Source organism: Oncorhynchus clarkii, chromosome 1 (genome assembly GCF_045791955.1).
Source record: "Oncorhynchus clarkii lewisi isolate Uvic-CL-2024 chromosome 1, UVic_Ocla_1.0, whole genome shotgun sequence".
NCBI lineage: Eukaryota > Metazoa > Chordata > Actinopteri > Salmoniformes > Salmonidae > Oncorhynchus > Oncorhynchus clarkii.
Window position 1 is genome coordinate 22,081,268 of NC_092147.1, and position 72,089 is coordinate 22,153,356.

Here is a 72,089-nt window from a genome sequence, read left to right on the forward strand (position 1 = left end):
TGTCAATCAAGGTTCAGGCTATCTGTAGGTCATAGCATCCTTCACACATCTGAACTGCAGGTGGAGTCAGTTGGCATCTTTACAACCATCACAGAAATTAGAATTTGCCTGCACACATAATTTTGCCGACACAATATGACTATGCGTTACAGATGTAGGATCTTAATTTGATCCAGATTGCTACAAAGGAAAACAATCATACAGCAACACAAAATGTGAATTTATTATGTGGATTATAATTTATTGACATTTTTATAGTCGTTGATACCTTTTTCGTAAGGGAAAATCTATTCTGAAATTTCTACGTGTAAATTACAAACTTCAGAATCTTTTAAAAACCTCAAATACACTACACGTTTTAAATGTTCTGCAATGCAGGAAAGTTATCCTTCAACAGGGTGATAAAATGAATCTGTACATCTGTAGCCATTCCTATGGGCTCCTGCATGCATTAATGTGGGTATTTCGAAACCGGACAATGCAAACAGTCTGGGTAGCATCTCATGCAAAGGCATGAGGCAAGTTATACACTGAACAAAAAAATAAATGCAACTTGCAACAATTTCTAAGATTTTACTGAGTAACAGTTCATATAAGGAAATCAGTCAATTGAAATACATTAATTAGGCCCTAATCCATGGATTTCATGAGTGGGAATACAGATATGCACCTGTTGGTCACAGATACCTTTAAAAAATGTAGGAGCAGGTAGGGGATCAGAAAACCAGTCAGTATCTGGTGGGACCACCATTTGCCTCATGCAGTGCAACATATCTCCTTCACATAGAGTTGATCAGGCTGTTGATTGTGGCCTGTGGAATGTAATGATGTTTGAGGTGACACTAGCTGCATTTGAAGGATTGTCTGGCATAGCGTGGGCATGTTGAGGCTATATGCTCCACAGAGAGTCAAGAGTAAATGGGTATATGGGTGAAGTAATGTGCTAGTCAGTGTTATATTGTATGAGATTATATCTATATTATTTCTGATGTATCATATACATCAGAAACAGGATGTTGCTGTCACAATGTTAACTTATTATAAACATTTAGCATGATCAAATTACCAAAATAACAGGCACTGTTACTTTTTTAACGTTCCTACCTTGCAATGCATTTGCATAGTGCTAACCTGTAAAATGTAGTTATGTGGAATAATTTAAAAGTATATATATATACATACAGTACCAGTCAAAGTTTGGACACACCTACTCATTTCAGGGTTTTCTTTATTTTTACTATCGTCTACATTGTGGAATTATAGTGAAGACATCAAAACTATTAAATAACACATATGGATTAATTTAGTAACCAAAAAATTGTTAAACAAATATATTTATATTTGAGATTCTTTAAAACTAGCCACCCTTTGCCTTGATGACAGCGTTTCACACTCTTGGAATTCTGAATCAGGCCTTCGGCAAAGAAACCACTACTAAAGGAGACCAATAAGAAGAATAGACTTGCTCAGGCCAAGAAACACAAGCAATGGACATTAGACCCGTGGAAATCTGTCCTTTGGTCTGATGAGTCCAAAATTCCTTCATCTTAAATATGTTGGAACTGAAGAGCACTACAATAAAATATAATTTTATTGAATCAATTGTTCCTTGTGTCTTACTTGATATTGTACTGTTCACAACCAAGTTGGGGGGGTCGTACGGTCCTACCCTCAGAGCCTATAGGAAAATCCAATGTAAAAACAAAACCTCTGAAGAAATGTATGTGTGTTGCAAAGGGAGGGTATATTACTGGAAACTTCCGAAGTTTACTAGTAAATCGCCAGAATTTTGGTATCTTTCAAAGATTTTATGTAGTCTAACACAGGACATCTAGTGGCACTTTTGGGCCCTTTAGATTATCACAGTCTGTAATTATCTCTTGCCCTCTATGTGGCCTCATCACATGTAAAATATATTAAATAAATCAAATAGAATGACAAAGCTGTAAAACATTATCCTAAATATAAACCATAAACTTAGTGAATAGTATGTATAGTGTATGTATGTATAGTATGTATAGTGTATAGTATGAGGTTGTATTTTTTACATACTTATTTATTTTGCTATGTGGAAATGTATTTGTTGGTGGCAGTCAATAGTTTGAAGATTTGCAGAGTTAATAATTCCATTGTTATTTAGATGCTTTTTACATTCACATTTCACTATTATCTCTTGAATCATATGGTCTATCTACTAGAAACTCACGGACAATATGGACACATAAAAAAACGAATACTATATATGAATAAAGTATAAATTACAAAAGTTATGATAAATTGCCATATATTTTCTGTTAATTAGCAAAGTTTCCAGTAAATTTGGTAAATTACCGGTAACTTTGCATCCATAGTTGTGTGTGACAGCCACAAAAAGAAAAGAAGTTGTGATCCATAGTGGGTTCAAGTTTTCCACCTTCCTGCATCAGTGTTTTCAATCCAGATCTGCTCGGCAGTTTCCCACAGATAGGAACCCTGACCTCCACTGTGGCTTGCTGGCCTTGCCACACACTGCCTTATTCCAGGCGACTGAGAAATGTGTCTTATTTTGTATGGCTGACTTGCCTGGCATTGTGAGGTCTCTTTCATTTATTTAATTACCTTTATTTAACTAGAACAAATTCTTATTTACAATGACGGCCTACACTGGCCAAACCCTAACCCGGACGATGCTGGGCCAATTATCCATCGCCCTATGGGACTCCCAATCACAGCCGGTTGTGATACAGCCTGGAATCGAACCAGGGTCTGTTGGGCTCCTGAGTGGCGCTGTGGTCTAAGGCACTGCATCTCAGTGCAAAAAAGTGTCACTAAAGTCCCTGGTGGTTCTGAGGACCAAATGGGTTAGGGTCCTGATCAAAAGTAGTGTGGGAATAGGGTGTCACTTGGAACAAAGCCAGAGGCTGTCAGTTTCTTTTGCTGATCTGGATGGCACCTTAGCACTTTGGCATGATGGATGTTGATGCTTCGCCAGAGTTTCTTGGCTGAACCAGATAGAATCTTCATTACTTCCTGGGTGCTAGTTTTGTTGGATGAACTGAGCCAGCTGACAGTACGTCAGCATAGCTGTGTATTAAACGTTAAATCTGGCCTTTTAGAGACTGGAGAAACTGAAAAAGGTACTGATAAAAATACTTATTCATCGCCTAGCAAGTGGTTTTCTGGTTGTTAGTCTAATAAAAAAATTATCTTCAGTGGATCGGCCACAGAATGCAACACTATTAGCAGCTTTCTGCTTGATCTTATATTTTTTTCATTGTTGTATTAATAAGCTGTGTCTGGTCTCCCGAGTGGTGCATCGCTCTAAGGCACTGCATCACAGCGATAGCTGAGTTACTACAGATCCTGGTTCGATACTGGGCTGTGTCTCAGCCGGCCGTGATGGGGAGAACCATGAGGCGACGCACAATTGGCCCAGTGTCGTCTGGGCCAGGGAGGGTTTGGTCGACCAGGATGTGCTTGTCCCATCGCGCTCTGGCAACTCATGTGGTGGGCTGGACTCATGCACGCTGACACGGTCGCCAGGTGTACAGAGTTTCCTCCGACACATCCTCCGACACGTTTAACTTCCGGGTTAAGTGTGCATTGTGTCTTGAAGTAGTGCGGCTTGGCGAGGTCGTGTTTCGGATGCACGGCTCTCGACCTTCGCCTCTCCTGAGTGGGTACGGGAGTTGCAGTGATGGGACAAGACTGTAAGTACCAATTGATGATTTGATGAAAAGGGGGGTAATTTTTTAAAATAAAAAATGTAATAAAAGCTGTTTCTAAGTTTGATCAATTTATATGGACTAATGACTTAGCTGTGACCTACCCGCCTGTCTTTACGCTGCAACACCCAACACTGCAACCCAGCGCTGTCATGTACTGTAATCTCATTCCCTTTACAGATAGATGGTCTAATTAGATCCCGGCATGGTGAGCTACTTGAGCACAGAGAGGTAAGCAGGCCTTCATTGATATGCTGTGAGCAGAGCCAGGGCTAGTGCTGCCTGCACACATGACTGCATTTCTTAATTAGTGTTTCATTCCAGTACTGCCTGCCTCTTTATAGCTGAATCAGTCCACCATTCCCCCCCCTCCTCCTCCTCACCCATGCACCGCCTGCACTCCATGTAGGGAAGCCCTGTAGAGAGGCCTTCAAAGCTATATGATCATGTCAATGACATTATACTAAACAATTGATTTGCTTTGCAGATGCCCTCTTCCACAGCCTCGATCTTCAGCGGTTATGGTTAACATGTTATGTGTTTGTGTAGATGAATGTTGAGTAATCCAGGTCAATGGTTTTCTGAAGGGTACAACAGCAGTACCTGTGGGATCTAGCATCTGGTTCCCACTTCTAGACTAGAGGATGCCTTCAATACATCTGTTGCTATCTGTTGTACTATCAAGAAATTGCTCATCATAGTTTCATTGTCTGTCTGTCGTTAATGATTTATAGAAAGCATTTGACACCGTGGACCATGCTGTGTTGGTGCAAAGGTTATAATGTTGTGGAATTACTGGTCATGCTCTAGATTGGTTTATAAATTACCTATCAAATCGTACACAATGTGTAATGGCGAATGGTTGTAAATCTGAGTCCATAGAGTTGTGCTCAGGTATTCCGCAAGGTTCTATTTTGGGCCCACTGTTGTTCATTTTGTATATCAGCAACATTGGAACAGCAGATGCTAATTGTTATGCAGATGACACTGTTCTTTATTCATGTCACGACTTCCACCGAAGTTGTTCCCTCTCCTTGTTTGGGCAGTGTTCGGCGGTCTTTGTCACCGGCTTTCTAGCTGCCACCGATCCATGTTTCATATTTCCTTTTGTTTTGTCTGTTTTACACACCTGGTTCCCATCTCATGATTATGTTACTTATTTAACCCTCTGGTTTCCCTTTCTGTTTTGTAGTTCGTATCCTGTTTTGCATTTGTTTTATAACAGGATTTTTGTTCCGTTCTCGGATGGAGTAAATACAGTGGTTTTACTCTTACCTGTGTCCTGTGCCTGACTCCTTCGCTATCCTCTAGATAGACTCTGACAGAATCACGCACCAAAATACATGGAGTCAGCAGGTACAGACAGCCCTCCGCTTCAAATGGAGGAGTGCGTTCAGCAGCACGCGACCATGCTGCAGAGTCTGGGTGCAGCCATGGATCGCGTGCTGCAAACCATGGACCGATGGGAGAGAGGATCATTCCCTGCACCAACTGTGGCCGCAGAGGGCACACTGCTGGTCGGTGCTGGGGGGATTCCCCAGGAGGTAGAGGTAGCAGGCGGAGTGCTGGTGGGTCATCCCAGGTGAGTAGGTACACCACTCACCCAGAGCTCCCTGTTGCACACATGTGGTTTTTGATCGAATTTCCCAAGTTTTCCCCGCGTTCCCAGCATAAAGTGCTAGTAGATTCAGGCGCAGCTGGGAACTTTATCGACCGTTCCTTTGCTATGAGATTAGGAATCCCTATTGTGTCTGTTGATGTTCCCTTCCCTATACATGCCTTAGACAGTCGTCCTTTGGGGTCGGGGCTAATTAGGGAGGTTACAGCTCCGCTCACTATGATAACGCAGGAGAATCATAGGGAGCGAATTAGTCTCTTCCTCATCGACTCGCCTGCGTTCCCTGTTGTGTTGGGGATTCCCTGGTTGGCTTCGCATGATCCCACTATTTCGTGGCAACAGAGGGCTCTCAAGGGATGGTTACGTCAGTGCTCAGGGAGGTGTGTAGGTGTTTCCTTAGGTGCCACTACGGTGGAAAGTCCAAACCAGGTTTCCACCATGCACATTCCCCCCGAATATGCCGATTTGGCACTCGCCTTCTGTAAAAAGAAGGTGACTCAATTACCACCCCATCGACAGGGGGATTGTGCGATAGATCTCTTGGTAGAAGCTGCACTTCCCAGGAGTCACGTGTGTCCTCTGTCACAGGAGGAGACGGCGGCTATGGAGACATATGTCACCGAATCCCTGGGACAGGGATACATTCGGCCTTCCATCTCACCTGTCTCCTCAAGTTTATTTTTTGTGAAGAAGAAGGCTGGAGGTTTGCACCCGTGTATTAATTATCGAAGTTTAAATAAGATCACGGTAAAATACAGTTACCCGCTACCGCTCATAGCCAGTATGACCGAGTCATTACACGGGGCGCGCTTCTTCACAAAATTGGACCTCAGGAGCGCTTACAACCTGGTGCGTATCCGGGCAGGAGATGAGTGGAAGACAGCATTTAGCACCACTTCTGGGCATTATGAGTACCTTGTCATGCCGTACGGGTTAATGAATGCTCCATCAGTCTTCCAATCCTTTGTAGATGACATTTTCAGGGACCTGCACGGGCAGGGTGTAGTGGTGTATATAGATGACATTCTAATATACTCCGCTACACGCGCCGAGCATGTTTCCCTGGTACGCAGGGTGCTTGGTCGACTGTTGGAACATGACCTGTACGTCAAGTCGGAGAAATGTCCTTCCAACAGTCCCGCTTTTCCATGTCATTTTAGGGTTTGCCAACTACTACCGGAGGTTTATCCGGGGTTTTGGTCAGCTCCCATTACCTCACTGCTGAAGGGGGGGCTCATAGATAGACTCTGACAATTCAAGTGGTAGTGGTTTATCTTTAGCATTTGAAAATACCCAAAGAGCATCATGCGGTCCTCAGGTTCCTTACCAATGAAAAACATCTAAAACATCACTGTGATCTCTACAATGCCGTTGGCTGGTCGTCATTGAACTTGCTTAGGCTTAAACACGGGTATACACTGATTTATAAGGCCATACTGGGTAAAATACCATTTTATCTCTGGTCTTTTTTAATCAGATCAGTAAATAAATATAAAATGAGTGTCCCATTCTCATTTGCTTTTCACAGTATCAAGAATTAGAACAGGTCATGGTAGAAATAGTTTTAGTTACTCAGCTCCGTGTGTCACGTATTAACAAGGTGGGTGGAATCAGGCGCAGAGAGCAGGTGCAGTGAGTCGATAGTTTATTCTCCGGAACCAAACACGGTCAACCCTAAATACAGGGTGAAATAATCCAACACAGGATTAAATATATCGGAGCAAATAGCACAATACGTATTCACGAAAATACATGAAACCAAAACAATCCCGCACAAAACAAGGGCGGGACAACCTACTACATATAAGGACGTCAATAAACTAAAATACACACAGGTGAAACTAATAAGACAAAACCAACAGACAAACGAAAAAGGGATCGATGGTGGCTAGTAGGACGGTGACGACGACCGCCGAGCACCGCCCGAACAGGCAGGAGAGCCAACTTCGGCGGAAGTCGTGACAGTACCCCCCCCCCCTGACGCGCGGCCCCCGCAGCGCGCCGCCACCGTCCTCGAGGACGACCCGGAGGACGAGGTGCTGGCCGATCCGGGTGGAGGCGGTGGAAATCTCTCAGGAGAGAAGGGTCCAAAATGGCCCTCACCGGAACCCAGCATCTCTCCTCCGGACCGTACCCCTCCCAGTCCACGAGGTACTGTAGGCCCCCCACCCGGCGTCTCGAATCCAGAATGCCCCGAACTGTGTACGCCGGGGACCCCTCGATGTCCAGGGGGGGCGGAGGGACCTCAGGCACCTCACCTTCTTGCAGGGGACCAGCCACCACCGGCCTGAGGAGAGACACATGAAACGAGGGGTTAATACGGTAATACCTACGAAGTTGTAACCTGTAACACACCTCGTTTATTCTCCTCAGGACTTTGAACGGCCCCACACACTGCGGCCCCAGCTTCCGACAGGGCAGGCGGAGGGGCAGGTTCCGGGTCGAGAGCCAGACCCTGTCCCCCGGTGCAAACACGGGGGCCTCACTGCGGTGCTGGTCAGCGCTCCTCTTCTGCCGTTCGCCCGCTAACCGTAGTGAGTCCTGAACGGCTTTCCATGTGTCCTTGGAGCGCTGTACCCATTCCTCCACCGCAGGAGCCTCGGTCTGGCTCTGATGCCATGGGGCCAGGACCGGCTGGTAACCTAACACACACTCAAAAGGAGACAAATTAGTTGAGGAGTGGCGTAGGGAGTTCTGAGCTAGTTCAGCCCAGGGAACATACCTTGCCCACTCACCAGGCCGGTCCCGGCAATAGGACCGCAGAAACCTGCCCACCTCTTGGTTTACGCGCTCCACCTGCCCATTACTCTCGGGGTGAAAACCTGAGGTTAAGCTGACCGAGACCCCCAGTCTCTCCATAAACGCCCTCCAAAACGCCCTCCAAAAAAAATAAATAAAATACTCTGGACGTGAATTGGGGACCCCGATCAGAAACGATGTCCTCAGGCACCCCATAGTGCCGGAAGACATGGGTAAACAAGGCCTCAGCAGTCTGCAGGGCCGTAGGGAGACCGGGCAACGGGATGAGACGACAGGACTTAGAAAACCGATCCACAACGACCAGGATCGTAGTACTTCCCTGGGACGGGGGAAGGTCGGTAAGAAAGTCCACCGATAAGTGTGTCCACGGCCGTTGTGGAATGGGGAGGGGTTGTAATTTCCCTCTAGGCAGGTGCCAAGGAGCCTTGCTCTGAGCACACACGGAGCAGGAGGAGACATAAAATCTCACGTCTTTAGCTAGCGTGGGCCACCAGTATCTCACTCTCAGACTCCGCACTGTCCTCTCGATGCCAGGATGACCCGAGGAGGGGAGAGTATGAGCCCACCGAATCAGCTTGTCCCGGACCCCCCTCGGTACGTACTGAGTTCCTACTGGACAGTTGGGGGGGGCCGGCTCTGACCGTGAGGCCTCCTCTATCTCCGCGTCCACCTCCCATACCACCGGTGCCACGAGACATGACGGTGAAATGATGGGAGTTGGCTCAACGGGCCGCTCCTCGGTATCATAGAGGCGGGACAGCGCGTCGGCCTTGGTGTTTTGGGAGCCTGGCCGGTATGAGAGGGTAAACCGGAACCTGGTAAAAAACATGGCCCATCAAGCCTGACGTGGATTTAGTCTCTTCGCTGCCCGGATATACTCGAGATTACGATGGTCGGTCCAGATGAGAAAGGGGTGTTTAGCCCCCTCAAGCCAATGTCTCCACACCTTCAGAGCCTTGACTACAGCTAACAACTCCCGGTCCCCCACATCATAGTTTCGCTCCGCTGGGCTGAGCTTGCTCGAAAAGAAAGCACAAGGGCGAAGTTTGGGTGGCACGCCCGAGCGTTGGGACAGCACGGCTCCGACCCCAGCCTCGGACGCATCCACCTCCACTATGAACGCTAAAGAGGGGTCCGGATGCGCCAACACGGGCGCATTGGTGAACAGCTCCTTCAAACGAGTGAATGCTCTGCCCGCCTCTGCTGACCAGCGCAAGCGCACCGGTCCTCCCTTCAGCAGCGAGGTGATGGGAGCAGCCACCTGACCAAAACCCCGGATAAACCTCCGGTAGTAATTGGCAAACCCTAAAAACCGCTGCACCTCTTTCACCGTGGTCGGAGTCGGCCAATTACGCACGGCTGTAACGCGGTCATCCTCCATCACCACCCCAGAGGTGGAAATACGATATCCCAGGAAGGAAACGGACTGTTTGAAAAACTCACATTTCTCCGCCTTGCAATACAGGTCATGCTCCAGCAGTCGCCCAAGTACCTTACGCACCAGAGACACATGCGCCGCGCGTGTGGCAGAATAGATCAAGATGTCATCGATGTACACTACCACTCCCTGCCCGAGCAGGTCTCGGAGAATCTCGTCTACGAAGGATTGGAAGACGGCTGGAGCATTCTTCAACCCGTATGGCATGACGCGGTACTCATAATGACCAGATGTAGTACTAAATGCAGTTTTCCACTCATCTCCTCCCCGGATACGCACCAGATTATACGCGCTCCTCAGGTCCAGTTTTGTGAAGAAGCGCGCCCCGTGAAATGATTCCACCGCCGTAGCGATGAGAGGTAGTGGGTAACTAAACCCCACTGTGATGGAATTTAGACCTCTATAATCAATGCACGGACGCAGACCTCCATCCTTCTTCTTCACAAAAAAAGAAGCTCGAGGAGACGGGTGATGCGGAGGGCCGAATGTACCCCTGTCTCAGCGATTCAGCAACGTATGTTTCCATCGCTACCGTCTCCTCCTGGGACAATGGATACATGTGACTCCTAGGAAGTGCAGCGTTCTCCAGAAGGTTTATCACGCAGTCCTCTCGACGATGAGGTGGTAATTGGGTCGCCTTCTTTTTACTGAAGGCGATAGCCAAATCGGCATATTCAGAGGGAATGCGCACGGTGGAAACTTGGTCTGGACTCTCCACCGTAGTCGCACCAACGGCAACTCCTCTACACCTACCTGAACACTCCTCTGATGACCACCCCTTAAGAGCCCCCTGTCGCCAGGAAATCACCGGGTTGTGTTGAGCTAACCAGGGAACCCCCAACACCACTGGAAACGCAGGTGAATCTATAAGGAACAGACTAATCTGCTCCTTATGATCCCCCTGCGTTACCATGTCCAGTGGCACCGTAGCCTCCCTAATCACTCCTGACCCTAATGGTCGGCTATCTAAGGAGTGCACGGGGAAAGGTTGGTCTACCGACACCAGGGGAATCCCTAGCCTTAACGCAAGCCCACGATCCATGAAATTCCCAGCTGCGCCTGAATCGACTAGCTCCTTATGCTGTAGAAAGGGAAAAAACCCAGGGAAAGAAGTCAAAACATACACATGACCGACAGGAGGCTCTGGGTGAGTCTGGTGCTTACTCACCTGGGGTGATCGAGCAGTGCTCCGCCTGCCCTCCCGACTCCCAGACGAGTTCCTCCAGCACCGGTCTGACGTGTGCCCTCGTCGACCACAACTGGTGCAGGAGGACACTCCTCCTCCGGTCTCCCTCGAAGCTGCCCCTCCTAATTCCATAGGGATAGGGGCAGGAGGGCTGGGAAGTGGAAACGACAGGGCCTGATCCGAACGCCCGCGGGCAGCCAGCAGATTGTCGAGACGGATAGCCAAGTCAATGAGCTCATCCAGTGTGCAGGTGGTGTCCCGACATGCCAGCTCCCTGCGGACGTCCTCCCTGAGACTGCATCTGAAATGGTCGACCAAGGCCCTGTCGTTCCATCCTGCTCCTGCGGCCAAGGTCCTGAACTCCAGAGCAAAGTCCTGTGCGCTCCTCGTCTCCTGCCGCAGGTGGAACAGCCGTTCACCCGCCGCCCGACCCTCTGGTGGATGGTCAAAAACAGCTCGGAATCGGCGGGTAAACTCTGGGTAATTATCCCTCGCAGAGTCCGGACCATTCCACACTGCGTTGGCCCACTCGAGGGCTCGCCCAGTCAAGCAGGAGACGAGGGCGCTCACGCTCTCCTCTCCAGAGGGAGCAGGACGCACGGTAGCCAGGTATAGTTCCAGTTGAAGGAGGAAACCCTGGCACCCAGCCGCCGTTCCGTCATACTCCCGTGGGAGTGTCAACCGAAGAGCCCCGGAGCCAGATGTGGTCGCAGGAACAGGAGGTGCTGGAGAAGGGGGTGCTATCGATGATGTGGGAAGACCACTCCTCTCCCATCGATCCATCCTCTCCATCATTTGGTCCATGGCAGAACCAATCCGATGAAGCACGCTGGTGTGGTGGAGGACTCTCTCCTCCATCGATGGGAGAGGAGACGCGGCTGCTCCTGCTGATTCCATCGTTGGTGCGGGATTCTGTCACGTATTAACAAGGTGGGTGGAATCAGGCGCAGAGAGCAGGTGCAGTGAGTCGATAGTTTATTCTCCGGAACCAAACACGGTCAACCCTAAATACAGGGTGAAATAATCCAACACAGGATTAAATATATCGGAGCAAATAACACAATACGTATTCACGAAAATACATGAAACCAAAACAATCCCGCACAAAACAAGGGCGGGACAACCTACTACATATAAGGACGTCAATAAACTAAAATACACACAGGTGAAACTAATAAGACAAAACCAACAGACAAACGAAAAAGGGATCGATGGTGGCTAGTAGGACGGTGACGACGACCGTCGAGCACCGCCCGAACAGGCAGGAGAGCCAACTTCGGCGGAAGTCGTGACACCGTGGTCCTAGAATCCTCTCCTGGACATTTTAAAATTTGATGATCTAGTCACATTGGTGGAGTTTAAACACCTGGTTGATGTAAATATCATAGAAGTGTAATTGTCTTTAGGTCAGCTGGTTTTTAGTTATGACATTTGTGTTTCTTAACGTAATACAGTATATTGTATGTGTGTCTATAGTTTTGTTCAATGTGGTGGTGTTAGTGTATGTAAGTTGTTTTTTCTGTTCCTGCTGCTGTTGGACAAGGTCTCTGTTGAAAAATTAAGCCATGATGTCGAAGGAATTGCCCGTAGAGCTCTGAGACAGAATTGTGGGGAAGGTTACCAAAAAATGTCTGCAGCATTAAAGGTCCCGAAGGAGACAGTGTCCTCATAATTCTTAAATGGAAGATATTTAGAACCACCAAGACTCTTCCTAGAGCTGTCCGACCGGCCAAACTGAGCAATCTGGGGAGAAAGGCCTTGGTCAGAGAGGTTACCAAGAACCCAATGGTCACTCTGAAAGAGCTCCAGAGTTCCCCTGTGGAGATGGGAGAACTTTCCAGAAGGACAACCATCTCTGCAGCACTCCACCAATCAGGCCTTTATGGTAGAGTGACCAGACGGAAGCCACTCCTCAGTTAAAGGCACATGACAGCCCACTTGGAGTTTGCCTAAAGGCATCTAAAGGACTATCCGACCGAAACAAGAAACAAGATTTTCTGGTTTGATGAAACCAAGTGTGAACTCTTTGCCCTCAATGCCAAGTGTCACTACTGGAGGAAACCTGACACCATCCCTACGGTGAAGCATAATGGTGGCAGCATCATGCTGTGGGGAGGTTTTTCAGTGGCAGGTACAGGGAGACTAGTCAAGATTGAGTGAAAGATGAATGGAGCAAAGTACAAAGATATCCTTGATGAAAACCTGCTCTAGAGCGTTCAGGACTTCAGACTAGGGTGAAGGTTCACCTTCCAACAGCAAAACGACCCTAAGCACACAGCCAAGACAACGCAGGAATAGTTTGGGGATAAGTCTCTAAATGTCCTTGAGTGGCCCAACCAGAGCCCGGAATTGAACCCGATCGATCATATCTGGAATTGAAAATAGCTAAAAATAGAATAGAATTGTAAATAGCTGTGCAGCGACCCTCCCCATCCAACCTGAGAGATCGAGAGGATGTACAGAGAAGAATGGGAGAAACTCTTAAAATACAGGTGTGCCAAGCTTGTAGCGTCATACCCAAGAAAACTCGAGGCTGTAATCGCTGCCTAAGGTGCTTCAACAGAGTACTAAGTAAAGCGTCTGAATATTTATGTAAATGTGATATTTCCATGTTTTCTTTTTAGCAAATAGCTAACATTTCTAAAAACCTGTTTTTGCTTTGTCATTACGGGGTATGTTGTGTAGATTGATGAAGGAAAACATTTATTTAATACATTTTAGAATAAGGCTGTAAGGTAACAAAATGTGGAAAACGTCAAGGGGTCTGAATAGTTTCCAAAGGCACAGTAAATGATGTCTGAGTGAAGCCGTGTGCCCCTGGCTATCCGTAAATTTAAAAAATCTAAATAAAATGGTGACGTCTGGTTGGCTTAATATAAGGAATTTGAAATGATTTAGACTTTTACTTTTGAAACTTAAGTATATTTTGCCAATTACATTTACTTTTGATTCTTAAGTATATTTAAAAACAAATACTTTCAGACTTTTACTAAAGTAGTATTTTACTGGGTGACTTTCACTTTTACATTTTCTATTAAGGTATCTTGACTTTTACTCAAGTATGTCACTTGGGTACTTTTTCCACCACTGGCAGAGAGGGAACTGTGTCTGTCTGCCACTCTTCTCTGCAACTCAATTTGAATATCATGGCTTATTGAGTTGTAGACTTTCCCACTGGCCTGAATACTGGCTGGCCTGCGTACCAAATCACTATGTTTAGGGGTTGAGGAAGAAATACATGGACTTATATATAGATTTTATGCCTGAAAATATATCTGATTTTTAAATTAAAAGACTCGCAGAATTACAAGACAACACAGTACTCAGTTTAACCAAAACATCACTGTTGGTTTATTTAGTGTGTCACCAGGGCAACCTGTTAGCTACGTAAGAGCTGTGTATTACTCGCTATCTCACTCGAGACTAAAAACTTTTCCCAACTTCAAATGAAGGCCTTAAAAGTTACCGATTTTAATTAGGTGGGTCCTCATCTTAGGAGGGCCCTCTTGTGTCCTCATCTTATGAGTATATTTAACTTAATAAACCAGAGAGAATCCAAAACATGTCTTGACAGCTGTAGAAGTGTTTCTCCCGACTACATCAGGTGAAAAATTCTACGAAGAAAAGTAGGTTTTGCAAAAGTGGTACTGCAGTAAGTCTGATTAATGTATGTTTCCCAAATAGGCCTAGAGAGGACAAATACCCCTGGGCTATACGAACTCCTGATTGCCCACCCTAGTCCTCATGGCACAGCACATCCAATTGTTTTATGATTATATTGTTACCTGTATGGTCATAGTGTGCCGTACTGTGTGGACTGGTGGTAATACTGCTAAAACTGCCTACATTGTCAGCCATCCACACAGAAACTGTAAATAGGAAGAATTAATAGGCTATTTGTGAACAAATTCCTCAAAAAGTGCATTTCTCATCAGACAATAAAATGCATCTTATGAAAGGATAATCAATATTTAGCTTGACCTAAACAATAACAGTAAATCAGGTGAGCATTCAATCAACCATATTGGAAATGTTACGATAAGGATGGCGCATGAATAGCGAATTCAGTTTACATTTCCTTCAAGTGACTCAGCCTTGTTTTAATTTTCCTGATTTATTATTGTAATTGTTGCTCTAATCCAATTTCATTCCATGTCTTTAAGAGCTCTCAGAATTCTCAGATGGTGACCATTCCACATTGATTGCCAAGTTCCCTTCCAGCAAACCAGGAGCATTCACATAACAATAGCTACGATTCCAGTTAACTTCTTGCTCCTACTTGAGACGCAGATGTCTCAAGTAGGCACCTGGAAATGCAAATGCGCTACGCTAAATGCTAAATGTACTCGTTAAAACTCAAACGTTCATCAAAATACACATGCAGGGTATTGAATTAAAGCTACACTCGTTGTGAATCTAGCCAACAAGTCAGATTTTTAAAATGCTTTTCGGCGAAAGCATGAGAAGCTATTATCTGATAGCATGCAACACCCCAAAATGCCTGAATGCGACGTAAACAAAGATTTAGCGTAGCCGGCGCTACACAAAACGCAGAAATAAAATATAAAACATTCATTACCTTTGACAAGCTTCTTTCTTGGCACTCCTATATGCCCCATAAACATCACTATTGGGTCTTTTTTTCTATTAAATCGGTCCATATATACCCAAAATAGCTTTCTATGGAAGCTGTGTAATTCAGAAAAAAACATAGTTTTAAAACGCAGCGTCATTTTTTTAAATTAAAAAAGTCGACGATAAACTTTCACAAAACACTTCGAAATACTTTTGTAATCCAACTTTAGGTATTAGTAAACGTTTATAATCTATCAAAATGATTACAGGGCGATGTGTATTCAATAGCTCCTCGTCTTCAAATCAATGGCTGAAAATGTGCACTTCAAAACATCCTGGCGGAGACCGGAAGAAATTGAATCCAGTTAGTTGGATTTACCAACAAAAAACTCCCCGGAAAATGACGACAATGGCGACATCGTGTGGAATCTGTAGGAATTGCATGCAGGTCCATAATTAATTTTGTGCCCTTTTAACAACCCATGAAAGTGACGCATGGAAATTATTTTTAGCTTTCAGAGAGCCGTTTTTCTTGCGCTTTTCGATGAAACACACGATCTGTTATAGTCACAGCCGTGATTTAACCAGTTTTAGAAACTTCAGAGTGTTTTCTATCCACGCATACTAATCATATGCATATAATATATTCCTGGCATGAGTAGCAGGACGCTGAAAAGTTGCGCGATTTTTAACAGAATGTTCGAAAAAGGAGGGGGTAGGATGAAGAGGTTTTAAGTTCTAGTTAGGGTTATGTCTAACATTCAAACGATAACATCCCATAAACATTACCAAAACAATTTGATAACAAAATATCTTTGGAATGTTAACATAATCATAACAAAAACATTGTCCAGTCAGGCTGATGATTATTGAATGTTTGTAAAAAATAAAAATAAATATGCATGATGCTACCACCACCATGCTTCACCATAGTGATTGTTTCAGGTTTCCTCCAGACGTGACTCTTGGAAATCAGGCCAAAGAGTTAAATCTTGGTTTCATCAGACCACAGAATCTTGCTTCTCATGGTCTAAGAGTCATTTAGGTGCCTTTTGACAAAATCCAAGTGGGCTGTCATGTGCCTTTTACTGAGGAGTGGCTTCTGTCTGGAGACTACCATAAAGGCCTGATTGGTGGAGTGCTGCAGATATGGTTGTCCTTCTGGAAGATTCTCCCATCTACACAGAGGAACTCTAGAGCTCTGTTAGAGCGACCATTGGGTTCTTGTTCACCTCCCTGACCGAAGTGCTTTTCCCCCTATTGTTCAGTTTGGCCAGACAGCCAGCTCTAGGAAGAGTCTTGGTGGTTCCAAACTTCTTCAATTTAAGAACGATGGAGGCCACTGTGTTCTTGGGGACCTTCAATGCTGCAGACATTTTTTGGTACCCTTCCCCAGACCTGTGCCTCAACACAATCCTGACTCAGAGCTCTACGGACAATTCCTTAAAAGTTAAATTGTGCAATTGATTTCCTTCTTATTGCATTTGGTAGGGGTGATATGTATAGACAATATGGACAATATATGGATACTGTGGATAATATGGATAATGTAGAGTATCTGAATAATAGTATGTACAGCAATAGTTAAATAGGATAGACCTGGACTAGAATACAGTATATACATATGTAATGGTTAAAACAGTATGCAAACATTATTTAAACATTATTAATGTGACCAGTGTTCCATGACTATGTACATAGGGCAGCAGCCTCTGAGATGCATGGTAGACTAACCGGGTGGTAGACGGCTAGTGACAGTGACTAATAAGGGGAGGGTACTGAGCGGAGGCAGGCTAGTGGTGTCTATTTAATAGTCTGATGGCCTTGGATAGAAGCTGTTCTTCAGTCTCTTGGTCCCAGCTTTGATGCACCTATACTGACCTCGCCTTCTGGATGGTAGCGGAGGGAACAGGCTGAGGTCTTTGATCTTCTTGGCCTTCCTGTGACACTGGGTGCTGTAGATGTCCTGGATGGCAGGCCGACCGCCCCACCTTGGAGAGCACTGTGGTTGCGGATGGTGCAAATGCCGTACCATGCAGTGATACAACACAACAGGATGCACTCAATGGTGCATCAAAGGTGGGTGGGAAAAGTATGGGTACCTTACAAGAGGTACAGTTGCACAGGACATTCCCTTAATGTTGTAAGTATGTTGACAGAACACCTGGTCTAAGTTCTTTAAAGGTTCCCAGAACATGTAATTATCTGGGACGTTACAATAATATTATAATGATATTCAAAAAGGGAACTCTCCTCGGTTATTTTCACAGCTGTGTATATCCCCCCTCAAGCGGATACCAAGACGGCCATCAAGTAACTTCACTGGACTATGCAAACTGGAAACCATATATCCTGAGGCTGCATTTATTAAAGCTGGGGCTTTTAACACAGCTAATTTGAGAATCAGGCTACCTAAGTTCTATCAGCATGTTGATTGCCTTACATGAACGAGTAACACGCTCGACCACTGCTACAAGGCGCTTCCCCGCCCTTCTTTTGGCCAATCTGACTATGACTCCATGTTGTTGCTCCCCTCCTATAGGCAGAAACTCAAACAGGAAGCGCCTGTGCTTAGGTATATCTGACGCTGATCTGGCCAATCTGATTCCACGCTTCAAGATTGATTTGTTAATGTGGACTGGGATATGTTCCAGGTAGCCTCAGAGAACAACATTGACATATATGCTGACTCGGTGAGCGAGTTTATAAGGAAGTGTATAGGAGATGTTGTACTCACTGTGACTACTAAAATCTTTCCTAACCAGAAAATGTGGATTCATGGCAGCATTCGTACAAACTGAAAGCACGTACCACCACATTTAATCATGGCAAGGCAAATGTGAATATTGCCGAATACAAACAGTGTAGTTATTCCCTCCGTAAGGCAATCAAACAAGTAACGTGTCAGTGTGGAGAAGAAGTGTAGTCGCAATTCAACTTCTCAAACACGAGACGTACTGTATGTAGCAGGGTCTACAGACAATCACGGATTACAAAAAGAAAACCAGCCCCGTCGTGGACATCGACGTCTAGACAAATTAAACAACTTCTTTGCGTGCTTTGAGGACAATACAGTGCCACCAACGCAGCCCTCAACCAAAGTCTGTGGGTTCTCCTTCTCCGTGGCCGACGTAAGTAAAACATTTAAACGTGTTAACTCTCGCAAGAATAACGGCCCAGGGGGCATCCCTAGCCACGTCCTCAGAGCATGCGCAATCGGACATATTCAATCAATCCCTATCCCAGTCTGCTGTCCCCACATGCTTCAAGATGGCCACCATTGTTTCTGTTCCCAAGAAAGCCAAGGTAATTGAACTAAACGACTATCACCCCGTAGCAGTCACTTCTGTCACCATGAAGTGCTTTGAGAGACTAGTCAAGGGTCATATCACCTCCATATCACCACCACCTGTCACACTAGAACCACTCCAATTTGCTTACCGCCCCAACAGGTCCACAGACAATGCAATCACCATCACACTGCACACTGCCCTATCCCATCTGGACAAGAGGAATACCTATGTAAGAATGTTGTTCATTGACTACAGCTCAGCATTCAACACCATAGTAGCCTCCAAACTCATGATTCAGCGTGAGTCCCTGTGTCGTTTGCAGACGACACAACATTGGTAGGCTTGATTACCAACAACGATAAGACAGCCTACAGGGAGGAGGTGAGGGCCCTCGAATTGTGGTGTCAAGAAAATAACCTCTCACTCAATGTCAGCAAAACAAAAAAGATGATTGTGGACTTCAGCTAACAGAAAACAGCCAAAATCCACATCGACGGGAAAGCAGTGGAGGTGGAAAGTTTGAAGTTCCTTAGTGTACATTACACCGACAAACTGAAATGGCTCACGCACACAGACAGTGTGGTGAAGAAGGCCCAACAACCCCTCTTCAACCTCAGAAGGCTAAAAAAATGTGGCTTGTCACAGAAAACTGTCACTAACTTTTACAGGTGCACAAATGAGAGTATCCTGTCGGGCTGTATCACCGCCTGATACGGCAACTGCACCGCCCACAACAGCAGAGCTCTCCTGGAGGGTGGTGCGGCACAACGCATCACCGGAGGCAAACTACCAGCTTCTATCTCAAGACCATCAGACTGTTAAACAGCCATCACTAGCACAGAGAGGTGGCTACCTACCTACAGACTTGATATCATTGGCCACTTTAATAAATGGAACACTAGTCACTTTAATAATGGTTACATATCTCTCATTACTTATCTCATATGTATATACTGTACACTGTATCCTACACTATCTACTCTATACTGTCTATTGTATCTTAACCGCTCTGTCACTGCACATCCATATATTTTATATTCATATGTTCTTATCCCATTCCTTTACTAGATTTTGTGTATTAGGTCTTGTTGTGGAATTTGTCAGATATTAGCTTTTTTTTTTTTTATATTATCTTTTAGATATTCCTGCACTGTCGGATCTAGAAGCATAAGCATTTCTGCACACTTGCAGTAACATCTGTTAATGTGTGACCAATAACATTTTTGCGCAGAACATTCCCACATGTTGCACAATGTTCCACAATTTACAAATAAGTCAGCTTGTATGATGTTCAGAGCATATTTGTTTTAGGTTTAACATAATATTCCATTGATATTCACACAATATACATTTTACCTGGCGTTGGAGGTTGTCAGAACATTTAGAAAATGTTATATTTTAGTTTAACCATAATTCTCAGCATACAGTTGTAGCTCCTTAAAGCAGATTGGAATATATCCTCATTATGTTTCACTCCAGATATAATGGCAATTTGCATTTGTATTGTAAGTGATTTAATTCATAGGGCATTTGTACATAGGCCATTAATCACACAAACACAACCATATATGTTACACTTTATACGTTGACAATCTGCAGATGTGGGATTTGAACCTGCATTGATTGTTTTCAAAGTCAGGTTAGTTTGTCCTCTGCATCAGCAGAGCAGATTTGTCTTTCTTTTTTCAGCATATACAGTGCCTTCAGAAAGTATTCATACCCCATGACCTATTCCACATTTTGTTGCGTTAAAGCCTGAATTCAAAATGTACTTATTTTCTCACCCATTACAAAGTGAAATCATGTTTTTAGAATTATTTCCAATATGTTTCAAATTAAATACAGAAATATCTCATTTACACCCGAGCCATTACTTTTTTTATCTTCTTGTGTATGTTTGTGTCAGTTTTGCACATCTGGATTAGGGAATTCTCTCTCATTATTCCTTGCAGATCTTCTCAAGCTCTGTGAAATTAGATGAGAAGCGGCGGTGAACAGCAATCTTCAAGTCTTTCCATAAATGTTCAATTGGATTCAAGTCTGGGTTTTGGCTGGGTAGCTCAAGGACTTTCACATTCTTGTTCTGAAGCAATTCCAGCATTGCTTCTTCTGCATGTTTGGGGTCATTGTTCTGTTGGAATGTAAATATTTGCCCCAGTCTAAGGTTGTTTGCATTCTGAAGCAGGTTCTCAAGAATTTGCCTTTATTTAACTCCGTTTATTGTCCCCTCTATCCTTACCAGTCTCCCAGTCCATGCCACTGAAAAGCATCCCCATAGCATGATGCTGCCACCACCATGGTTCATGGTAAGGATGGTGTTAGACGGATGATGAGCTGTGCCTGGTTTTCTCCAGTCATAGCACTTTGCATTCAGGTCAAAGAGCACCCGATATAATTCCTACTTTGAGATGCTTGATATGGTCCCCCGTGTCTTATTTTTTATTATTTGAAAAGGCAAAAGTGATCCTATATCAGCACTCATAGTCTTGAATACCTTGTAAATATGGGCCAAGAAGTACACAGTATAAAAGAGGATGGGTGAAGTGATGGTGAATAACCCAGTTGCCATATGTCTAAGATGAGCTAAAAGAAAAGCAGAGAATTCCTGATTGACCATACTGCCATGGCCATTTACTGAAATAATAAGATGTATGAGAGATTCCCTGGTGGCACACGGGGTAACAGACCTAGCATGTGAACCAAACATTTCATGTTCAGACCACACAGATTGTCAACATATGAAGTTTAAAAATATGCTTGTGTTTGCCTGATTAAATGCTGTTCAAAGGTAATATGAAGATACGGGTCGGATGACAACATTTGAAGTTTAAAAATATGGTTGTATTTCTGTGATTAAATGCTGTTCAAATGTCCTATGAATAAAATTCCATGTGTCTCTATATCATCTACAATACAGTCCTCAAATGCCATTAAATCTGGAAAGGAACATAATGGGGATATATTCCAATCTGCTTTAATGAGTTACAAATTTACTGAGAACATTAGGTAAAATGTACATGTAACATTTTCTAAATGTTATAGAAATGTTTTGAGGACCTCCAATACAAGGTAACATGTATATTGTGTGAACATCAATGGAATATTATGTTAAACCTAAAACAAATATATGAACGTAATAAAAACGGACTTATTTGGAAATTGCGGAACATTGTGCAACATTGTGGGAATGTTTTGTCCAATCTCTGTGACTATCACAAGAATTTCACAACATCCCATACAACTTAATTAAATGTTCTGGGAACCTTTAAAGAACTTAGACCAGGTTTTCTGTTAACATTCTTAAACATTAAGGGAATGACCTGCGCAATCTAACTTAAACATTGTATGAATTACAACTAAGGATATTTTGTGTTCTGGGGAAGCTATCTCTTGTCATGTACAAACTCTGTTCCCACAACCTAAAGAAACATTCTGGGAACCTTTAAATAACTCAGAAAGGCTGTTTTGTCAACATTCTTGCAACATCAAAGGAATTTGTTGTGCAACCTAGTATAAACATTATCTGAATGTCAGGACAGTTTGTGTTTTGGGAACCAATCTCTTGTCATACCCCACAATGTTCCCATAACCTAAAGAAACATTCTGGGAACATTTAAAGAACATACAAAATGTGTTTTAGGAACATTCTTGTAACATTAGGTGAATGTGTTTTGCACCCTAATAGAAACATTGTAGAATCATCCGCACAACTGGACAGTTTTTGTGTTTTGGAAACACAAATATAGTTTGTTCTGTCCCCACAATGTTCCCACCAGACTGTTCCCACAACCAAATAAAACATTCTGGAAACATTCAAAGAACAGGCAAATGTTTTATTAAAACATTCTATAATCATCAGCACAACAGGACAGTTTTTGTGTTATGAGAACCTTTTGCCACGACCTAACGAATGTTCGGGGAACTTTCACAGAACCAATTTTGGTTTGATGGGCTGCATCTGAAATTCCATTATCAGCCACCACAAGGATGTAATTGAGTCTGGACTGTCCATTGGCTGATACTGTACGACCGCTTGAAGCATCTGTTTTGTTATAATCTCCACCCGGCACAGCCAGAAGAGGACTGGCCACCCCACATAGCCTGGTTCCTCTCTAGGTTTCTTCCTAGGTTTTGGCCTTTCTAGGGAGTTTTTCCTAGCCGCCGTGCTTCTACACCTGCATTGCTTGCTGTTTGGGGTTTTAGGCTGGGTTTATGTACAGCACTTTGAGATATCAGCCGATGTACGAAGGGCTATATAAAATAAATTTGATTGATTGATCTGTCCATTAATGACGGTTGAATGACAACAGATATTACAAACACGTTGGTCTCAGAGATGTTTTGCCAGTTACATTCGTTTTCAAAATGTGTCACAGTAGGTGGGGGGATTTGTCAATTATTTTATCAGCTGAGTTTAGATGTAATTGGTGCAATCCAATCTAAACAAATTAAAAGTATTTTAATGACAATACAATGCTGGGCTCATCAGCAAAATAGAATGCCTCTTAGCAAAGTAAGTCATTTTTGGGGGATGTTGATGCATGATGCATGTTGACTTATTCAACCCTCTCAAACCCTGTTTTTCTGTTCACAGAAATGTCCTACTGTTCCCTCTATCCAGCCCTTTATGTTGCCAATGATGGTGGTCTTCGGATTCAACGTTTCTGTTAGTTTTATATGTTGCAGGTACTTTTTGACCATTTCACAACCTGCAATCGCTGCTTGAGAATCAGTTCCTCCAATTTCTTTCCTCAGCACATACTGACTCTTGCATCTGGCCAGCTAGTTTAAACGTGTTAGCATAAACACACTTCCATACAAGCATGTCTGCAACAGAACATAATGAATTTACAAGTCAAGGTTTAGTTTTATTATTCATGTTTTGCTCATGTTTCTTTCAGTATTTTTCAGCATCCCCGCTTTCTTCTCTGATGAGCACATGCTTTATTCATTACAGAACAAATGCATGTTATTTTCAACGGGAAGATATCACTCAAATTATCATCTTACCCTTTTAGAAGTAAAATATGGATTTGCTAGGGCAATAGCGTACATCTGCTAAGTAAATAGTAGGTAGGTAGGTGGCAGTTTTACTTAATAATGCGTTGGTCAGACAGACCACCCCACTTTATTGACTATTCTCTCCTTTGAGCTTCATTAGTCTGTCCTAGCTGTTGTGTGTTGCTATTGCTGTCAAAGCAGATCCAGTGTCACGGATCCCTCCGGACATTTCATCACGCACATCTGTACCCTATTTCCACTGATTAGTATTTGTATATATGTGCCCTTTGGTTTCCATGGTCTTGTCAATTATTGTTACCATGTCCGTTGTTGCGTGTGAGTACCTGTGCTGTGGGTTTTCGCGCCCTTGTGGATTGCACAGATGATTACGGGTCTCGTACCATGTGATAATCATTGTGCTCTAGTGTTATTTATTCGATGTACTCCTCGCTCTTTTGTTTGGGTTTCAACCCTGTGTTTTTGTTACTTGTATGTTCTTCGTCCCCGTGCCCTTACACGGCACACAAAAACATAGTTACACATGGAATAAACGAACATACAGTCAATAACACAATAGAAAAATCTATGTACAGTGTGTGCAAACGTAGTAAGATTAGGGAGGTAAGGCAATAAATAGGTCATAGAGGCGACATTACAATTTAGTATTAACACTGGAGTGAAATGTGCAGATGATGATGTGCAAGTAGAAATACTGGGGTGCAAAAGAGAGCAAAAATAAATAAATAACAATATGGGGACGAGGTAGTTGGGTGTGCTATTTACAGATGGGGTGTATACTGACATTGATATATATAGAGAAAAGAGCCGGCCCGAGATTTGAACCCTGTGGCACCCCAATAGAGACTGCCAGAGGTCCGGACAACAGGCCCTCCGATTTCACACACTGAACTCTATCAGAGAAGTAGTTGGTGAACCAGGCAAGGCAGTCATTTGAGAAACCGAGGCTATTGAGTCTGCCGATAAGAATGCGGTGATTGACAGAGTCGAAAGCCTTGGCCATATCGATGAAGATGGCTGCACAGTACTGTCTCTTATCAATGGCGGTGGTACGAATCCCTTTTGGCCCGACAATCTAAGGGGGATGGTAACGAGACCCGTAACATGACTCATGCAAATTATTATAGTGGAAAAAGTAAGAGAGAACGAAATAACCACAGACAGCTAAATTACTGTCAAACACTCATGGTTTATTTGAAAACACACGGTAATTGGGGGGAGCAGGAAAGGGGCTGAGCTGGACCCAAGGAAAGAAATAATAAGTATTCAAAAACACCCCTAAGCTAGACTAGCCTACTTCACCAACAGCTAACTAACTAACCAAAAATACAGTGGGTGGTCCGCCCAGTTCTAACTAGTGTTTTTATACAAAGTATTCCTACGGGTAATGTATGCCCATGGGCGACTTATCTTGGTACCCCCTATTCTCAAAATCAAATAAACATCATAACAAAACCAATACTCACAGGTGGGGACAAAGTGACATGTAGTTGCAAAAGCCAAACAAGAGATCTACAGACAGATGGCATTGACAGAGAGATTGAGCTCTCGAGCAAACAACAGACAGGGTTTTTAAAGCAAGGGACAGGGAATGTGATAGGGTAATTTGGCATAAAAAAGGTTCTGAAAATGTATCTCCGAATTATAATTTTGTACAATAAGGGCCCAACGCATTAGGTGCTGGTTCTGGTTGTACAGCCGGTGGAGAAACACTAAGGGGTTATGATCAGTATATACAATCACTGGTAGGGCACTGGAACCAATATATACTTCAAAGTATTGCAGGGCTAACAATAAAGCAAGAGCTTCTTGTTCTATTGTCGCATAGTTTGTTTGACATTTGTTAAATTTACACGTAAAAAAAACAAACAGGATGATCCACTCCACTCTTGTCATGCTGCAGTAGAACAGCACCAGCACCTCTGGCACTAGCATCTACCTCCAGTTTAAACGGTTGTTCAAAGTCCGGAACAGCAAGTACAGGGGTATTAAGAGTGTTTTAGCAGATTCAAAAGCTATCTTACAATCATGTGACCACTCATACGCTCTGAGCAAATCGGTTAATGGAGCAACTACCGCAGAGAAATTGACAGAAACTACATTAGTAGCCAACCATCCCTAAAAGGTGGTGTAGCTCTCGTCCGGTGGTAGGTGCGGGAAATGCAGTTATAGCCAAGACCTTGGCATCAACAGGGCGCACCTGTCCATGGCCGACCTCCTTGCCGAGATAGGTAACAGTAGCCTTCCCAAACTCGCACTTTGCCAACTTCAGGGTTAGAGAAGCAGCTGCCAACCTTTCACATACAACCCCGTAGAGAGTCTACATGATTTGACCACTCAGACGAATAAATCACTAGATCATCAAGATATGCACTACAATTGGGAACTCCAGCTAATACAGAGTTAACCAGTCATTGGAAAGTGGCAGGTGCATTTTGCATCCCAAAAGCCATGACTGAGTACTGTAGGAAGTTGTCTGGGGTCACAAAGGCAGAAATCTCAGAAGCACATGAAGTTAACGGAACCTGCCAGTAACCTTTTAAGAGGTCCAACTTAGTAACATAATTAGCAGCACCAATAGTGTCGATACAGTCGTCCAGTCTGGGTAACGGGTACGAATATGGCATTGTGACAGAATTTACCTTTACGTAGTCAGGTCATTCTCCAACAAATATCTCACCTCATCCCTCATTATCTTCCTCTTGGAAGTGTTGATACGATATGGGTGTTGCTTGATAGGTGTAGCATTTCCAACATTAATGTCATGTTCCAACACGTTTGTGCGAAGAGGAACGTCAATAAAAAGACATGGAAAACTGTAGTAGCATCCCAATATCGTTGGCCTGTCCGTCCGTTAAATGAACTAGATCGGACTGGAGAGACAGGAGCATTTCTGAGTTGGGCAATCTAACGCACTGCTGCTGAGTATTGCGCAACTCCAATTCTTCTCCATCACCATCATCAATATGACAGTCCACTATCATAGCAGTAGAATCAGCGGAGACAGCAATACCTTCCTGTTTTTGAACTATCTAACTGTGATGGGTCGGGTGTGGTATGCTTTCAACATGTTAATGTGGCACACACGAGATTGGCGTTTTCTATCAGGAGTTTGAAGCACATAGTCAGTGTCACAGAGAAACGAACTGACAGTGAAGATCCTGGAACAGGCAATAACACCAGTACTTGGTCACCTAGCTGTAGTGGATGAGAAACAGCCTGGTTATCATAATGTATTTTCATACTCCTCTGTGAGGAAGACAGAGCTTCCTTTGCAAGAACATAGGCTAGGTGTAGGCGCTCACGAAAGCGACTAACGTAGTCCAACACATTCTCATCTCCTGTACACAACTCTTGGGACAAAAACTGTTCTTTAAGGACTTTCATTGGTCCTCTCACTGTGTGACCAAACACTAGTTCAGCCAGGCTGAAACCTAGGGACTCCTGCACAGTTTCACGAGCAGCAAACAAAACTAGAGGAACTCCCTCATCCCAATCTTTCTCAGATTCCAAACAATATTTACATAGCATAGACTTCAATGTCTGATGCCAACGTTCAAGCGCACCCTGAGACTCTGGGTGATAGGCGCTTGACACACGGTGCGTAATTAATAAGGATTTTAACACCTGCTTGAAGAGCTTGGATAGGAAATTGGTACCTTGATCACTTTGTACCACCTTAAGTAACCCAAATGTCATGAAGAATTTAATTCAGGCCTTACTCACTACCGGAGCAGTAATCCTTCGCAGAGGAATGGCCTCGGGGTATCTTGTTGCCATACACATAATTGTTAACAGAAACTGGTTACCCGATTTTGTCTTCGGTAATGGTCCAACACAATCAACCACCACATGTTCGAATGGTTCACCTATGACAGGTATTGGACAAAGAGGAGCGGGAGGAATAACCTGATTTGGTTTTCCTGTTATCTGACATGTGTGGCATGTCTGACAGAACTGAGCCACATCTTGTTTTAAACCCGGCCAAAAGAAATGTCGAAGGATCCGATCATACGTTTTTGTGATTCCTAAATGACTAGATCACTGGTGATCATGAGCAAGGGATAACACATTTTGTCAAAAGGCTGAAGGAATCACTATTTGGTAAACAGCATTCCAATCTCCGCCCGTGTCATGGGATGTCCATTTATGCAGGGAGGAGATTACCATCAATGAAGTAAGCCACATTCTTCTTCTTTACCTCTTCCAATGAGACAACACTAAAAAACCATTTAGCAAGCTTGTTGTCAACCTTTTGGTTAGCAATCAGCTGCTCACGAGTGACTGGTAACTGTATTGCATCAGCAATAAGTTCAACATTCTTCGATTCTTTCCTGGGTTGCTTGTCAGAGGTGATCGGCTTCCCGGAGGTAGCACACAACCCATCCTCTTGATCAACTTCTTTGAACAGAACAGTGTTTGACAAATCTATCACGTCAATCTCTTGTCGTGCCTGAGCACGAGTGACAGCACAAGCAGGGAACACATGTGGATAACTCTGTGCCACCTCATTAGAGAGAGAGTGGTCACTTTTATCCAATACTTCCAATACGGGTACTACCTTTCCTCCGGCAATATCGTTGCCCATTATAAAGGTCACACCTTTTACTGGCAACATAGGACGTAACCCCACTCTGAATATTCCACTGATTAACTCAGAGTGTAATTTCACAAAGTGCAACTGCACTGGGACAAAACCCATTTCAATATCCTGAACTAACACACTGAAACCACAGTATGTATCGTCGGATAAGGGCAACACATCAGACAATATAAACGACTGCGTCGCACAAGTATCTCTAAGGATTTTAACCGGACACTGAGACGCGTTGTCATTCACTAAGGACACAAACCCCTCGAAAATGAATGGTTCATAACTGCGGTCGAGGACTGGGACTTCCAAACTACACTTACCCTGAGACACCTGTTTCGTTTCAGACCTCACAACCGTACGAATTAGCCCGACACCTGTTGGCGGTTTGGCACGAAGAGGCATCCCTTGTTTGCATTTTAGCAGGAAGCAATCATTAATCATATGTCCCACTTTATGACAATAGAAACAGGGACGCTCATTCTTCTGGCATGCTTGATATGCTGGCCGACTAAGGCATTGACAGAGAGATTGATCTCTCGAGCAAATAACAGACATGGTTTTTAAACCAAGGGAAATGGAATGTGATAGGGTAATGGAAACAGGAGGAGGTGTGTCTTCTGATTAGCGACTGATTGATGACTTATTGGGGAATGATGAATGCCACTTGTGAGGAGGAGAGAAAATAAATACACACACAGGATACACACACACAGGATACCTGTATCAGTAATAGACGGTTATGATATTGTTTAGGACCTTGAGCGTGGCTGAGGTGAACCCATGACCAGCTCGGAAATCAGATTGCATAGCGGAGAAGGTACAGTGGGATTCAAAATTATTGGTGATCTGTTTGTTAACTTGGCTTTCGAAGATTTTAGAATGGCAGGGCAGGATGGATATAGGTCTATAACAGTTTGAGTCTATAGTGTCTCCCCCTTTGAAGAGGGGGATGACCATGGCAGCTTTCCAATCTTTGAGGATCTCAGACAATACGAAAAGAGGTTGAACAGGCTAGTAATAGGTGTTGCAACAATTTTGGCAGATCATTTTAGAAAGAGAGGGTCCAGATTGTCTAGCCCAGCTGATTTGTAGGGATCCAGCTTTTGCAGCTCTTTCAGAACATCAGCTGTGATTTGGGTGAAGGAGAAGCGGGGGGCACTTGGGCAAGTTTCTGCGGGGGGTGCAGAGCTGTTGGTAGGGGTAGCCAGGTGGAAGGCATGGCCAGCCGTAGAAAAATGCTTATTGAAATGATCTATTATCGTAGATTTATAGGTGGTGACAGTGTTTCCTAGCCTCAGTGCAGTGGGCAGCTGGGAGGAGGTGCTCTTATTCTCCAGTGTCCCAAAACTGTTTGGAATTAATGCTACAGGATGCAAACTTCTATTTGAAAAATATGGGGCATGCTTTTTTAAGATGGTGAGGAATTCACTTTTAAAGAGCAAACAGGCGTCCTCTACTGACGGGATGAGGTCAATATCTGTTACGAGAATTATGTTCTCAATGTTCATAAACCCAATTCAATTAACTACTCTACGCCTGAAACCCACATTGGTTTAACTACTCAACACATTAACTACTCAACATTGAGAACATAATTCTCGTGACAATATCCTTCCAGGATACCCGGGCCATGTTGATTAGAAAAGCCTGCTCGCTGAAATGTTTTAGGGACCCATTACGGACGCAGGCAATGAGGCAGTGATCGCTGAGATCCTGAAAACAGCAGAGGTGTATTTAGAGGGCAAGTTGGTCAGGACGATATCTATGAGTGCCCATGGTTACGGATTTAGGGTTGTACCTGATAGGTTCCTTGATAATTTGTGAGATTGTGGTCATCTAGCTTAGATTGTAGGATGGCCGGTGTGTTAAGCATATCCAAGTTTAGATGACCTAACAATACCAACTCTGAAGAAAGATGGGAGCAATCAATTCACGTATGGTGTCCAGGGCACAGCTGGGAGCTGAGGGGGGTCTATAACAAGTGGCAACAGTGAGAGATTTATTTCTGTAAAGGTGGATTTTTAGAAGTAGAAGCTTGAATTGTTTGGTCACGGACCTGGATAGTATGACAGAACTCTGCAGGCTATCTCTGCAGTAGATTGAAACTCCACCCCCTTTGGCAGTTCTATCTTGTTGTGTTTGGGGATGGAATATTCAGAATTTTTGGTGGCCTTCATAAGCCAGGATTCAGACTTGGCTAGGACATCAGGGTTGGCGGAGTGTGGTAAAGCAGTGAATAAAACAGGGCTTTACGGTTACAGAAGTCAACAAATGAGAGCACCTGGGTTGACCTCTACATCACCAGAGGAACGGAGGAGGAGTAGGATAAGGGTACGGCTAAAGGCTATAAGAACTGGTCATCTAGTGTGTTGGGAACAGAGAATTAAAGGAGCAGATTTCTGAGCGTGGTAGAATGGATTCAGGGCATAATGTACAGACAAGGGTATGGTAGAATGTGATTACAGTGGATGTAATACTAGGCATTTGTGATGTTGAGAACGGTTGTGTCTCTGGAGGCACCAGTTCAGCCAGGTAAGGTCTCATGTGAGGTCTCAGGTGGGACAAAAGAGCTCTCTAAGGCATGTTGGGCAGGGCTGGAGGAACTACAGTGAAATAAAACAATAATAACTAACCTAAAAAGCAGTAGACAAGGCATATTGACATTAGGAAGAGGCATGTGTAGCCGAGTGATCATAGGGTCCAATGGGCAGCAATAGGTGAGTCAGGGAGCTGTTCAGTAGTCGCTACTATGCTAGACGAGCTGGAGACAAGGCAATTCAGAAAGCTAGCGACCCGGGACTAGCAGATGCGTCTTTGGCAACATCGCAACGGAAAAGCCTGTTGAAACCTCCTCGGACAATTACGTCAGCAGACAAGTCATGATGGATCGGCGGGGCTTCGTGTCGGCAATAGGGTCCAGGACAATTGGCAACAGAGGTATTGTAGCCCAAGAATTAGCTAGTAGACTTTGTTAGCTTGCTGGGAGATGGCCCTAGCTCGAGGCTAGCTCAAGGATAACTGGTGCTTGCTTCAGGCGTTAGCCAGCAGTAGCCACTCAGGTTGCAGCTAGCTAGCTGCGATGAACCGATGTTCTGACCTGTTAAACGGACGTGCTACCTGTCCCAGACCTGCTGTTTTCAACTCTCTAGAGACAGCAGGAGTGGTAGAGATACTTTGATCGGCTATGAAAAGCCAACTGACAATTACTCCTGAGGTGTTGACTTTCTGCACCCTCGACAACTACTGTGATTATTATTATTTGACCATGCTGGTCATTTATGAACATTTGAACATCTTGGCCATGTTCTGTTATAATCTCCACCCGGCCAGAAGAGGACTGGCCACCCCTCATAGCCTGGTTCCTCTCTAGGTTTCTTCCTAGGTTTTGGCCTTTCTAGGGAGTTTTTCCTAGCCAACGTGCTTCAACACCTGCATTGCTTGCTATTTGGGGTTTTAGGCTGGGTTTCTGTACAGCACCTTGAGATATCAGCTGATGTACGAAGGGCTATATAAATACATTTGATTTGATTATGTGAGAATGCTGTTCATTGACTACAGATCAGCATTCAATACCATAGTGCCCACAAAGCTCATCACTACGTGTCGGCAATAGGGTCCAGGACAATTGGCAACAGAGGTATTGTAGCCCAAGAATTAGCTAGTAGACTTTGTTAGCTAGCTGGGAGATGGCCCTAGCTCGAGGCTAGCTCAAGGATAACTGGTGCTTGCTTCAGGCGTTAGCCAGCAGTAGCCACTCAGGTTGCAGCTAGCTAGCTGCGATGAACCGATGTAATTGTCCAGAGTTTGCGGTAGGAATCAGGTGACGTGGTAGAGAAAAAGCAGTACGATATGCTCTGGGTTGATATCACGCTGTGCAGACTGGTGGGTATTGACCGAGCTGAAGCTAGCTGGTGTCCGAGTTAACGGTGAAGACTGCAAGAAGTGGCTAACTGACAACTAGCTAGTAGCAAGTTAGCTGGCTAGCTTCTGATGAGGGTTCCGGTTCTAAAGTATAAAAATAGCAGATCCACACCACATTGGGTGAGGCGGGTTGCAGGAAAGTATATTCAATCCATAGATGGAAAGTGAAATTCAAATATATCTGAAATATATACAAAGAAAAATGAGGAAAACGACTATTTTACACGAGACGAGACAGGGCAAGACAAACACGCGTCCTACTGCTATGCCATCATGGAAAGTCATTGCGCACATCAACACCATCATCCCGGAAACCCCAGACCAACTCCAATTCGCATACCGCCCCAACAGATCCATAGATGATGCAATCTCTATTGCACTCCACACTGACCTTTCCCACCTGAACAAAAGGAACACCTATATATACGAAATGCTTCAGTCTGGTTTTAGACCCCATCATAGCACTGAGACTGCACTTGTGAGGGTAGTAAATTACCTTTTAATGGCATCAGACCGAGGCTCTGCATCTGTCCTCGTGCTCCTAGACCTTAGTGCTGCTTTTGATACCATCGATCACCACATTCTTTTGGAGAGATTGGAAACCCAAATTGGTCTACACGGAAAGTTCTGGCCTGGTTTAGATCATATCTGTCGAAAAGATATCAATTTGTCTCTGTGAATGGTATGCCCTCTGACAAATCAACTGTAAATGTCGGTGTTCCTCAAGGTTCCGTTTTAGGACCACTATTGTTTTCACTATATATTTTACCTCTTGGGGATATCATTCGAAAACATAATGTTAACTTTCACTGCTATGCGGATGACACACAGCTGTACATTTCAATGAAACATGGTGAAGCCCCAAAATTGCCCTCGCTAGAAGCCTGTGTTTCAGACATAAGGAAGTGGATGGCTGCCAACTTTCTACTTTTAAACTCGGACAAAACAGAGATGCTTGTTCTAGGTCCCAAGAAACAAAGAGATCTTCTGTTGAATCTGACAATTAATCTTAATGGTTGTACAGTCGTCTCAAATAAAACTGTGAAGGACCTCGGCGTTACTCTGGACCCTGATCTCTCTTTTGAAGAACATATCAAGACGACTTCAAGGACAGCTTTTTTCCATCTACGTAACATTGCACAGATCAGAAACTTTCTGTCCAAAAATGATGTAGAAAAATTAATCCATGCTTTTGTCACTTCTAGGTTAGACTACTGCAATGCTCTACTTTCGGGCTACCCGGATAAAGCACTAAATAAACTTCAGTTAGTGCTAAATACGGCTGCTAGAATCCTGACTAGAACCAAAAAATTTGATCATATTACTCCAGTGCTAGCCTCCCTACACTGGCTTCCTGTCAAGGCAAGAGCTGATTTCAAGGTTTTACTGCTAACCTACAAAGCATTACATGGGCTTGCTCCTACCTATCTCTCTGATTTGGTCCTGCCGTACATACCTACACGTACGCTACGGTCACAAGACGCAGGCCTCCTAATTGTCCCTAGAATTTCTAAGCAAACAGCTGGAGGCAGGGCTTTCTCCTATAGAGCTCCATTTTTATGGAATGGTCTGCCTACCCATGTGAGAGACGCAAACTTGGTCTCAACCTTTAAGTCTTTACTGAAGACTCATCTCTTCAGTGGGTCATATGATTGAGTGTAGTCTGGCCCAGGAGTGTGAAGGTGAACGGAAAGGCTCTGGAGCATAGAACCGCCCTTGCTGTCTCTGCCTGGCCGGTTACCCTCTTTCGACTGGGATTCTCTGCCTCTAACCCTATTACAGGGGCTGAGTCACTGGCTTACTGGTGCTCTTTCATGCCTTCCCTAGGAGGGGTGTGTCACTTGAGTGGGTTGAGTCACTGATGTGATCTTCCTGTCTGGGTTGGCGCCCCCTCCCTTGGGTTGTGCAGTGTCGGAGATCTTTGTGAGCTATACTCTGCCTTGTCTCAGGATGGTAAGTTGGTGAAGATATCCCTCTAGTGTTGTGGGGGCTGTGCTTTGGCAAAGTGGGTTTGGTTATATCCTTCCTGTTTGTCCCGCTCCGGGGGTATCATCGGATGGGGCCACAGTGTCTCCTGACCCCTCCTGTCTCAGCCGCCAGTATTTATGCTGCAGTATTTTATGTTTTCGGGGGGCTAGGGTCAGTTTGTTATATCTAGAGTACTTCTCCCGTCTTATCCGCTGTCCTGTTTGAATTTAAGTATGCTCTCTCTAATTCTCTCTCTCGGAGGACCTGAGCCCTAGGACCATACCTCAGGACTACCTGGCATGATGACTCCTTGCTGTCCCCATTCCACCTGGCTGTGCTGCTGCTCCAGTTTCAACTAAATCCTGACCTGTTCACCGGACGTGCTACCTGTCCCAGACCTGCTGTTTTCAACTCTCTAGAGACAGCAGGAGTGGTAGAGATACTTTGATCGGCTATGAAAAGCCAACTGACAATTACTCCTGAGGTGTTGACTTTCTGCACCCTCGACAACTACTGTGATTATTATTATTTGACCATGCTGGTCATTTATGAACATTTGAACATCTTGGCCATGTTCTGTTATAATCTCCACCCGGCCAGAAGAGGACTGGCCACCCCTCATAGCCTGGTTCCTCTCTAGGTTTCTTCCTAGGTTTTGGCCTTTCTAGGGAGTTTTTCCTAGCCAACGTGCTTCAACACCTGCATTGCTTGCTATTTGGGGTTTTAGGCTGGGTTTCTGTACAGCACCTTGAGATATCAGCTGATGTACGAAGGGCTATATAAATACATTTGATTTGATTATGTGAGAATGCTGTTCATTGACTACAGATCAGCATTCAATACCATAGTGCCCACAAAGCTCATCACTACGCTTAAGGACCCTGTGACTAAACACTTCACTCTGCAACTGGATCCTGGACTTCCTGACGGGCTGCCCCCAGGTGGTAAGGGTAGGCAACAACACATTTTCCACGCTAATCCTCAACACAGGAGCCCCTCAGGGTTGCATGATTAGTCCCTTCCTATACTCCCTGTTCACCCACGACTGCATGGCCAAGCACGACTCCAACACCATAATTAAGTTTGCTGACGACACAACACTAGTAGGCCTGATCACCAAAAACGATAAGTCAGCCTATAGGGAGGAGGTCAGAGACCTGGCAATGTGGTGCCAGCAGGACAAGAACCTCTCCCTCAATGTGAGCAAGACGAAGGAGCTGACTACAGGAAAAGGAGGGCTGAACACGCCCCCATTGACACCAACGGGGGGGACATCGTAGTGGATAGGGTCGAGAGGGTTGAAAGACTCCAGCCACCGTAGTCATAAACTGTTCTCTCTGCTACCGCATGGCAAGTGGTACTAGAGCGCCAAGTCTAGATCCAAAATTCTTCTTAACAGCTTCTATTCCCAAGTCGTCAGACTCCTGAACAGCTAACCAAATGTCTACCCAGACTATTTGCATTTCCCCGCCCACCCCCCGCCCCATATTTACGCTGCTGCTAGTCTGTGTTTATTATCTATGCATAGTCACTTTACATATTACCTCGACTAACTCTGTACCACCTCTATTTTCTTCTATTTTATTTATTGTTTACTTCAGTTTAATTAGTAAATACTTTCTGAGCACATTTTTGTTGTTGTTAAAACTGCATTGCTGTTTAAGGGCTTGTAAGTAAGCATTTCACTAAGGTCTAAACCAGTTGTATTCGGCGCATGTGACAAATACATTTTGATTTGAATTGATTTGATGATCTCTATATATCTATATGTATATATGATGGGATGTGTAGACATTATGGGCAGAATATGGATAGAATATTTTTTATATCTTCAGAATATACAGAAACATTTGAATAGGATGGCATTGACTAGAATACAGTATATACGTACATATGAAATTAGTAAAACAGTATGTAAACCTTATTAAAGTGTCCAGTGCAGGGTTGAGTAACTGGGTGGACGCCGGCTAGTGGTGGATATTTAACAGTCTGATGGCCTTGAGACTGAAAAACAGCAGGGGGGGGGGGGATTGATGTCCTACACAATATCTTTCTCCTTCCTGTGACTTCTGGTGCTGTAGCTGTCTTGGAGGGCAGGCAGTGTGCCGCTCTCCAGGCAGTGTGCCCTCTGGAGAGCGCTGCGGTTGCGGGCGGTTGCGGGTACTCTTGTGGGGCCCCTGTGTTGAGGATCAGCGTAGTGGAAGTGTTTTTTCCTACCTTCACCACCTGAGGGTGGCCTGCCAGGAAGTCTAGGACCCAGTTGCACAGGGCGGGGTTCAGACCTGAGCTGAGCTGTAGTCAATGAACAGCATTCTTACATACAGTAGTTATTCCTCTTGTCCAGATGGGATTGGGCAGTGTGAAGTGTGATGGCGGTATACAAATTGAAGTGGGTCTAGAGTGTCAGGTAAGGTGGAGGTGTTATGATCCTTAACTAGCCCCTCAAAGCACTTCATGATGACAGAAGTGAGTGCTTTGGGGTGATAGTCATTTAGTTCAGTTACGTTTGTTTTCTTGGGAAAAGGAACAATGGTGGGCATCTTGAAGCAAGTGGGGACAGCAGACTGGGATAGAGAGAGATTGAATATGTCCGTAAACACTCCAGCCAGCTGGTTTGCGCGTGCTCTGAGGACGCAGTCATGTCTTGCTCACCTCGGCCATGGAGAACAAGAACCCACAGTCCTCGGGAGCAGCCCGTGTCAGTGGCACTGTGTTATCCTCAAAGTGGGGCGAAGAAGGTGTTTAGGTTGTCACATAAGCAAGACGTAGATGTCAGCGATGTGGCTAGTTTCCCTTTGTAATCTGTGATTGTCTGGAGTCCCTGCCACATATGTCTCTTGTCTGAGCCGTTGAATTGCGACTCCACTTTGTCTCTGAACTGGCATTTTGCCTTACTGCACTGTTTGTATTCAACCATATTCCCAGTGGTTCCCTAGATGGTGCCGACAGACATGACAGCTCTGCTTCTAGCTCCTAACTACTCTAACTTGATTCAGAGCCTGAAATGGCTTCTTGGTAGATAGTTATGAGGTTGGGAGATTGGGAACCTATCTGGTCAAGCTAAAGCCAACTTCATAAAATTACTAGGTGGCTAGTAGTATTACAGAGAAACAACAACAACTTTAACAAAAATAGAAACAAATCTGAGATGGGACATGACCCCGTGCCCCCTATGGGAATGTCGCCTCTGGATCTCACCATGGCTTGTAAAGTATCCCATCTACTAGTTTACCTTTCTTATCCTTGTCTCCTCAACTCAGGCTCCAGTTACTAAGTCACTATGGGCAGAACCATAGTGAGAGAGAGAGAGCGAGAGAGAGAGAGTGAGAGAGAGACCCGAGCCCAAAAGTTGGATGCCAGTGTACATTCTCCGGTTGGAAGCTCGAAGAGCCAATGAAACATGAAATTGAATTAGAATCCCAGTAAGTTGAAGAGGCAACAGGGCCAAACAAGAATGATAGACTTTCTCTTGCTTATTTCTCTCCCTGAAATCCTAAGGAAACGGAATGTATGTGTCGAATGAAGTCTTCTACACATTTTTTCATTCTTTGTCCCTTCAATATTTAATGGTGAGTGACTGTTGCTCTTTACAAGCATACCTTAAAATCACTATGTTATTGCCATGCAACTATTTGGCTAGAAGATACAGACGTTACTATAGTTTAGATGAAACACTGTGCGTAAATAAATCCTGCAAGATGATGCTTATTTTTCATGGCATAAGTGGGGTTTTAGATACAGAATATTCTGTGTGAAATGGGTCTCAGGTGGTAATTCTGCCTTCAGCTAAATTTTGTCACCAAGACCTGGATATGTAAAAAACAAAAAGCAAAGTCCGGAACCTGGATCTCTGCTAAACCACGTAAATACATTGGTCACCTGACCCCCCTATTTCCTGTTACAGTCTCAAGGGAGGGGTTGGGAGGGGGATAAAGCTTTATGGTGTTGAAAGAAAGTATTTCGTGGGGGTTGAGATGATACTGAGCAGGTAAATCTAAATTAGGATTCAGTGGAGTATGTCCAATGCTTTTAAACACTGTCACTGGTTAAATGAACCAGAAAGACACTCTTAGTAACGTGACATGTGGCACCCTAAGAGGTTATTAACAGGCACAGAAGAGCCATTTTATTTATTTAGATATTTATTTATTCATTCCATAAAGACCGTCAGAAGAGGCTCTACAATAGCAGACGTAAATAAATCATAATAGCATGCTGGAAAGAGGCAGTATCAATTTTTAACAGGTAATGTCCAGCAGGGGATGCAGTCTGGAAGGGAATAGAGCTTGCCGGTTTCTAGTCCTAAAACCCTGGAATGAGTTACCTCCGGTTCGTACAGCCATCCCTATGGGTTTTGGGGGATGTCCTTTATGTCCTTTATGTGCTTATTTTAATGACAAATGCTTTCAAATTTACAAAAAGTGATGTTAGCTGATTAAAATGATCTCATTGAACAAAACGTATAAGATCTCCTAAGCCAGTGTTTACCCAAAACCACCATTCATTTCTCCATAGGCTTTGTTCAACGAACCATGGCGGAGTTAGTACCTACAAAATGACACCATTGCTATTTCTCTCAATGGCGTGGAGGAGGAGGAGGAGGAGGAAGAGAAGAGGAACAGAAGGGGAGGAGAATCAGAGAGGAGGTTTAGGGGAGCAGACTTGAATTGTTGTAGTGATTTGCCTCCTTTATTGAAGACAGAAAGGAATATACTTCACTGTTTAATATAGCAGAAATATAACACAATCCTTTCATTAATTGTCTAGTTTTTGTTGTTGTTGAGTAAATTGGAAATGTAGAGAAGTGACCAGCACAATGTCTTCCCAGAAATAATTAAACAGTTGCTGTACCCACAATAGGAATGATTTTACTAGTATTATTATAAAGAAATTGTTGTCTATACAGAGGCGTATGCACTTTATATTCAAAATCAATTATCTCTTTGGACTGAAAGAACTTAAATGCTTGCATGACTAATTAAACTCTATATCCACCAGTTTCACATTTTGTATTTTCTTTAGAAATGATTGTGTGTGTGTAAAATGTTACTGTTCTCTGATTTTTAATTAATAGATTTCAGTGTAACAATGTGTATGAATTGTTTCTTTTTTTGCAAAATGCTAAATAGTATGTCCATTGTTTAGCTGGAATGGAATGTTCGTATCCTGTATAGGGTTATATAAGGAGGGTATATTACTGGAAACGTTCAAAGTTCAGAATTTTTGTATCTTTCAAGGATTTTATGTAATCTATCACACGACATCTAATGGCCCTTTTGGGTACTACAGATTATGTCAAATATCTGAAATAATAAAATATTATTTAAAAATATAATGATAAAGCTGTAAAACATGATCTTAAATAAATGAATACCATTGTTTTTTAATATGATGGTTTCAGCAAGAAATATCCTTGATTTGACTTTTTATACACACTTATTTAGAAGTGTTTGGGGTTTTAGGCTGTGTTTCTGTATAGCACTTTGACATTGGCTGATGTAAAAAGGGATTTGGAAATACATTTGATTGATTGATTGATTGAAAGGCTGGTCAACATCATAATCCCAGACATCCTGGACCCACTCCACTTCAGATACCTCCCTAACAGATCAACAGATGACGCAATCTCTATTGCACTCCACACTGCCATTTCCGACTTGGACAAAAGGAACACCTATGTGAGAATGGTGTTTCATTGACGACTGCTTAGCGTTTAACACCGTAGTGTGTTACCAATGCTCATCACTAAGCTACGGATCCTGGGGTTGAACACTTCCCTCTGTAACTGGATCCTGGACTTCCTGATGGGTGCAGCCCCCAAGTGGTGATGGTAGTCAGCAACACATCCGTTACGCTGACCCTCAACATGGGGGCCCCTCAGGGGTGCATGCTTAGTCCCCTCCTGTACTCCATGTTCACCCAGGACTGGGTGGCCCCTTAGGATAATGAAAAGATTTGTCATGGGCCTTCAGATCCTCAAAATGTTCTACAGCTGCACCATTGAGAGCATCTTTACTGGCTGCATCACCGCTTGGTATGACAACTGCTTGGCATCTGACCGCAGGGCGCTACAGAGGGGTAGTGCGTACGGCCCAGTATATCACTGGGGCTGAGCTCCCTGCCATCCAGGACCTCTATACCAGGTGGTGTCAGAAGAAAACCCTAAAAATTATCCAAAAACTCCAGCCACCCAAGTCATAGACTGTTCACTCTGCTACCGCACGGCAAGCGATATGATGCACCAAGTCTGGAACTAACAGTACCCTAAACAGCATCTACCCCCAAGCCATAATACTTCTAAATAGTTAAATAACACAAACTATACGGATCGACCCTTTTTGCACTAACTCGACTCACCACATATGCTGCTGCTACTGATTAATAAATGTCACTTTATTCCTAGTTATGTCTACCTCAATTACCTCCTACCTCTCCACATCGACTCGGTATTGGTACCCCTTGTATATAGCCAAGTTATTATTACTCATTGTGTATCCATTATTACTTATATTATTATGTGTTTTACTCTTCTATAATTTCTCTATTTTATTTCTCTCCGCAATGTTGGAAGGGGCCCATAAGTAAGCATTTCACTGTTAGTCTACACCTGTTGTTTACAAAGCATGTTACTAACAACATTTGATTTGATTTTATTTGAAACAATAACAAAGCGCCTCCCCTCCCCGGTTTCGGTAAAAGGCTAAGGGATGGTGTTGGACAAATGTAACCACTCTCAAATTCATAAATAGAGCTATGCAATAAAATGCTAATTAATTACTTAAAAATCATATAATGTTATTTTCTGGATTTTTGTTCTCACAGATGAAGTGTACCTATGATAAAAAATTACAGACCTCTACATGCTTTGAAAGTAGGAAAACCTGCAAAATCGGCAGTGTATCAAATACTTGTTCTCCCCACTGTAAGTATTCACACCCCTGAGTCAATACTTTATAGACGCACCTGGCGGTGATTACAGCTTTGAGTGATTTTGGATGGTTTTGGCTATATTTGTATCAGTTTTGCACATCTGGATTTGGGGATTATTTCCCATTCTTCCTTGCAAGCTCTGTTAAATTAGATGGGGAGTGGCGGTGAACAGCAATCTTCAAGTCTTTTCAGAGCTTTTCAGTAGGATTCAAGTCTGGGCTTTGGTTGGGTGACTCAAGGACTTTCACATTCTTGTTCTGAAGCCATTCCAGCTTTGCTTTGGCTGCATGCTTGGGGTCATTGTCCTATTGGAAGGTAAATCTTCTCCCCAGTCTTAGGTCGTTTGCACTCTGAAGCAGGTTCTCATTTGACTGTATTTGGCTCCATTCATTGTTCCCTCTATCGTTAACAGTCTGAGTCCCTGCCGCTGAAAAGCATCCCCATTGCATGATACTGCCACCACCATGTTTCATGGTGGGGATTTTGTTAGACGGGTGATGAGTTGTAACTGGTTTTCTCCAGACATTGCGCTTTGTATTCAGGCCAAAGAGTTACGTTTTTGTCTCATCAGACCACAGAATATTTTGCCTTTTGCTCTGAGTCTTTCACGTGCCTTTTTGCAAACTCAAGGTGTGCTTTCATGTGCCTTTCTCTCAGGAGTAGCTTCAGTTAGGCCACTCTCCCATAAAGCCGAGATTGGTGAAGTGCTGTAGAGACTGTTGTACTTCTGGCAGGTTCTCCCGTCTCAGCCAAGGAACTCTGTAGTTCTGTCAGAGCGACCATTGTGTTCTTGGTCACCTCCCTTACTAAGGTCCTTCTTGGCTGGTTATTCAGTTTGGTCGGACGGACAGCTCTAGGCAGAGTCTGGGTAGTTCCATATTTTTTCCATTCCCCAATGATGGAGACCACTGTGCTCTTGGAAACTTTCAACACTAGAAATAGTTTTATACCCTTCCCCAGATATATGCCTCATCACTGTTCTATCTGGGGGACCTACAGACAGATCCTTGGACTTCATGGTATAGTTTCTGCTCTGACATGCACTGTCAACTGTGTGACCTTATATAGACAGGTGTTTCTTTTTAAATCTTGTCCAAACAATTGAAATGGCCACAGGTGGACTCCAATCATATTGTAGTGACATCTCAAGGCCTTAACCAACAATGCAGTTCAAGAAATAGAGTTAAGAAAATATTTACTAAATAAACTAAAGTAAAAAATAAAATTAAAAAGTAACATAATTAAATAACAATACCGAGGCTATATACAGGGGGGGTACCAGTACCGAGTCAATGTGCGGGGGTACAGGTTAGTCAACGATGATCAAAGGAAATTGAATGCACCTGAGCTCAATTTGGAGTGTCATAGCAAAGAAGTGTGAATACACATGTATAACTGAACAAAAATATAAAGCAACATGCAACAATTTAAATGATTTGACTGAGTTACAGTCTATATAAGGAAATCAGTCAATTGAAATGGATTAGGACTCAATCTATGGAATTCACATGACTGGCCTGGCCCAGCCAATAAGAATGATTTTTTTCCCCCACTAAAGAGCTTTATTACAGACAGAAATCCTCCTCAGTTTCATCAGTTGTCTGGGTGGGTGGTCTCAGATGATCCTGCTGGTGAAGAAGCTGGATGTGGAGGTCCTGGGCTGGGGTGGTAACATCCGGTCTGTGGCTGTGAGGCCGGTTGGACGTACTGCCAAATTCTCTAAAACAACGTTGGAGGCGGCTTATGGTAGAGAAATTAACATTAAATTATCTGGCAACAGCCCTGGTGGACATTCCTTCAGCATGCCAATTGCATGCTCTCTCAAAACTTGAGACATCTGTGGCATTGTGTTGTGTGACAACTTTTTAGAGTGGCCTTTAATTGTCCACAGCAGAAGGTTTACTTTTGTAATGATCATGCTGTTTAATCCGCTTCTTGATAAGCCATACCTGTCAAGTGGATGGATTATCTTGGCAAATGAAAAATACTAAAAAGGGATGTAAACAAATTTGAGCACAATAAGCTTTTGGTGCATATGGAACATTTCTGGGATATTTTATTTATTTAATTAGGCAAGTAAGTTAAGAACAAATTCTTATTTACAATGACGGCCTACCCCTACCCCAGCCAAACACAGATGATGCTGGGCCAACTGTGCACCACCCTATGGGACTCCCCATCACAGCCAAATGTGATGCAGCCTGGATTTGAACCAGGGACTGCAGTGATGCTTCTTGCACTGAGATGCAGTGCCTTGCGCCACTCAGGCATGAAACCTCAGACCAGCACTTTACATGTTGCCTTTTTATTTTTGTTCAGTTTAAACGAGATGTTTCTGTATTTCATTTTCACAAATTTGCCCAAATTTGTGATTGTGGGGTATTGTATGTAGATGGTGAGAAAGACGTATTTTTTATTTTTTATTATTATAATTGTTTTATTTTGGAAGTGTAAATAAGAACACATTTTTGTTGTAATACAGCAAATGTAGAATAAGTGAATTTATGAATACTTTCTGAAGGCACTATATGTATCATAAAAACACGCTTGACATATGCCCTCTTTCCTATCAGAGCCGGCAGCTGCAGTGCCAATATTGTTCAGTCGGCCAACAGTTTCAGAAGTAGCATTCTTTTTTTGTGGGTGTGCTTTAGTTGTGACAACCTCCTTCCTCTCTGTATGACTGTGTGACAGCAGAGAAGCATAACATTTTTTACAGCCTCAGCCTCATTGTCAAATAACAGACACTGACTGCCGAGCTCTATTCATTTTGTCATTAATTTAACATAAAATTCATGAGCAGTCCATTCAAATTGTATAATTATAAACAAAGAGCAGGATGTTCTGTTCATTATGTATAAATGTGAGGGCATTTTTAATGTGATGATAACCTTTTGGATTCAGTCAGTGTAGTGGACAACTGTCTAGACAACTACCACTATACAGTCAAAGTCCAATCCTTTTAGTGACTGGAACATAATCATTTGCCTTCAATGCTACCCTGGGCTAGCCCAGAGCCATCAGAGAGGGAACACATGCATGCCAAGCCAACCTGTCCAGTTGCAGGCTGCTGTTGGCCCATCTGCTCCTGCCTGGGGGGAGACAGACTGAGAAACAGGCTGTGCTTAAAGAGTTGCATTTAAGTGCACACCAGTCTGTGGACAGGAAACTGTCTGAACACAACAGTGGAACAAACTGATTCATAAATCGATAGCACTGTGACACCATTTATGATGACATTCAGGAAGACACTAACTCAGGATACTAACTCCTAACAGTGTATCTTTTTTTGTAATATTCATTCCAGAATAGTCTTGTGTGCAAATGAAATGTTGGCCTCGAGTTTTGAATTATGAAGGTCTGAAACTTTAAGTATTGATGTGCTGTAAGCTTGAAAACATGCAAGGAAAAAGATGCTCGTCTTCAAAAAATGTCCCTTGTTGAAATATTGAGGAAGATAATGAGATTCTCTCTCGAAATCCCAGAGCGCCAAACAGTTATCACCCTCACTTGGCACCTCATGTTACATGGTAAGTACAGCACCTTTTTTTATAAGCACTGGCTCACGCTAGGCTGTGGCTCACACACAAAGGTTCTATGAAAAGTAAAAAGGCATGAAGAGTAATTAATTACAGTATGATGATGTCCTGGAACCTGTCTCCCTCTTGATAAAACTAAACCCTGTTCTAGATGACTGGAATCTTAAAATGGATTGCAGCAAATCCTTATCCAACTCCTGCAGTTTTTTTTCTCTTTTGAAAAAATATACGTTATCCATTTCAATGATCTTTTCCCCCCTAAAGAAAACCACCATACTTGAAGAACTTCTTCAAAGGTCCCCTTGTGATTTGACACAGAAAAAATTAAGGGAAAATACTAGGCCTAATATATTATTATTATCTGGATCAGATGTTGGAAGGAAGACAACAGACCCGCCTTTCCCCAGCAGAGATGAGAAGTGATGGGTGGCATGGCTGTCACAACATAATGTCAATCCATTATCCAGCCCAAGTCCACAAATCAATTGTTATTTTATTTCTACTCATCCCCCATGGCTCTACCTCCCACACGCGTTTCAACATTTGACAGCCCACTCTGAGTTCACCTGCTGGGGTGAACCACGGTCTGCATGCATATTGCCCTACTATATCTCTCTCTGTGCTTATTTCAAAGACAGCGTGAAAATAAATATAAATGGCTGTTGCCTCTGTTTCAGCACCATGACCCACCCTATCACACTGTCTGACTGCCTTGCAGAGCAGTGCTCATGAAGGCACGCCTATGTCCCTGAGACGATTGTGGCCAGGTGATAAACGGTGGAGGTGCACACTCGGCTGCCTGTCGCCATCAGTGAAGCCTTGGTGGCAGGCTTACTGACCCCTATCTTCCTCAACAAGAACTTCTCTGAAGTTGTGTGCCAGAGGCGGAAAGAACTTATCCCAGCAATGAAAGCTGCCATTGAGTGTGTGTTGAGTGCTTACACCCGCTATGACAAGCTCATTGACCACCCTCTCTCCCAAAAGCCCGGGTAGAGTGGTTGAGCCAAGCTTCCGGGTCAGTAGCTTGAGCCCAATAAAAAGGAAAGCCAAGTGCCAGAGGTTGGGCTTAAAGTAATTTATAGGAGATGATACAAAATGTTCTCTCAGGACTCTTTTGTTGAAGATGTAAATAATGTATGTTGTTCTGATGTGTATGAGGAAATGAAAACAGATGCAGCACTGGAAGTACTTGTAAAATGATTCATGCCAATTGTTGACAAGCAGCATGCACCTGTTAAGAAATTAACTGTGAGAACTGTTAGAGCTCTGAATTGATGATGAATAAGGTTTTATTTGACTCAAATTTCCTTACAGTATTTACTTACAGTAAGGCATTGTTGGTGGAATAGATGGATGCAGTACAATGTATGAGTAATATAATTCACTAATACATTTATTGGTAGTCCAAAATATATTGCTATCAGGTTGTAAATCACAGCTGGCCTGGTATGTACATTGTTTGCTGCCTCCACGCATTCGGGATGCACTGTTTCAGTTTCAATGATTGAATATTTTGGACAAAAACGGACAAATGTAACTAAGGCTGGGAATGTCAATACAACCAAACTAGCAAGGGCAATGATCACAAGTCATTCATAACATGGCTAATAGGCTAGTGTATCTATTTATGTAACAATTGATTTAGCAAGTTAAAAACACAGAGCCTAATGTTAGCTAGCTAGCTGCTAGGAGGATGTCATGCCATTGGAGGAGTGGCTGAGGGACTTTTTCCTCTCATATCATTTTTTGGTGGCTTCAGCTAGATGCAGGTGTCATTTGGTTAGCTAGCCAAAAAAAATGAATAACTTTGCTAGCTAGCTATGCTGAACTTGAACGACTGTTATCCAGTTAGCATATCTCTTGCTTCGTAAATACACAGGCTATCTAGTCCGATTTCAGAGCACTCTGATATGAGTGTATCAGAGAGCAGAATAACTGATGAATGCAAAACACCCGCTGAATATGACTGGTGTCAGTAAACATACAGTAGGTTAAAAAAAGTTACTATTAGTCACGAACGCTCTAGATAACATGGAAACAGCCTAACAACCAGCTCTGCTAGGGCAAGTAAAATGGTCAGAGTAAGGCGTTCTCTCATTTGTGTCTGGAAGTAGCTAGCAAGCTAGTCAACTTCAGCCTGTTAGCTTGGGTGCTTGACTGCCCTTTTGAGGAACGCTGGGATCAACCCTACTCCAGAGCATACAGTGTCAATCGTGCAGTGTGCACTCTGAACGCTCTGAGAGCAAAACACTATGAATTTACCAACAGACAATCTGACAGGGCTCTCTGAATTTACGAATGACCCTGAGCGCACTGACACATTGGAGGGAATTTATGAACACACCCTTATATGGAGCGAGACAGCTGCCAAAAGGTTGAACGTACGTATTGTTAGGATCATAGGAAAATCCATATGGAAATTGTTAGAATCGCAAGAAAAGCCAAACGTGAAACATGAAACGTAAAAGTTAAATCAGATCTGTTACACGTCCAAGTCTTACTTTACGTCTCCCTTTACTCAGTAATGTGGCATCTGAAAAGGACGAACCGAACATAGCTAGTCAAAGTTTGCTAGTCAATCAAGCAACTCTTGTCCAGGCGTTAGAGTTGCTTTGCAGCTTCTTGGCTATACCCTGTCCTGAGCAAAATAGCGAAGGGGTCCCAAATGGTCAAGACTATCTACTGCCTATTCTTATTGCCAGATCTGTTTTCCCTATCACCCACTGCACGTGCTTCTTCAACTATTTTGTTTCACAAGACCCTGTGAGCTAGGGTCTCGTTTTAAAGGGAGCCCTATAATAAAACCAGTTATAAAACACAAATAGAGTTCTACAATTATTCCACAAGACACCAGTACCAAAAATGATAGCCTACATTTTTTGGGAGATAGGCCTAAATTAAACATTGAATTATTAAAGTGATAAGCTTAAGAATTTGGTACATTTTATAATTTTGAATGCACACATGGATTTCAATAAAAAAATAGATTACTTTTCTTTTCTATTCTCTTTGATTTAGTTCCTATCGCCACTCAAACAAATGACAATGGATGACATACTGACTGACTGAATGAATGAAGAATTATATGTTCAAATAAAGTGCATTTGAAAAGTATTCAGATCCCTTTCTTTACCTTTTCCACATTTTGTTAAGTTACAGCCTTATTCCAAAATTGATTCAATCTTTTTTTTCTTCATCAATCTACACACAATACCCCATAATGACGAAGCAAAAACAGGTTTAGACATTTTATGCAAATGTATTAAAAATAAAAACTGAAATATCATATTTACATAAGTATTCAGACCCTTTACTCAGTACTTTGTTGAAGCACCTTTGGCAGGGATTATAGCCTTGAGTCTTCTTGGGTATGACACTACAAGATTTGCAAACCTGTATTTGGGGAGTTTCTCCCATGTATCTCTGCAGATGCTCTCAGGCTCTGTCAGGTTGGATGGGGAGCATCGCTGCACAGCTATTTTCAGGTCTCTCCAGAGATGTTTGATCGGGTTCAAGTCCGGGCTCTAGCTGGGCCACTCAAGGATATTCAGAGACTTGTCTCAAAGCACTCCTGCATTGTCTTGGCTGTGTCTTGAGTGTTGTCCTATTGGAAGATGAACCTTCACCCTAATCTGAGGTCCTGAACACTCTGGAGCAGGGTTTCATCAAGGATCTCTCTGTAATTTGCTCCACTCATCTTTCCCACGAACCTGACTAGTCTCCCAGTCCCTGCAGCTGAAAAACATCACAGGAGCATGGTGCTGCCACCAAAATGCTTCACCGTAGGGATGGTCCCAGGTTTCCTCCAGACGTGATGCTTGGCTTTCTGCCCAAAGTATTCAATCTTGGTTTCATCAGACCAGAGAATCTTGTTTCTCATGGTCAGAGAGACCTTTTAACAAACTCCAAGCAGGCTGTCATGTGCCTTTTACTGAGGAATGGCTTCCGTCTGACCACTCTATCATAAAGGCCTGATTGGTGTAGTGCTGCAGAGATGGTTGTCCTTCTGGAAGGTTCTCCCATCTCCACAGAGGAACTCTGGAGTTCTGTCAGAGTGAGCATCGGGTTCTTGGTCAACTCCCTGACCAAGGTCCTTCTCCATCCGATTGCTCAGTTTGGCCGGATGACCAGGTCTAGGAAGAGTCTTGGTGGTGCCAAACTTCTTCTATTTAAGAATGATGGCGGCCACTGTGTTCTTGGGGAACTTCAATGCTGCAGACATTTGTTGGTACCCTTCCCCAGTTCTGTGCCTTGACACAATCCTTGCTCAGAGCTCTATGGACAATTCCTTCAACCTCATGGCTTGGTTTTTGCTTTGACAGTTATGTGCCTTTCCAAATCATGTCCAATCAATTGAATTTACCACAGGTGGACTCCAAGTTGTAGAAACATCTCAAGGATCATCAATGGAAGCAGGATGCACCTGAGCTAAATGTATAGTCTCATAGCAAAGGGCCTGAATACTTATGTAAATAAGATATTTCAGATTTTATTTTTTATACATTTGCAAAAATGTATGAAAACCTGTTTCACTTTGTCATTATGGGTTATTGTGTGTAGATTGAGGGGGGAATTTTTTTTTAATAGATTTTAGAATAAGGCTGTAACGTAACAAAATGTGGAAAACGGGAAGGGATCTGAATCCTTTCCAAATGCACTGTATATGTTAGAATAATGACTTGCATGCATCATGCATGCTATGCACTTTACCTTGTTAGTAAGTAAACAGGCCTACATTAGGGTATAATGCCAATGGCTGCATGCCTCCAGAAGGGCATCTTCTCAGGCTGAGGGGTGCTTTTCCGAAGGCACAAATGTTTTTGTGGCGCTGCATGGAGATCACAAGCTCTTCGACTGGGCAGCAGTGTCGTGATGGAGGGAATAGCCTATATGTTGACTACCTACAGTAAGACCACTGCAACAGAGTCAGTATAAAGTGTGTGAATAAGCTTATGCCAGATGTAGCCTACGTTTAACCTCTCCCTTGTTCATTTCAAAGTCCATATGTTCATGACCCGATTAATTTACATCTTGTCAAATTATTTTAAATTCATATTAACCCATCCTACAGAATAAGCTTTGGCAAGATTTTGAGTGATGAAATAAATATCTAAATATTATATACAAAAATATTTGGAGTGGCAAAGACTCCAGTGGTCATACATAATTCATAGATTCACCAAATATTTATTATAATTCTGTGTTTCATATTTTCTGCTAGATACTACTGGTTATGATTGCAGACATAGCTCAGAGAATGGGATGGTGCAATTTTGAATTAGTCATATTTAAAAAAGAAGCATGCATGGGGATGTCCACTTCACCCAGAGATATGCCCATCCTGTAGAGGTACACATAGCGGACTGAAACGTAACTGTTTTAGGCATAATACAGCTAGTGCTATCTAGACTTGCGCTGGCAATTAAATCCATTACATTAGCTACCTAATGTGAAGTAAACTCAACAAATGAGTAGGGGAAAGGGGGATACCTAGTCAGTTGTACAACTGAATGCCTTAAACTGAAATGTGTCTTCCGCATTCAACCCAACCCCTCTGAATAAGAGAGGTGGGGGTGCTGTCTTAATGTCATCCACCTCTTCGGTGCCCGGGGAACAGTGGGATAACTGCCCTGCTCAGGGGCAGAACAACATACTTTTACCTTGTCAGCTCAGGGATTCGATCCAACAACCTTTCGGTTACTGGCCCAACGCTCTAACCACTAGGATAAATAGTAATAGAGAATGGAGACTTTTACTTGAAAACGGGCAGGATATCCCTTTCCAGTTTCCTTGACTTACTTACTTTTTTTATACTGTGTTATGCATGTTCTCGTAGCACTCCTCACAGGCCGTTTGGTGTACGTTTTTTTGTTGTTGAGATGAAACTGCCAAAACTCTTTAAGGTATTATTGTATGTCAGAATTGCAACACAAGATTTGTTCAAGCCTAAAATGTTAGTCCGTAATCATAACATGGTGTTTGTATGTTCATAGATGAAATGTCACGTTTACCTACATGTTTTACGCATGGCATTTCATTATGATCCTAACTATACGTACCTTCAACATTTATGCAGTCTACTATTCCCCATCATTTATCAGCGCAATTTTGATTGTCAACTAACTTTTTTAAATTCAAGTTTTACAAAAATTGTACATCAATGTAAGTGCAAAGATTTTACAATATCCCAACCACCCTCCCTCTCTCCCTTCACACAACACATCCAGTCCTCCCTACCTCTCCGTCCTACCTCAGTCCACCCACCTCGATTCCCTCCCTCAATTCCCTCGCTCTCTCCCAACCACTCACCCCATATACCCAACCCACACCCTCCCTCAGTTGGGTCCTAGAAAACAACAATTCTACAGATTTATCACAACAAATAAAACAGGAAAAAATGTAATTGTCACACAAACAACTCAATACAGATTAAAGATTAGAAAAAGTGGAGCCACAACAACAGAAATAAATAGGTAAATAAATTATCAGTAAACCTTAGACAAACTTGCTTGGACTGGATAGTATTATATTGATGACTGTACCTATTATGCAATGACTACTGGGAATACCTAATGGGAAACCTTAAAGCATCTCAGAGGGAAGCCTCTGCAAGCCATTGAAGTATGATACAGTATACAGTGGGGCAAAAAAGTATTTAGTCAGCCACCAATTGTGCAAGTTGCTTCAACAAAGTAGTAAAGGGTCTGAATACTTAGGTAAATGCGATATTTTAGTGTTTTATTTTGAATACATTTGCAAAACTGGCAAACCTGATTTTGCTTTGTCATTATGGGATATTGTGTTTAGATTGATGAGAGGGGAAAAAAACTATTCAATCAATTTTAGAATAAGGCTGTAACGTAATAAAATGTGGAAAAGTCAAGGTGTCTGAATACTTTCCGAATGCACCCCCAGGTACCATATACAACTTTTTAAAAATGTATTTTCTGACTAGGGAGCACTTAGATATGGTCATTTTCACATTTTTATAAATTCTTATAATGTTTGGGAATGACGTATAGTAAGGCATTTGTGTAAATTCTACAGCAATATAGAGTGCGAAAACTGTTGTGCGTTTGGACATTTAATATAAAAACATCTGTCTTGTCCAGAACCGGAGTCTACTCCGACTGGTGCGTCATAGCCAATCAGATCTACAGTTGGCCTTTAAGAAAATAAGACAGTTGTCACAAGGGCCAGCCATCATTCATTTTGACCTGGACTGTGTGTTTACAGACAGTAGAAACTTTAGATCATTAGAACGCATTCGCCAAAAGCCACAAAATACACCTGAATGGATTTCTGCAAATATGTAAATATCATGGGAGTCCTCTTACATTTGGGAACTTTACAGTCCTATTGATCAAACAACCATTAAAGGGTAGGCTCTCTCTCCCTCAGTTATGCATATCAACAACTAATGCTAGCCAGTGGGAGATGAACTAAAATCTAACAAGGGAACTCTAAATAAACCCTCAAATGTTCAGCTAGGCTTCCGGTTTAGCATGTGAATGGAGAAGAAGCTTGTGGACATGAGTTACTTTTGCCTCATTTCTACTTTGCATTCCACTTTCAGTCTTGGTTTCATTAGACCAGAGAATCTGGTTTCTCATGGTCTGAGTCCTTTAGGTGCCTTTTGGCAAACTCATGTGCTTTTTACTGAGGAGTGGCATCTCTCTGTCTACCATAAAGGCCTGATTGGTGGAGTGTTGCAGAGATGGTTGTCCTTCTGGAAGGTTCTCCCATCGCCACAGAGGAGCTCTGTCAGAGTGAGCATTGGGTTCTTGGTTACCTCCCTGACCAAGGCCCCTTTCCCCCGATTGCTCAGTTTGCCCAGGCTGCCAGCTCTAGGAAGAGTCTTGGTGGTTCCAAACTTCCATTTAAGAATGATGGCGGCCACTGTGTTCTTGGGGACCTTCAATGCTGCAGACATTTTTTGGTACCCTTCCCCAGTTCTGTGCCTCCACACAATCCTGCCACGGAGCGCTACGGACATTTCCTTCAATGTCATGGCTTGGTTTTTGCTCTGTCTACTGTGGGGACTTATATTGACAGGTGTGTGCCTTTCCAAATCATGTCCAATCAATTGAATTTACGACAGGTGGACTCTAATGAAGTTGTAAAAACATCTCAAGGATGATCAATGGAAACAGGATGCACCTGAGCTCAATTTCAAGTCTTATCGCAAGGGCCTGAATATTTTACATTTTTTTTAAAGCTGTTTTCGCTTTGTCACTATGAGGTATTGTGGGTAGATTGATGAGGAAAAAATAAATGTAATACATTTTAGAATAAGGCTGTAACGTAGCAAAATGTGGAATAAGGTAAGGGACCTGAATACTTTGGAATGTACACTACCGGTCAAATGTTTTAGAACACCTACTCATTCAAGGGTTTTTCTTTATTTTTAATATTTTCTACATTGTAGAATAATAGTGAAGACATCAAAACTATGAAATAACACATATGGAATCATGTAGTAACCAAAAAGTTGTTGAGCAAATCACCCTTTGCCTTGATGACAGCTTTGCACACTCTTGGCATTATCTCAACATTATATTACCAAACCAAGGTATATTACATAAAATACAATGGAAAAAGACTTTGGACTATCTTCATTTATATCATGGGTGTCACGACTTCTGCCGAAGTTGGCTCCCCTTCCTGTTCGGGCGGTGCTCGGCGGTCGTCGTCACCGTCCTACTAGCCGCTACCGATCCCTTTTTCGTTTGTCTGTTGGTTTTGTCTTATTCGTTTCACCTGTGTGTATTTTGGTTTAATTAGCTTCCCTATATGTAGTAGTTTGACCCGCCCTTGTTTTGTGCGGGATTGTCTTTATGTTACGTGTGTGCATGTTAGGTCGTGGTGTATTTTCTTTACTTGACACCCTGGGTTTTTGGGTTGTCCTGTATAGTGGCCTGCACCCTGTATTGTCTTGGGCTTATTATTTTGGTGTGCAAGAGTAAAGCACTTTACTCCGTTTCTCTCTCTCTGCGTCTGATTCCTGCACCCATCTAGTCCCGCGTGACAGAATCCCGCACCGGAATATGGAATCAGCAGGAGCAGCCGAATCTCCTCTCCCATCGATGGAGGAAAGAGTCCTCCATCATACCAGCTTTCTCAATAGGATTGGTTCGGCCATGGACCAAATGATGGAGAGGATGGATCGATGGGAGAGGAGTGGCCTTCCCATCTCATCTCCAGCACCCCCTCCTCCAGCACCTCCTGTTCCTGCTACCGCATCTGGCTCCGGGGCTCTTCAGCTGACGCTCCCACGGGAGTATGATGGAACGGCGGCGGGGTGCCAGGGTTTCCTTCTACAACTGGAACTGTACCTGGCTAGTACCTACACGATCCTGGTCGTTGTGGATCGGTTTTCTAAGTCCTGTCGTCTCATCCCGTTGCCTTGTTTACCCATGTCTTCCGGCACTATGGGGTGCCTGAGGACATTGTTTCTGATCGGGGCCCCCAATTCACGTCCAGAGTATGGATGGCGTTTATGGAGAGATTGGGGGTCTCGGTCAGCTTAAACTCGGGTTTTCACCCCGAGAGTAATGGGCAGGTGGAGCGCGTAAACCAGGATGTGGGCAGGTTTCTGCGGTCATATTGCCGGGACCGGCCTGGTGAGTGGGCGAGGTATGTTCCTTGGGCTGAGCTCGCTCAGAACTCCTTACGCCACTCCTCAACGAAAATGTCCCCTTTTGAGTGTGTGTTAGGTTACCAGCCGGTCCTGGCCCCATGGCATCAGAGCCAGACCGAGGCTCCTGCGGTTGAGGAATGGGTACAGCGCTCCAAGGACACCTGGAAAGCCGTCCAGGAATCGCTAAGGTTAGCGGGAGAATGGCAGAAGAGGAGCGCTGACCAGCACCGCAGTGAGGCCCCAATGTTTGCACCGGGGGACAGGGTCTGGCTCTCGACCCGAAACCTGCCCCTCCTCCTGCCCTGTCAGAAGCTGGGGCCGCAGTGTGTGGGGCCGTTCAAAGTCCTGAGGAGAATAAACAAGGTGTGTTACAGGTTACAACTTCCTAGGTATTACCGTATTAACCCCTCGTTTCATGTGTCTCTCCTCAGGCCGGTGGTGGCTGGGCCCCTGCAAGAAGGTGAGGTGCCTGAGGTCCCTCCGCCCCCTCTGGACATTGAGGGGTCCCCGGCGTACACAGTACGTGGCATTCTGGACTCGATACGCCGGGTGAGGGGCCTACAGTACCTCGTGGACTGGGAGGGGTACGGTCCGGAGGAGAGATGCTGGGTTCCGGTGGGGGATATTTTGGACCCTTCTCTCCTGAGAGATTTCCACCGCCTCCACCCAGATCGCCCGGCGCCTCGTCCTCCGTGTCGTCCTCGAGGCCGTTGGCGGCGCACTAGCAGGAGCCGCGCGTCAGGGGGGAGGTACTGTCACGACTTCCGCCGAAGTTGGGTCCCCTGCCTGTTCGGGCGGTGCTCGGCGTTCGTCTTCACCGTCCTACTAGCCGCTACCGATCCCTTTTTCGTTTGTCTGTTGGTTTTGTCTTATTAGTTTCACCTGTGTGTATTTTGGTTTAATTAGCTTCCCTATATGTAGTAGTTTGACCCGCCCTTGTTTTGTGCGGGATTGTCTTTATGTTACGTGTGTTCATGTTAGGTAGTGGTGTATTTTCTTTTCTTTACTTGACACCCTGTGGTTTTGGGTTGTCCTGTATAGTGGCCTGCGCCCTGTATTGTGTTGGGCTTATTATTTTGGTGTGCAAGAGTAAAGCACTTTACTCCGTTACTCTCTCTCTCTGCGTCTGATTCCTGCACCCACCTAGTCCTGCTTGACAATGGGCAGAAAACCCAATTCATCTCCATCGTTCATTGAAGTTGATGGGTCATTTATAACAAAACCTTTCGATTTGGTCAATCTTTTCAATGACTATTTCACTAGTAAAGTGGAACAACTCAGAAGTGAAATGACAACATTGAACAGTGAACCATCATATTTGTATTTAAAATATATAATAATGAGAGAGAACGATTGCTGTTTTGAATTTGGTCAAGTTAACGTGGGAGAGTTGGAAAAGCTATTGTTATCCATCAATAATGATAAGCCACCAGGAATAGACACCCTTTTGGTAAACGATTGAGAATGGTAGTACACTGTATTGCCACCCATATTTGCTATATCTTTAACTGAAGACTAAAGGAGTGTGTGTGTCCACAGGCGTGGAAGGAAGCTAATTTAATTCCACTGCCTAAAAACAGTAAAGCACCCTTTGCTGGCTCTAACATCTACCTAATCAGTTTTCTGCCTGCTCGTAGTAAACTGTAGTTAACTACTGACTTTCAGCATGCATATAGAGAAGGACACTCAACGTGTACTGCATTGACTCAGATGACATATGATTGGTTAAAAGAAATGTATGATAAGATGATAGTCAGAGTTTTATTGTTAGATTGTTAGATTTCAATGCATCCTTTGATGTTATTGATCATACACTGAACAAAAATATAAACATAAGATGTAAAGTCTTGGTCCCATGTTTCATGAGCTGAAATAAAAGATCCCAAAAATGTTCCATACGCACAAAACACATGTTTTCTCTAAAATGTTGATATGGACAGGTATAAGCTACGGACAATGAACACAATTGCATTTTATCTATGGTAATTTGAATGCACACAAAAACTGTGACATGATCCTCAGGCCCATTGTTAGGCCCATTGTTTTAAGGTATCTGCGACCAACAGATACTTTCTGTATTCCCATTCACCTGAAATCCATAGATTAGGGCCAAATGTATTTATCTAAATTGAAGGAATTTCCTCATATGAACTGTAACTCTGTCAAATCAATGAAATATTTGCATGTTGCATTTATTTTTGTTCAGTATGAATTGCTATTGAAGAAACTCAGTTACTTTGGCTTTACATCACCTGCCATTACAGGGTTGGAGAGTTATTTTTTCCAATAGAACCCAGAGAGGGTTCTTGAATGAAAGCTTCATTAACATCAATGAGGTGTCCCTGGGGGGCTTTGCCTTCGGCCGTTACTGTTCTCTATTTTTACAAATTATTTGCAACTGGTCTTACATAAAGCTAGAATGACTATGTACAGTGCCTTGCAAAAGTATTCGGCCCCCTTGAACTTTGCGACCTTTTGCCACATTTCAGGCTTCAAACATAAAGATATAAAACGGTATTTTTTTGTGAAGAATCAACAACAAGTGGGACACAATCATGAAGTGGAACAACATTTATTGGATATTTCAAACTTTTTTAACAAATCAAAAACTGCAAAATTATTCAGCCCCCTTAAGTTAATACTTTGTAGCGCCACCTTTTGCTGCGATTACAGCTGTAAGTCGCTTGGGGTATGTCTCTATCAGTTTTGCACATCGAGAGACTGACATTTTTTCCCATTCCTCCTTGCAAAACAGCTCGAGCTCAGTGAGGTTGGATGGAGAGCATTTGTGAACAGCAGTTTTCAGTTCTTTCCACAGATTCTCGATTGGATTCAGGTCTGGACTTTGACTTGGCCATTCTAACACCTGGATATGTTTATTTTTGAACCATTCCATTGTAGATTTTGCTTTATGTTTTGGATCATTGTCTTGTTGGAAGACAAATCTCCGTCCCAGTCTCAGGTCTTTTGCAGACTCCATCAGGTTTTCTTCCAGAATGGTCCTCTATTTGGCTCCATCCATCTTCCCATCAATTTTAACCATCTTCCCTGTCCCTGCTGAAGAAAAGCAGGCCCAAACCATGATGCTGCCACCACCATGTTTGACAGTGGGGATGGTGTGTTCAGGGTGATGAGCTGTGTTGCTTTTACGCCAAACATAACGTTTTGCATTGTTGCCAAAAAGTTACATTTTGGTTTCATCTGACCAGAGCACCTTCTTCCACATGTTTGGTGTGTCTCCCAGGTGGCTTGTGGCAAACTTTAAACGACACTTTTTATGGATATCTTTAAGAAATTGCTTTCTTCTTGCCACTCTTCCATAAAGGCCAGATTTGTGCAATATACGACTGATTGTTGTCCTATGGACAGAGTCTCCCACCTCAGCTGTAGATCTCTGCAGTTCATCCAGAGTGATCATGGGCCTCTTGGCTGCATCTCTGATCAGTCTTCTCCTTGTATGAGCTGAAAGTTTAGAGGGACGGCCAGGTCTTGGTAGATTTGCAGTGGTCTGATACTCCTTCCATTTCAATATTATCGCTTGCACAGTGCTCCTTGGGATTTTTAAAGCTTGGGAAATCTTTTTGTATCCAAATCCGGCTTTAAACTTCTTCACAACAGTATCTCGGACCTGCCTGGTGTGTTCCTTGTTCTTCATGATGCTCTGCGCTTTTGACGGACCTCTGAGACTATCACAGTGCAGGTGCATTTATACGGAGACTTGATTACACACAGGTGGATTGTATTTATCATCATTAGTCATTTAGGTCAACATTGGATCATTCAGAGATCCTCACTGAACTTCTGGAGAGAGTTTGCTGCACTGAAAGTAAAGGGGCTGAATAATTTTGCACGCCCAATTTTTCAGTTTTTGATTTGTTAAAAAAGTTTGAAATATCCAATAAATGTCGTTCTTTATGTTTGAAGCCTGAAATGTGGCAAAAGGTTGCAAAGTTCAAGGGGGCCGAATACTTTCGCAAGGCACTGTATGTGGATGATTCCACACTCTACATGTCAACACCCAAAGCCAGTGAGCTCACTGAAATTCTAAATATGAAATTCTAAAAAAATAATAAAAAAAAATAAAAAAATTCACCTTTATTTAACCAGGTAGGCTTGTTGAGAACAAGTTCTCATTTGCAACTGCAACCTGGCCAAGATAAAGCATAGCAGTGTGAACAGACAACACAGAGTTACACATGGAGTAAACAATTAACAAGTCAATAACACAGTAGAAAAAAAAGAGAGTCTATATACATTGTGTGCAAAATGCATGAGGAAGTAGGCGAATAATTACAATTTTGCAGATTAACACTGGAGTGATAAATGATCAGATGGTCATGTACAGGTAGAGATATTGGTGTGCAAAAGAGCAGAAAAGTAAATAAATATAAACAGTATGGGGATGAGGTAGGTAAAATTGGGTGGGCTATTTAGACTATGTACAGCTGCAGCGATCGGTTAGCTGCTCAGATAGCAGATGTTTGAAGTTGGTGAGGGAGATAAAAGTCTAAAATAAGGAGTTACAGTCAGTATCAGAATGAGTGATTCATAATAACCTGGCCTTAAATACATCTAAAACTAAAAGCATTGTCTTTGGTTCAAAACATTCTCTAAGACCTAAACCTCAACTTGAGTGTATAATGGATGTAACCACTGAGCAAGTTGAGGAAGCTAAACTCCTGGGTATAACATTGGATGGTCAGTTATCACAGTCAAGTCACATTGACAAAGTTATTGTGAAGATGGGGAGGGGTATGTCTGTTATAAAAAGATCTGCATTTTTTACCAAAAAATCTGTTACTTGTTGTTCAGGCTCTGGTATCATCCCATCTTGATTACTGTCTAGTAATATGGTCAAGTGCAGGAAAGAAAGACCTAGCAAAGCTGCAGCTAGCTCAAAACAGAGCAGCACACCTTGGCCTTAACTTCACACACAGAACCAATATCAACAGCATGCATGCCAGTCTTTCCTGGTTGATGGTTGACGGTTGACGAGAGAGTAACTGATTCTCCTAGTTTTTATGAGAAATATTACTGTAATGAAAATTCCAGATTGTTTTTGTAAGCAAATAATATTAAGCTCAGACACCAATACGTACCCCACAAGACATTCCACGAGGGGTCTCTTCACAGTCCTCATGTCCAAAACAAATTTATGGCAAAGCACAGTGTTATACAGACCCATGATCGCATGGAACTCCCTTCCATCTTCAATTACTCAAGAAAACCGCAAAATTACCTTTAAAAAAAGATGAAACCTCATCTCATGGAACGATGGGGACTGTGAGGACACAAACAGACACACTCTAACACACATACCTTTTATTGTTGTTTGTATTATTATAATATTTTGGGGGGTATTGTTTGTATATCATTTATGTCTCCCCAGTGGTGCAGTGGTCTAAGGCACTGCATCTCAGTGCTAGAGGCATCACTACAGACCCTGGTTCGATCCCGGGCTGTATCACAGCTGGCCGTGATTGGGAGTCCCATAGGGCAGTGCACAATTGGCCCAGCGTCGTCTGGGTTAGGGGAGGGTTTGGCTGGGGTAGGCAGTCATTGTAAAATAAGAATCTGTTCTTCACTGACTTGCCTAGTTATATTAAATGTATTTTACATTTTTGTGACTGTTCTTGTCTGTCAGTGCACCTGCCTCTGCAAAATATAATTAAGATCAAAATATACAAACAAACTGGATAATTACATGTGGCTGGGGTGGGTGTGCTCTCATATTCAAGCCCTGAATAACATGGAGAGATGACAGATACACAGGGAAAGTAATTATGGTTATGTTACCTGGAGGGGTGTGGAGGAGGATCTATTTTACCTTGCACTTATTGGAGATTGAATTATGTTCCAAGCAGTTTGATTTAGTTTTGTAGATAGGAGGGACTGATTTGAGACACTTTTCACTTTTCAGTCTTTAGTAATAATGTTATGTCAACATGACATTTACTTTCATTGTGTATTTGAATTGGCAAGACAGCATGTTAATAGGGGTTACAAACTGTCCCAGCTTTTGTTCATATGTATAATACAAATATGTGAAAAGGATATCCTGTGAAACTCCAATAGTTGCTCAGAATTCAATGGGTGTTCAGAAATAGAATGTGTTCCCTCTCACTGAACCCCTGAATCCCTCTCACTGAGAGGATAGGCAGCCAGCAGACAGAGCTCCTTGTGAGGACAGCGAGTGTGCTCTTCTCTGCCCAGGCTTCTCTCCTGTCTAAGAATGGCTTCAAGCTGCTGCAGACAAACTTTAGAGGACTTTTTTGTAGATTCTGTATTATTGACTGAGCCTTTCCTCAATGCAATGATAAAATGGCAAGCTAAACCTTGGCTCGAGCACCAAGAGGATGGCATCGAAAAGAAGTGTGATCTTTTAATCCGCACTTCATTTCCATAAAGACTGAGAATCGTGTGTTGGGATTGGGAATAAATGAATACAATAGGTGCTGCCCACTCATCGGGCTTTGTGATGCAATTATTTAGGATGAAAGGTATTTTTATTGATTTGAGCAGCTGCATAAAACCAAGCACTCGAGTTGTTTACACCTGGGGTTTTTACTAAAAAATGATGGTAGACAAAGATATTGTTGTTAAGATCTAAGAGAGGATTCAAGATGTGTAACATACAAATAGTGCTAACAACACATCTGGAATATGTTATTATTACCATAACAATACATTATTACTACCCAAACATATCACAAGGATCAGTAACCAGAGGTTGAGAGGTAAGTTAGCTGATGGTTAAGGTAACACTGAGGTAACACCGGGAAGGTCCTGGGAGGAAGGACGTGGAGAGGAAACACGATCTTCACTCACTCTTCTAATTAAGGCAGCAGAATCCCAATTGAATTTCCTCATTATCAGCAGGTCCAAGAAAACTCTGGGGTACTGATGATGATGACATTTTGAGTCATTGATATTCCTTAAAAAGATTTCAGTTAGCTTACGGGTATTCTTCAACATAAATGCGTAAAACTACGTCACAATGCTGTAGACACCTTGGGGAATACGGAGAAAAAGTAATCTGGTTGATAGCCCATTCACTGCTCAATAGGGACGCATTGGAACGCAGAGCTTTCAAAAGATGAGTCACTTCCAGATTGGATTTTTCTCAGGCTTTCGCCTGCAATATCAGTTCTGTTATACTCACAGACAATATCTTTACAGTTTTGGAAACTTTAGAGTGTTTTCTATCATAAGCTGTCAATTATATGCATATTCTAGCATCTTGTCCTGACAAAATATCCCGTTTACTACGGGAACGTTATTTTTCCTTGCTAGCTATAGTAGGTATGTTTGAAGAAGCACATAACTCGTTTCTGTTGTTGATACTGCTCTTTCAACTTCCATTGGATCTGGTTTAGTTTCTTAATCAAAGACAATCACTGTCATTTTACTAAGGCTTTGAACTTGCTGCTCCTCAATTGACAATCTATAGCCTACATTGTAGTTTGGCAGCCTTTAGGTCATTTTGGATACCAATGTTACTAGCTAGTTAGCTAGTTAGACACCGATCCTGTCCATCAATATTTGTGTATATACATTTTTAATTTGGGGTCTGTTTGATGTACACAATTTTTTTATTGGATTTTTAACTCTTTATTTTTATGGACACTCTGAACTACCTGTATCTGTATTGTTCAAATGATAAGGGAATAGTTATGCTAAGTAAACATTTAAATAAACCTTAATGCTTGTATAGCTCTTTGAACGTTTGTGATACAGTACCACCTCTGTGAGTTAATTTCCATCACAAAAACTTAATAACACGGCAAAACACCTTAAAGAAGAAAGGGTCTACGTTGGCCATGATTGGTGATGCTGGTCACTGACGATTTTCAGTTACATTCACTTTATCTTGGACTCCACTATGACATTGGAGTCTAATACTATCAATCCTCTCTTCCAATTGTACTCTTGTTTAATTTTTGCATTAGCTGAAGAGTTTAGACCCACAGTTAATTTGTTGATTGTACATATCCAAAGTGCTAGTTGTCCATTTATTAACTTTTATTGAATTGTTTCCTCCCAACAACATTTAACAATTTACCAATACAGGGGCTGACCCTTTTCATACCCTACTGGTTAATTTCAAACGTTTGTCATTACTCAGCCCTGTGGCCACACCTAGTGGACTATATTCATTTATTGCCAATGAAATGACGCAGATCGCTGTTAACATTTTTCAATAACTGAAGCTGAAGGTTATGGTCATTGTTTAAAGTGTGAAAGAAACCCAAAATGTACACTTGCCTATTGACATATACTGTATATATTTTTTTATTTCTAGGGCGTGTGTGAGATTGTGTGTAGATGTGTGTGTGTGTGTAAGAGAAAAATGGTATGAATACTGTCTGATGGCACTGTACTATGCTCCACCACAACCACATCCAATATATTTGCTCAACAGAACATGGACAATGCTAAGACCTGAGCTCTTTTGTATTGATTTGTGGATATTGTTGGTTTCAGAGCAGTGGAGTGGTCTGGTATATTCACTACGGACAGATAATTTTAGATGTCTCCATTAATTGACATTGCGAGAGTTTGGGACTATAAGGTTCTGTCTGCATTTTTGTCAAAATATGTGTGACAACTATTGACACAGCATTGTTCTGTTCAATGTTCTCTACCTATATAATACTCTAAATACCAAAATTCATGTTAATAAGTTAAAAATGATACAATGTAAAAATTCCTGACATCATTCAAACTACATCTTTTAATCATCTTTTTGCAGATACGTACAGTCTCAAGCTCTAAGCTCTCAAATGCCTAATGACATGTGAATTATCATGACATGAGTATGTGATGTGAAAGATCAGTGGATTTGTATGATGATACACCTCAGATTTATATATAGTAATTACAGATTTCCTAAGCAAGCAATGAATGAAGGATTCTTCAAAATATCCATTAGGGGTTCATCAGAGCTGTTAAATGCTTACTACACCACTTCCTCCTTTAAGTAAATTAATAATGTCTGAATTGATTACCCTATGGCATTGCTCTGTATCAAGATAGGTAGGTATTGGATATCCACATTATGTTTTAGTTTAGCAGAGAAAATATTTATTGTATTCTGTAATGTACAATGCTTATGACATTGCAATTCAGGTAATGTATTAATGTGTCATACATGATTTGACTGCTAATTCAGGATGATTTGTATGTCCTTTTCTTCCACAACTGTCACTTTTTTAATACAGTATTATATTAATGCACCTGCTATCTCTACACTGGATGTGTCTGTCCACCACCTAATGTGCACCAATTTACTGTAATGTACTGTGGGTGAAATGAACTACTATACTATTTCTCTCATAGAAAAGCATTAACTTACAGTAATCAAGTGTAAAATGATGCCCTGTGGGGCAGTTCTCTGCTACCCCGAGGGTATGTCCTCGCTGCTTTTTACTCACCCAGTCATACAAATCCTTTTGTATGTTGCTTTACATTTTACAGGTACTCCTACTCGGAATGTATGTTGTAAGTTTTTGCTCATCGGAAGGAAACAAGAAAGGGAAGACATCTGTATTGTTCAAATGATAAGGGAATAGTTATGCTAAGTAAACATTTAAATAAAACCTTAATGCTTGTATAGCTCTTTGAACGTTTGTGATACAGTACCACCTCTGTGAGTTAATTTCCATCACAAAAACTTAATAACACGGCAAAACACCTTAAAGAAGAAAGGGTCTAAACCATCTGACCCAGATGTTTTTTTGGGGTCAAGTTTAAGGAGCTTCTTTAGCACCTCGGACTCAGTGACCGCCTGCAGGGGGATTTTGAAATTATGCTTTACAGCGAAAGCAATCCAAGCGTTTGTGTAAGTTTATCGATAGCCTAGCATATCATTATGTACACTTAACATCAGGAAGCTAGGTCACGAAAATCAGAAAAGCAATCAAACTAACCGTTTACCTTTGATGATCTTCAGATATTTTCACTCACGAAACTCCCAGTTACACAACAAATGTTCATTTTGTTCCATAAAGATTATTTTTATACCAAAATACCTCTGTTTGTTTGTCGCGATATGTTCAGAAATCCACAGGAAAGAGTGGTCACAACAAAGCAGACGGTAATTCCAAATAGTCTTCATAATGTCCACAGAAACATGTCAAACGTTTTTTATCATTCCTCGGGTAGTTTTTAAAATATATATTTGATAATATATCAACCGAGTGTGTAGGTTTTTCAATAACAGAGGGTGGAACAATGGCGGCTTTACTCTGTAGCGCAAAAACTCACTCTGAGAGCACCCACCTATCTACTTACGCAATGTGATCTTTCACGCTCATTTTTCAAAATAAAAGCCTGAAACTATGTCTAAAGACTGTTGACATCTTAGGGAAGCCAGAGAAAAAGGAATCTGGTTGATATCCCTTTAAATGGAGGATAGGCGTGCATAGGAACATAAAGGTTTCAAAATAAGAGGCACTTCCTGATTAAATTTTCCTCAGGGTTTCGCCTGCAATATCAGTTTTGTTATACTCACAGACAATATTTTGACAGTTTTGGAAACTTTAGAGTGTTTTCTATCCTAATCTGTCAAATATATGCATATTCTAGCATCTGGTCCTGAGAAATAGGCCGTTTACATTGGGAATGTTATTTTTCCAAACATAAAAATAGTGCCCCCTAGCTTCAAGAGGTTCCTGCCCCTATCTCTGACCTTTTAAACCTGGCACTCCTCTCTGTGAAGGTTCCCATTGCTTGGAAGGCAGCCCCAGTTCATCCTCTATTTAAAGGGGGAGATCAAGCTGATCTTAACCTTTATAGGAGACTGTGTGAATCAGGCATTCATGGTCGAATTGCTGCAAAGAAACCACTACTAAAGGACACCAATAAGAAGAAGAGACTTGCTTGGGCCAAGAAACATGAGCAATGGACATTAGACTCGTGGAAATTTGTCCTTTGGTCTGGAGTCCAAATATGAGATTTTTGGTTCCAACCGCCGTGTCTTTGTGAGATGCGGTGTGGGTGAACGGATGATCTCCGCATGTGTCAGCGGGCATTGTGCCCGGCCCGCCACAGGATTCGCTGGTGGGTGATGGGACAAGAATATCCCAGCCGGCCAAACCCTCCCCCAACCCAGACGCTTGGCCAATTGTGCGCCACCCCATGGGTCCCCTGGTCGCGGCCTGTCTCCCATCTATTTCTGATGTCCATCCGGTTTGATTTCTATGTGCCATATCTTTCAAACTGTGCTCTTTCACAAAAATTCTTAAGCCATATCCGATTCACGGACACAGTATTTTAAGGACACAGTTTTATTAGTTATCTTGTTATTTTTTGTTGTTATTAGTCCCAACCTTCAGCTCTGTTCCAACACTCCCATCTATCTCTTTTAACACCATCCATATTGGATTTCTATTTGCCATATATTTTCAACTGTGCTTTGGTGTTTCACAAAAGTTCTGGGCCTTTCTATTCTCATTGTTTCTACAGATTGTAAATTGAAAATAAAATTTTTAGCTAAAAGTATTATTATATTTTGATCGATTCATTATGACTTTTTAGATCACCCATTAGTGCTATCTGCAGGGTTAGCTCCAGGTAAAGGAGGCAGGTTGCCTTCGCTTTCTTGGGCACAGAAACTATGGTGGTCTGCTTGAAACATGCAGGAATTACAGACTCGGTCAGGGAGAGGTTAAAAATATCAGTGAAGACCCAAATTCGTCTACACGGACAAGTTCTGGCCTGGTTTAGATCATATCTGTCGGAAAGATATCAGTTTGTCTCTGTGAATGGTTTGTCCTCTGACAAATCAACTGTAAATTTCGGTGTTCCTCAAGGTTCCGTTTTAGGACCACTATTGTTTTCACTATATATTTTACCTCTTGGGGATGTTATTCGAAAACATAATGTTAACTTTCACTGCTATGCGGATGACACACAGCTGTACATTTCAATGAAACATGGTGAAGCCCCAAAATTGCCCTCGCTAGAAGCCTGTGTTTCAGACATAAGGAAGTGGATGGCTGCAAACGTTCTACTTTTAAACTCGGACAAAACAGAGATGCTTGTTCTAGGTCCAAAGAAACAAAGAGATCTTCTGTTGAATCTGACAGTTAATCTTAATGGTTGTACAGTCGTCTCAAATAAAACTGTGAAGGACCTTGGCGTTACTCTGGACCCTGATCAAATCAAATCAAATCAAATCAAATCAAATTTATTTATATAGCCCTTCGTACATCAGCTGATATCTCAAAGTGCTGTACAGAAACCCAGCCTAAAACCCCAAACAGCAAGCAATGCAGGTGTAGAAGCACGGTGGCTAGGAAAAACTCCCTAGAAAGGCCAAAACCTAGGAAGAAACCTAGAGAGGAACCAGGCTATGTGGGGTGGCCAGTCCTCTTCTGGCTGTGCCGGGTGGAGATTATAACAAAACATGGTCAAGATGTTCAAATGTTCATAAATGACCAGCATGGTCGAATAATAATAAGGCAGAATAGTTGAAACTGGAGCAGCAGCACAGTCAGGTGGACTGGGGACAGCAAGGAGTCATCATGTCAGGTATTCCTGGGGCATGGTCCTATGGCTCAGGTCCTCCGAGAGAGAGAAAGAAAGAGAGAATTAGAGAGAGCATATGTGGGATGGCCAGTCCTCTTCTGGCTGTGCCGGGTGGAGATTATAACAGAACATGGCCAAGATGTTCAAATGTTCATAAATGACCAGCATGGTCGAATAATAATAAGGCAGAACAGTTGAAACTGGAGCAGCAGCACAGCCAGGTGGACTGGGGACAGCAAGGAGTCATCATGTCAGGTAGTCCTGGGGCATGGTCCTAGGGCTCAGGTCCTCCGAGAGAGAGAAAGAGAGAAGGAGAGAATTAGAGAACGCACACTTAGATTCACACAGGACACCGAATAGGACAGGAGAAGTACTCCAGATATAACAAACTGACCCTAGCCCCCCGACACATAAACTACTGCAGCATAAATACTGGAGGCTGAGACAGGAGGGGTCAGGAGACACTGTGGCCCCATCCGAGGACACCCCCGGACAGGGCCAAACAGGAAGGATATGATCTCTCTTTTGACGAACATATCAAGACTGTTTCAAGGACAGCTTTTTTCCATCTATGTAACATTGCAAAAATCAGAAACTTTCTATCCAAAAATTATGTAGAAAAATGTATCCATGCTTTTGTTACTTCTGGGTTAGACTACTGCAATGCTCTACTTTCCGGCTACCCGGATAAAGCGCTAAATAAATGTCAGTTAGTGCTAAATACGGCTGCTAGAATCCTGACTAGAACCAAATAATTTGATCATATTACTCCAGTGCTAGCCTCCCTACACTGGCTTCCTGTCAAGGCAAGGGCTGATTTCAAGGTTTTACTGCCAACCTACAAAGCATTACATGGGCTTGCTCCTACCTATCTCTCTGATTTGGTCCTGCCGTACATACCTACACGTACGCTACGGTCACAAGACGCAGGCCTCCTAATTGTCCCTAGAATTTTTAAGCAAACAGCTGGAGGCAGGGCTTTCTCCTATAGAGCTCCATTTTTATGGAATGGTCTGCCTACCCATGTGAGAGATGCAAACTTGGTCTCAACCTTTAAGTCTTTACTGAAGACTCATCTCTTCAGTAGGTCATATGATTGAGTGTAGTCTGGCCCAGGAGTGTGAAGGTGAACGGAAAGGCTCTGGAGCATAGAACCGCCCTTGCTGTCTCTGCCTGGCCGGTTACCCTCTTTCGACTGGGATTCTCTGCCTCTAACCCTATTACAGGGGCTGAGTCACTGGCTTACTGGTGCTGTTTCATGCCTTCCCTAGGAGGGGTGTGTCACTTGAGTGGGTTGAGTCACTGATGTGATCTTCCTGTCTGGGTTGGCTCCCCCTCCCTTGGGTTGTGCAGTGTCGGAGATCTTTGTGGGCTATACTCTGCCTTGTCTCAGGATGGTAAGTTGGTGAAGATATCCCTCTAATGTTGTGGGGGCTGTGCTTTGGCAAAGTGGGTTGGGTTATATCCTTCCTGTTTGTCCCGCTCCGGGGGTATCATCGGATGGGGCCACAGTGTCTCCTGACCCCTCCTGTCTCAGCCACCAGTATTTATGCTGCAGTATTTTATGTTTTCGGGGGGCTAGGGTCAGTTTGTTATATCTAGAGTACTTCTCCTGTCTTATCCGCTGTCCTGTATGAATTTAAGTATGCTCTCTCTAATTCTCTCTTTCTTTCTCTCTCTCGGAAGACCTGAGCCCTAGGACCATGCCTCAGGACTACCTGGCATGATGACTCCTTGCTGTCCCCATTCCACCTGGCTGTGCTGCTGCTCCAGTTTCAACTGTTCTGCCTGTGATTATTACTATTTGACCATGCTGGTCATTTATGAACATTTGAACATCTTAGCCATGTTCTGTTATAATCTCCACCCGGCACAGCCAGAAGAGGACTGGCCACCCCTCATAGCCTGGTTCCTCTCTAGGTTTCTTCCTTGGTTTTGGCCTTTCTAGGGAGTCTTTCCTAGTCACTGTGCTTCTACACCTGCATTGCTTGCTGTTTGGGGTTTAAGGCTGGTTTTCTGTACAGCACTTTGAGATATCAGCTGATGTACGAAGGGCTATATAAATACATTTGATTTGATTTGAAGACACTTGCCAGTTGGTCTGCGCAGGCTCTGTGTACATGTCCTGGTATTCTGTCTGTCCCGTGGCCTTGTGAATTCTGATTTGTTTAAAGGTCTTGCTCACATCGGCTACGGAGAGGAATAGCTGGTGCTCTCATGCATGCTTCAGTGCTGCTTGCCTAGAAGGGAGCATTAAAAGGCATTTAGCCCGTCTGCTAGGCTCGCGTGACTGGGCAGCTTGCGGCTGGGTTTCCCTTTGTAGTCGATAATACTTTGCAAGCTCTACCACATCTGACGAGTGTCAGAGCCGGTGTAGTAGGGTTCAATCTTAGTCCTGTATTAAAGCTTTGCCTGTTTGATGGTTCGTCTGAGGGCATAGCATGATTTCTTATAAGCATCCGGATTAGTGTCTCGCTCCTTGAAAGCTACAGCTCTACACTTTAGCTCGGTTGCCTGTAATCCATGGCTTCTGGTTGCGATATGAACGTATGGTCATTGTGGGGACGACGTCATTGATGCACTTATTGATGAAGCCAGTGACTGAGGAACATATTCCTATCTGCGCTAGCAAAACAGTCCTGTAGTGTAGCATCCTGACCACTTCCGTATTGACAACTTCATCTTACTGCTTCCGTTTTTTGCGAGTCACTTGTACTTCCTGCTTTAGTTTTTGCTTGTAAGCAGGAATCAGGAGGATATAATTATGTTCAGATTTTCCAAATGGAGGGTGAGGGAGCGCTTTCTACGTGTCTTTGTGTGTGAAGTAAAGACGGTCTGGAGTTTGTTTTCCTTTGGTTGCACGTGTGACATGCTGGTAGGAATGAGGTAAAACTGATTTAAGATTGTGTGAGTTAAAGTCCCCGGACACGAGGAGCGCCGCTTCTGGATAAGCATTTTCTTGTTTGCTTATGGCCTCAACAGCTCATTGAGTGTGGTCTTAGTACCACTGTCGGTTTGTGGTGGTAAATAGAAGGCTACGAAAAATATTGATGAAAAGTCTCTTGGTAGATTGTGTGGTCTACAGCTTATCATGAGGTACTCTACCTCAGGCGAGCAATACCTCGAGACTACCATCATTTTAGACATTCCGCACCGGCTGATATTGACAAATAGACACACACCTCCACCCCTCATCTTACCGGACGTAGCTGTTCTGTTCTACCGATGAACAGAAAACCCAGGCAACTGTATTTCATCCGTGAAACATAAGATATTACAGTTTTTGATGTCCCGTTTGTAGGATAGTCTCGAACGGAGCTCATCTAGTTCATTCGCCAATGATTGCATGTTGGCCAATAGAACGGATGGTAGAGGCGGGTTACCCACTTGCCGACGAATTCTTCCAAGGCACCCTGATCTGTATTTCCTGTTTTTCTTCATCCGAATGACTGGGATTCGGGCCTTGTCTGGGAGCAGCATTATATCCTTCGCTCAGATTCATTAAAGAAAAATTATTCATCCAGTTCGAGGTGAGTAATCTTTGTTCTGATATACAGAAGCTCTTTAAAGTCATAAGAGACTGTAGCATCAACATTATGTACAAAATATGTTACAAACAATACGAAAAACACACAAAATAGCACAATTGGTTAGGAGCCCGTAAAACGGCAGCCATCCCCTCGGCGCCATTCTATTCTTAATTCACAGACTACCACAATGAGTTTAATTTTAAGATATTCATCACTGTCCTTACATTTTTAAATACTTATCCATACTAACTGTAAGTTGAACTCTGGTTGTCCTCCAATACCTCTCCCACAAAAACAAAAAACTATTAACAAAATACATTTATCGTAAAAAAGTTAAAACCAAACATGACCTCCTTTAGAGCTTGCATCGCTAGTGTTGCTCCCAGCATGAGTCCCTGTTGCACTTGCCAACTCCTACACAAATATGAATAAAATAAATAAATTATAACACTCTCCTAATACAATTACAAAATCCTGGACAACAAGATACCTTAATAAAACACAAAAATCATAAAGAAGGGGGGACCTAGATTAATCATCCAACCAAAATTATATAAAATATGTATGATTATGAAGACAGATAAGAATATTAAAGTATTGAGCTAAGCTGTACTCCACAGTGGGGTATTAATACATTTTGAATTTACAAAGAAAAAGTAAATAGTCCTATTTACAAACCCACAATTCTGTCTAAATGACAAAGAGCAAACAACATGTTGTTGTTGATAAGCCATGGTCAAATTACTGTAGATGACAAAATATTTGAATAACTTTGAATACTGTAATAGTTGTTACATGTAATGAAAGGAAAAAACTCAACTATAACAATGAATGCCATGAAGAATGGTATTTATGTACGGTAGTTGGTTATGGATCTCACAATGAATTAGCATGGCATTAATGACAGCCATAGATATTATCCTCCAGATAGTTATGGCCCTGTCCTCAGTCTGGGTGTTTAATGGAAGCCTAATGATGTGGAAAACCATTAGTCACATCACTTGACCTTGATCCCTGACCCCTGATCTTTTTCTGCAAATTTCTGTACAGAACCTCTTCACGCCTTGTCAGATAAAAGCACCGACAACATGTGTCTGTGTGTGTGTCTCAATGTGTGTTTTACAGTGTGTGTGAGTGTGTGCGTGCGTGTGTGTTTGGGCATCATCAACAGTGTGGGACAAAGTTATCCTCCACCATGCAGCGATCCTCTCTTTTTCTTTCTCATTCAGCTGTAGGACCTGAACTGTAACAGCAGATCTCCTCTTCGTCTGAAGAGGAGTAAGGATCGGACCAAGATGCAACATGGTAAGTGTCCATAATGTTTTTAATAAAGACAAATGAGCACTCAAACAAAAACAATAAACGATAACGTGAAATCTACAAAAAAACGAAACAGTACGGTGTGGCGACAAACACTCACACGGAAACAAACACCCACAAGCCAACAGTGAAAGCCAGGCTACCTAAGTATGATTCTCAATCAGAGAAAACTAACGACACCTGCCTCTGATTGAGAACCATACTAGGCCGAAACAGAAACCAAACATAGAAAAACAAACAGACTGCCAACCCCAACTCACGCCCTGACCATACTAAATAAAGACAAAACAAAGGAAATAAAGGTCAGAACGTGACAGTACCCCCCCCCCCAAAGGTGCGGACTCCGGCCGCAAAACCTGAACCTATAGGGGAGGGTCTGGGTGGGCGTCTGTCCGCTATGGCGGCTCTGGCGCAGGTCGTGGACCCCACTTCACCGCAGTTTTTGTCCGCCTCCTCAACCGCCCCCGTGGCTTCTTATGAGCGGCGACCCTCGCGGCCGACCTTGACTGGGGACCCACGCCAC